At 42.0% G+C, this 53481-nt stretch overlaps 1 protein-coding gene across 3 annotated transcripts; it reads left to right on the forward strand.

The window, feature by feature from the left end:
• Window positions 1–2882: 2882 nt before the first annotated feature.
• LOC115138113 (zinc finger protein 436-like) lies at window positions 2883–52993 on the forward strand. 3 transcript variants are annotated; one of them, XM_065025480.1, is made up of 2 exons: window positions 2883–3421; window positions 50231–52993. In XM_065025480.1, exons 1-2 carry the CDS (start codon window positions 3124–3126, stop codon window positions 51091–51093), a joined length of 1161 nt encoding a protein of 386 aa, XP_064881552.1. In that variant the 5' UTR covers window positions 2883–3123; the 3' UTR covers window positions 51094–52993. The 3 variants fall into 3 exon arrangements, with proteins under 3 accessions (XP_064881552.1, XP_029530469.2, XP_029530471.1); XM_029674609.2 differs by lacking the exon at window positions 50231–52993 and adding an exon at window positions 13184–16305; XM_029674611.2 differs by lacking the exon at window positions 2883–3421 and adding an exon at window positions 37769–38478.
• The last annotated feature ends 488 nt before the right edge of the window (window positions 52994–53481 follow it).

Raw genomic sequence — 53481 nt, forward strand, 5'->3', positions numbered from 1 at the left:
ACAGTAGAAGCACGGTGGCTAGGAAAAACTCCCTAGGAAGAAACTTAGAGAGGAACCAGGCTCTGAGGGGTGGCCAATCCTCTTCTGGCTGTGCCAGGTTAAGATTATAACAGTACATGGCCAAGATGTTCAAAAGTTCATAGATGACCAGCAGGGTAATACAAATAATAATTCAAATAATACAACAATTGTTGTAGAGGGTGCAACAGGTCAGCACCTCAGGAGTAAATGTCAGTTGGCTTTTCATAGTAGAGCATTCAGAGTTCGAGACAGCAGGTGCGGTAGAGCGATAGAGTCAAAAACATCAGGTCCGGGACAAGGTAGCACATCTGCTGCTCCGGTTGAAACTGGAGCAGCAGCATGACCAGGTGGACTGGGGAGAGCAAGGAGTCGTCAGGCCAGGTAGTCCTGAGGCGTTGTACCGGGGCTTAGGTCCTCCGGGAGGGGAGGGAGAGAGAGAGAATTAGAGGGAGCATTCTAAAATTCACACAGGACACCGGCTAAGACAGGAGAAATACTCCAGATATAACAGACCCCTGACACATAAACTACTGCAGCATAAATACTGGAGGCTGAAACAGGAGGGGTCGAGAGACACTGTGGCCCCGTCCGACGATGCCCCCAGACAGGGTCAACCAGGCAGGAAATAACCCCACCCACTTTTCCACAGCACAGCCCCCACACCACTAGAGGGATATCTTCAAACCACCAACTTACTACCCGGAGACAAGGCTGAGTATAGCCCACAAAGATCTCCCCCACGGCCCAAACCCGAGGGGACGCCAAACACAGACAGAAAGATCACGTCAGTGACTCAACCCACTCAAGTGATGCACTCCTCCTAGGGACGGGATGGAAGTGCACCAGTAAGTAAGCCAGTGACTCAGCCGCCGTAATAGGGTTAGAGGCAGAGAATCACAGTGGAGAGAGGGGAACTGGCCAGGCAGAGACAGCAAGGGTGGTTCGTTGCGCCAGTGCTTTTCCTTTCACCTTCACACCCCTGGGCCAGACTACTCAATCATAGGAGCTACTGAAGAGATGAGTCTTCAATAAAGACTTCAATGTTGAGACAGAGTATGTGTCTCTCACATGGAGCTCTATAGGAGAAAGCCCATCATCCAGCTGTTTGCTTAGAAATTCTAAGGACAGTAAGGAGGCCTGTGTCTTGCGACCGTAGCGTACGTGTAGGTATGTATGGCAGGGCCAAATCGGAGAGATAGGTAGGATCAAGTCCATTTAATGCTTTGTAGGTTAGCAGTAAAACCTTGAAATCAGCCCTAGCCTTTACAGGGAGCCAGTGTAGAGAGGCTAGCACTGAAGTAATATGATCAAAGTTTTTGGTTCTAGTCAAGATTCTAGCAGCCGTGTTTAGCATTAACTGAAGTTTATTTAGTACTTTATAGGGTAGCCGGAAAGTAGAGCATTGCAGTAGTCTAATCTAGAAATGACAAAATCATCGGATTCCCTTTTCTGTATAATTTTTGGACAGAAAGTTTCTGATTTTTGCAATTTTACGAAGATGCAAAAAAGCTGTCTTTGAAATAGTCTTGATATGTTCGTCAAAAGAGAGATACGGGTCCAGAGTAACGCCGAGGTACTTCACGAATCCCACGCCGAGGTCCTCTTGCCAATAGTTCTAGCCAACTACTCTAATGTCCGCACCATTGTCACTTATGTTGGATTTAACAACATTCACTTTCGGCAATCTGAGGAATTGAAGGACTGCAACATTCTCTTAAACACCCTTGTTTGCACAGGAAAGAGAACAGTCATCTCTGGCCCCCTGCCGTGCTATAGAAGGGGTTAGGAACATTGCATCCACCTCGCTGCCCTAAACGAGTTCCTGAACTCTGCAAAGACAGGAATATCCCTTTTTGTGACAATTTTGACTTGCTATGGGAGCAGAAAATTGAAATGGAGGGGAGGTTGTTCCTCAGAGTTCACATCACCAAAGGAATTAACATGGTCCACACACACCTGCACAGTTGTGAAGAGGGCATGACAGCACCTCTTCCCCCTTGGGAGGCTGAAAATATTTGCCAGCTGCGCCATTGAAAGCATCTTGACTGGCTTCATCACCGCTTAGTATGGCAACTGCAAGGCACCTGACTGCAAGACGCTACAGAGGGTGGTGAGCATGGCCCAGTACATCACTGGGGCCAAGCTCCCTTCCATCCAGGACCTCTATACCAAGCAGTGTCAGAGGAAGGCCCAACATTTTTCAAAGACTCCAGCCACCTAAGCCATAGACTGTTTTCTCTGTTACTGTATGGCAAGCGGTCTGGAACCAACAGGACCCTGTTGGGTGCTAGTCTACACCTGTTGTTTACAAATCATGTGACAAATAACATTTAATTTAATGTAGGCTGGGGGAGTATCGTATGCCAGTTGAGGTGAAATGTTACAATTGTGGTGGTGAATATGTGCCCAAATTACTGAAGTGCCCTGTTAGAGTGAAGGAGGTGGCAAGTGTATGTTTTGTATACGGAGGTGGTGAGAAGAGTGGAAGAAGAGAGTAATGTTGAAGAAGCAATGGTAGTTGGATTAGTGACACCAGTAAATGTTCCTAGCCAACAGTATATTGACATGTTGCATGTTTAAAAGATGGACTTTGTATAATTTATTGCATAGGTTATAAACTGCACAGAGCAAAGAAATAGGAAATCTGAGAAAATATGCATTGCCACTGAACGTTTTTTGGGACTGTTCCATCCTCACAGTAGGGATGTGAATTGGACTATGACTGAAGGAGTGGGATGGATTTTTTTGTATTTGATGTTGTTTTTCCCACAAAGAAAAACTACATTCTCATTCACAACCCATACAGTAGATGGCGACAATACACCTTCTCGGTTGTCGTCTGTCAATAAGCCTCAAAGAAGAAGAACAGCTAGTCAGCAACATCGGTAGCTTGCTAACCAACAACCGAAACGTTAAAGGTCTTTAGACTGTTTTGGTGTATATTATTCACAGTGTTTTAAACACACTGCTGTCGTGTCTTTGTGTTACCCCATTTAATTTCATGTTACGTTGTTTCAAGCAGACCCACAGGCTGGTTAAGTTAGCAGTAGCACTAATTTAGGCTAGTCGCTAATGTTAGCTAGCTAGCTAGCATCTCCGACCATGAGCTCACCCAGCTACTCTCTCCCTGCTAAGAAAGAGGTCTACTGGACGAAGAAAGAGGGTATGTGGCTAAATATTGTCGTGAAAGAAGAAAGTGAAGAGGAGAACGTCACAGTAAAAAACGAAATAGAAGGTGAGGATGTTACATTGAAAGAAGAAGAGAAAGACGTTTCAGTGAAAGAAGAGGAGGACGCATTCAGAGGGAGAGAGGATGGTGCCGTTTTTGGAGTGAAGGAGGAAGGGGAGATTACTGTCACATTGAATGAGGAAGATGAGACAGGAGATCTGATTAACACCAGTAAGTACTGCCGTAAATTTGTTTTCACTTTGGATATTCGGAGTTCGCTCATCAATACCTCCAGCGGAAGGCCCTGTGATGAGAGGGACAATACCATACACACACACACACACACACATCTAAAAAATAAAATTATGGAATTACGAAATATTAGGATGCAATGTCGGATTCCGGAGTGTGTGTATGATGGGATGTATAGACATGATGGATAGAATATTTAGTATATCTGAAGGATAGTATATGTACAGCAATAGTTAAATAGGCTAGGCCTCGACTATAATACAGCAGTATATACATATGAAGTGGGTAAAACAGTATATAAAAAAATAAAGGAAAACACACACTGCTGCTCATGCTCCCTGATTTTATTTATAACAATGTTTCAAACCTTAGGTCTTTATCAGGCATCCATTTCCCAGATGGGGTGGAAGGTCCTACATATATACTGTATATACATATAGGGGCAGTACTCAGTGATATCACTTACTGAAACAGGAGGTAAAAATATATAACATGTGTACACAATATTAACATTCAATGTATCAAAATATACGATCACACACAAGGAATGTGATAAATATTTACAAATATTTATATATATAGGGTACCGGTCAAAAGTTAGAACACCTACTCATTCAAGGGTATATATATTTTATATTTGAGATTCTTCAATGTAGCCACCCTTTGCCTTGATAACAACTTCCCACCTCTGGTCATTCTCTCAACCAGCTTCATGAGTTAGTTACCTGGAATGCATTTAAATTAACAGGTGTGCCTTGTTAAGTTAATTTGTTGAATTTCTTTCCTTCTTAATGTGTTTTAGCCAATCAGTTGTGTTGTGACAAGGTAGGGGTGGTATACAGAAGATAGCCCTAAATCCATATTATGGCAAGAATAGCTCAAATAAGCAAAGAGAAACAACAGTCCATCATTACTTTAAGACATGAAGGTCAGTCAATATGGAAAACATTTTAACAACTTTGAAAGTTTCTTCAAGTGCAGTCGCAAAAACCATCAAGCGTTATGAAGAAATTGGCTCTCATGAGGACCGCCACAGGAAAGGAAGACCCAGAGTTATCTCTGCTGTAGATGATAAGTTCATTAGAGTTACCAGCCTCAGAAATTGCAGCCCAAATAAATGCAGTCAAGTAACAGACACATCTCAACATCAACTGTTCAGAGACTGAGTGAATCAGGCCTTCATGGTCAAATTGCTGTAAAGAAACCACTACTAAAGGACACCAATAAGGAGAAGAGACTTGCTTGGGCCAAGAAATACGAGCAATGGACATTAGACTGTTGTAAATCTGTCCTTTGGTCTGATGAGTCCAAATTTGTGATTTTTGGTTCCAACCGCCATGTCTTTGTGAGACGCAGAGTAGGTGAACGGATGATCTCTGCATGTGTAGTTCCCACTGTGAAGCATGGAGGAGGAGGTGTGGGTGCTTGGCTGGTGACACTGTCTGTGATTTATTTAGAATTCAAGGCACACTTAACCAGCATGGCTACCACAGCAACATGATTCCATATATGTTATTTCATAGTTTCCATGTCTTCACTATTATTTTACAATGTAGAAAATAGTCAGAAATAAAGAAAAACCCGTGTATGAGTAGGTGTGTCCAAACTTTTGACAGGTACCGGTGTCTTGGATAAGTCGAATTACCTTGGGGCAGGGTACGAACAATGGATCCAATTCAGTAAAGTCTTATTTCTGGTCGAAATGCTGTTGCCTTACCGCTGCTCTGATATCCCAAAGGTATTTCCATCTGTATGTGAAAAATACATTAAAAAAATAAACATTTGGAGCTAATAATGTGAGGAGAGAAAAAATAAAGCATGAACAGGGCGACCATGTCTATCTGCTCCATCTTGAACAGCTCTGAAATGGACATGACTAAAAGAGAGAGAAGATGTGAATAATTTGGACTGTCATTCTGTTGGCTGGGCCTTCTCTATGTAGCCTCTGCTTGTAGCTGGTGAGACAGGACAACAGTAGCTACAAGGTTGTACCATACAATTTTAGTAATCCTTACCTGTAACTAGGTATGGGCATTTGACTGTACTATGCCAGTGGTTCCCAAACTTTTTATTGTCCCGTACCCATTCAAACATTCAATCTCCAGCTGCGTACCCCCTCTAGCACCAGGGTCAGCGCACTCTCAAATGTTGTTTTTTGCCATCATTTGCCATCAAGCCTGCCACACACACCCTATACAATAGATTTATTAAACATAAGAATGAGTGTGAGTTTTGGTCACAACCCGGCTTTTTCTCCCCAATTTCCTGGTAATTGTTTTAGTAGCTACTATCTTGTCTCATCGCTACAACTCCTGTACGGGCACGGGAAAGACTAAGTTTGAAAGTCATGCGTCCTCCGATACACAACCCAACCAAGCCGCACTGTTTCTTAACACAGCGCGCATCCAACCCGGAAGCCAGCCGCACCAATGTGTCGGAGGAAACACCGTGCACCTGGCAACCTTGGTTAGTGCGCACTGCGCCCGGTCCGCCACAGGAGTCGCTGGTACGCGATGAGACAAGGATACCCCTACCGGCCAAACCCTCCCTAACCCGGACGACGCTAGGCCAATTGTGCGTCGCCCCACGGACCTCCCGGTCGCGGCCGGTTACGACAGAGCCTGGGCACGAACCCAGAGTCTCTGATGGCACAGCTGGCGCTGCAGTACAGCACCCTTAACCACTGCGCCACCCGGGAGGCCTCAGGGACCTTGCTTTAACAAAGTTAACCATTTTCACTGTAGTGTCCAAAACATTTTTAACTGCCAGGCATTCCCTTGGCAGCACGAGCCTCTCAGTGGATGATGCAGTTTACCCAAGTGGTGTCGGGAGCAGCTGCTTGCAAGCCCGTTTACCACTCTACTATGTCTCCCTGTCATGGCTTTTGTGCCATCAGTACAGATCCCAACACATTGATGTCACAAAGCTGTCCAGTGCTTTAAAAATATCCTCTCCTGTTGTCCTGGTTTCCCGTGGTTTGCAGAAGAGGATGTCTTCCTTAATTGACGCCCCCATAAACGTAACGGATATATACCTGTGCCAGTCCCGCCACTTCTGTTGACTCATCCAGCTGTAACGCATAGAATTCACTGGCTTGTATGCGAAGCAGTAATTGTTTCAAAACATCTCCTGCCATGTCACTGATGCGTTGTGAAACAGTGTTGTTTGATGAAGGCATTGTCTGTATAGTTTTTTGAATTTTTCCCCCAGCATTGTCCCAGCCATATCCGCGGCAGCAGGAAGAATGAAGTCCTCCACAATAGTATGGGGCTTGCCTGTCCTAGCCACCCGGTAGCTCACCATATAAGACGGTTCTAGTCCCTTCTTATTAATGGTATCTGTTGCTTTTATACATGTCTTACTACTCAAAAGTTATCTTTATTCTCGCTCAAAAAACTCCCGGGGCTTATTTTTCAAATTGGCATGTTTCGTTTCTTAATGTCTGTGCAAGAGTGAAGGTTTCCCGCAAGAGAGTAACGGTTAATGTGATTGGATGTTAATTATTTGACTCGGCTACCTGTGTTTGACATTGTGTTGTTATTTTGCTGAACACTAGCTGGTTTAATTTAATTTTTGGCAGTGAAACGAGGCTACTCAGGCGAGAGAAAAAACCTCACCCAAATGTATAGCCCCGTTGGAAAATCTAAATGGGACTGTTTGAAAATGTGAATCACATTTTTATTTGGCATACCCCCGAGGGCATTATACATGTACCCCAGTTTGGGAATACCTGATCTATGCCAACAGTGCACAGCAATGCCTATTTTATCGTAACCCTTACAGATAACTATTCCTAACTGCCCCATATACACTGAGTGTACAAAATATTAGGAACACTTTCCTAATATTTCCCTCAGAACAGCCTCAATTCGTCGGGGCATGGACCAGCTTTCCAAAGGGATGTTGACTCCAATGCTTCCCACACTTGTGTCAAGTTGCCTGGACGTCCTTTAGGTGGTGGACCATTCTTGATACACACGGGAAACTGTTGAGCATGAACAACCCAGCAGCTTTGCAGTTCTTGACACCATCAAACCGGTGAGCCTGGCACCCACTACCATACCCCGTTCAAAGGCACTTAAATATTTTGTATTTTTTTAAATATACAGTGGGGGAAAAAAGTATTTAGTCAGCAACCAATTGTGCAAGTTCTCCCACTTAAAAAGATGAGAGAGGCCTGTAATTTTCATCATAGGTACACTTCAACTATGACAGACAAAAGGAGAAAAAAAATCCAGAAAATCACATTGTAGGATTTTTAATGAATTTATTTGCAAATTATGGTGGAAAATAAGTATTTGGTCAATAACAAAAGTTTATCTCAATACTTTGTTATATACCCTTTGTTGGCAATGACAGAGGTCAAATGTTTTCTGTAAGTCTTCACAAGGTTTTCACACACTGTTGCTGGTATTTTGGCCCATTCCTCCATGCAGATCTCTAGAGCAGTGATGTTTTGGGGCTGTTGCTGGGCAACACGGACTTTCAACTCCCTCCAAAGATTTTTTATGGGGTTGAGATCTGGAGACTGGCTAGGCCACTCCAAGACCTTGAAATGCTTCTTACGAAGCCACTCCTTCGTTGCCCGGGCGGTGTGTTTGGGATCATTGTCATGCTGAAAGACCCAGCCACGTTTCATCTTCAATGCCCTTGCTGATGGAAGGTTTTCACTCAAAATCTCACGATACATGGCCCCATTCATTATTTCCTTTACACGGATCAGTTGTCCTGGTCCCTTTGCAGAAAAACAGCCCCAAAGCATGATGTTCCACCCCCATGCTTCACAGTAGGTATGGTGTTCTTTGGATGCAACTCAGCATTCTTTGTCCTCCAAACACGACAAGTTGAGTTTTTACCAAAAAGTTATATTTTGGTTTCATCTGACCATATGACATTCTCCCAATCTTCTCCCAATGCTCTCTAGCAAACTTCAGACGGGCCTGGACATTTACTGGCTTAAGCAGGGGGACACGTCTGGCACTGCAGGATTTGAGTCCCTGGCGGTATAGTGTGTTACTGATGGTAGGCTTTGTTACTTTGGTCCCAGCTCTCTGCAGGTCATTCACTAGGTCCCCCCGTTTGGTTCTGGGATTTTTGCTCACCGTTCTTGTGATCATTTTGACCCCACGGGGTAAGATCTTGCGTGGAGCCCCAGATCGAGGGAGATTATCAGTGGTCTTGTATGTCTTCCATTTCCTAATAATTGCTCCCACAGTTGATTTCTTCAAACCAAGCTGCTTACCTATTGCAGATTCAGTCTTCCCAGCCTGGTGCAGGTCTACAATTTTGTTTCTGGTATCCTTTGACAGCTCTTTGGTCTTGGCCATAGTAGAGTTTGGAGTGTGACTGTTTGAGGTTGTGGACAGGTGTCTTTTATACTGATAACAAGTTCAAACAGGTGCCATTAATACAGGTAACGAGTGGAGGACAGAGGAGCCTCTTAAAGAAGAAGTTACAGGTCTGTGAGAGCCAGAAATCTTGCTTGTTTGTAGGTGACCAAATACTTATTTTCCACCTAATTTGCAAATAAATTCATTAAAATCCTACAATGTGATTTTCTGGATTTTTTAAATTCTCATTTGTCTGTCATCGTTGAAGTGTACCTATGATGAAAATTACAAGCCTCTCATCTTTTTTAAGTGGGAGAACATGCACAATTGGTGGCTGACTAAATACTTATTTGCCCCACTGTATATATTTTTTATTTTAAATATTTTGTGTTGCCCATTCACCTTCTGAATGGCACACACAATCCATGTCTCAATTGTCTCTAGGCTTAGAAATCTTTATTAAACAGTCTCCTCCCCTGAGCCAATCGTTCACATAACAACAGAATGCAGCACGAGACTGAAGAGAGAAGAGACAACCAATTTGCTAGTTACAGCATCAGCGCGCGCTCTGGAAAGACAGCGGAGAGTGGAATGGCAGTTTGACAGTTACAGCAGCGCGTCCCCTGAACGATAACAAAAGAGGTCGGTGAGAAGCCTGACCACGGAGATGGGGGTGAGAAGATGATGAAGCGTACTTCAAGAGCTGTGACCAAAAACAACTGGCATTTGGAAAGTTTGAGGTGAGGGAGAAAGTGTGGTGGAACAAGTATTGTTAGCATTGTTAAGTATCTTGCTAGCTGGATCGAATTCTCCGTTAGCTAGCCAGAGAAATGTTGAGCAACATTAGCCAATTTAACTGATCAAATAATTGAGTTCGTGTTGTAAAAAGTACCTGGCTAATAAAGTCAGACAGCTAACGTTAGCTAGCTAACGTTACAACATCAGATGAGCTAACGTTTGTAACCTAACCAATTCACTTAACTGGTGTACAATACCTTGCCTTTCCTCAAGTTATAACGCATTAGTTGCTTACTGGAGCCTGGCAATCTGTGTGAAATGTTAACTAGCTAGCGAACTAACTACTATCTATGAACTAATGTTTTCCCTCTACAGTATGTGGTTGATTTTCAGAATGAGAGAATTAGGCGAAAATTAGGCATTGCTTTTTAAACAAGAGGATTCAGGGATCAAGTGTAGCTGGAGCTGGGCTTGGCTTAAGCTGGATGCCACTATAGAGGTGAAAGGAACATCACACACTTCCCCTCTTTTTCACTTTTTTAATACAGTGGATAAAAAGGGGTATGCCAGGTGTTCTCTCTGCCTTAAAGAGATCAATTATGCCAACAAAGGGTATCATGCTCTGCAGGCACATTGTAGAACAGGTGACCACAGGCAGAAAGTATACAATGTAATAATGTGCTGTGTAATCCAAAAATATTGATTTTGTTGTGTTGAACTTGACAGTAACACTTGTGTGTGAGGGGGATTATATATTTTTTTAACTCTGTGAATGTTATTTTTGCACATGTAGCCTTGTGCACTTGATCGATGTCTACTATAGTGGCCATTAAAATAGAGAAAAGATAGAATGACTGTTTGTTTCATTCTATTTCTACTTTAAGATGTTTTTTTCCCATGTGCAATATTTAGATGTTTGTGGTCACAAGCATTCTATTATAAAGGCTGTCATGGCTAACTGCAATATTAGTGTATTGTTTTTTTCTCAAGTCATTTGCAGTAAAGTTTAGGCAACAAATAATATTGGGTTGCTTTCATTACATGTTTTAGCTGTGAGGTAGGTTCACATTAACCACTTTGTATTTTACACACAGAGACTGATCATGTAGATCATATTCTTTGTTGTTTAATTAGTTAAAACCCGCATTTCCTCCTGGAAGGGATTTTTTGCATTTTTCAGTGCAGAAACATAAGTGTCACCTTTATGGGCCCTCACCAGTTTGCATCCCTGTATGTTATAGTAAAAAGACATGATGTAAGATAACAGAATAAAATATAACCCAATATTTTTCCAAATTAATAAAGTTGCCAGTGCGAAGTCATACGCGTCTGGAACAGTTATTCTCCAAGAGTGAGGATTTGAAACTGGGCTCAATTTGGCGAGTATACATTTTTTTCAGGGTCACAAACTTAAATTGTGTTTCTTTCCGATAAACAGACATTCCATGTTTTAAATAATTCTGATGGTACTTTGGAATTTTCCAAATGGATTAAGAATTCCACATTGAACACTGCATGGTGATAAATTACAGCAACAACATTCAGTTTGGTGAAAAGGCCTAGGCTTAAAGGTTCTGATGAAAAATCTGCTCTTTGTCTTTATCAAACTAATGTTTTTGTATATTTTTAGTGTGGAACCTGTCTTTGTTCGCAAAGTAGCCTCAGTTGAAAAAAGACAGGACGCAATTATTCCAAAACTGCAGCCTGTTGTCGGAACACATATTACCCTATTTCAATCAACCAGTCCATTTTGAATTTGTGATAATACTGATGTCATTTGGCAAGAAATGTAGCTTGTGTATCCCATCATTTATTTCTGTATGTCTAACTGGAGCTTGTGTGCGCTCTTAGCAAATGGCAGCTATACAGGACTCATCCAGAGCTCTTTGACTTCTGGCAGAAAGCCATTGTAAAATATCTGAGGGCAAACATTTACACGGAACAAAAATATAAACGCAACATGTAAAGTGTTGGTCCTATGTTTCATGAGCTGAAATAAAAGATCCCCAAGGGAGCGATCTGAACTAGGCTTGGGCGGTATCCAGATTTTCATATCGTCCTTAACTCATCCCGGGATTTACGGTATTACCGACATAGCACACAAGGGGGTACTAAAAATGCCAGAAAAGCCCTATTGGGCCTCTATTACCAGAATGTTAACAAAATTAGCACAAACTAATTGTGAAATCACAGACGCTGTTAGCTAACGGCTAACATGCGAAAATGAACAAACTAATTGCAAAGACAGGCAAATCCTGCTCATAAAGTTATACAAGCATAGCTAGTAGCTACCGAATGTCATTTTTGGTGAGTGTTAACATTTGCAAGCGAAAGTGAACTAGAGAAATTGTGCAAATGAACAAAGTTGTGATGAATGCTTTTCTGAAGGAAGAGCAGCATGTGTACACGGAGCATAGAGGAGGAGATTTTTAAAAACGCTATTAGGAAGCACAGGGAAAAAATGGCAGCTATACAGAACTCATCCAGAGCTCTTTGACTTCTGGCAGAAAGCCATTGTAAAATATCTGAGGGCAAACATTTACACGGAACAAAAATATAAACGCAACATGTAAAGGGTTGGTGCTATGTTTCATGAGCTGAAATAAAAGATCCCCAAAATGTTCCATATGCACAAAAAGCTTATTTCTCTCCAATTTTGTGCACAAATGTGTTTACATCCCTGTTGGTGAGCATTTCTCCTTTGCCAAGATAATCCATCCACCTGACAGGTGTGGCATATCAAGAAGCTGATTAAACAGCATGATCATTACACAGTTTCAGCATGTTAATGCATGGCCCCATGTTGCAAGGATCTATACACAATTCCTCGAACTGAAAATGTCCCAGTTCTTCCATGGCCTGCTTACTCACCAGACATGACACAAATTGAGCATGTTTGGGATGCTCTGGATTGACGTGTACAACAGAGTGTTCCAGTTCCCAGCCATATCCAGTGACTTCACACTGCCATTGAAGAGGAGTGAGACATTTCACAGGCCACAAACAACAGCCTGATCAACTCTATGCCCAGGAGATGTCGCCCTGAATGAGGCAAATGGTGGTCACACCAGATAGTTTCTGATCCAGACCCCTACCTAATTTATTTATTTCAATTGACTGATTTCTCAAACTGTAACTCAGTCAAATCTTTGAAATCAAAATTGTTGCATGTTGCGTTTTATATTTTTGTTCAGCATGCATCTAAAACGATTTGATGTTAGGTCTCTTGACTTCCCTCATACTACACCTACTAGAATTAGGCTAACATTTTTAATTTCACTGAGTTTATATGAATATTTCCAGTTCTGGGTCTAATTTTCAATAAGTCACGGTCCATAAAACCTACAGATCAACAGACAAGTGTGTCAGGTTCTCTGACCTCTCGTACCAAAGCTATACCAATTACTTTTTCAAAATATCTTCCCTTTGATTTCCTACAAATATTTCTGCTATTAATACTTTAGTTATTAGTTATGTGTACAGATCACATTTTCAAGAGAAAGATCACATTTTAAGTTCTACATTATTATCATTTTAATGGCCACCAAGTTAAAACAATTATGGACATTTTGTGTAAACTAATCTAGTACTTCATTAAACCTAATTGGAAGACAGTTTTATAATGTGAAGGTTATGTTCAAGTCTATTTAACTACCACACTGTCTTTTTACAGGAGTGAAACCAGACTCTCACTCTGACTACGGGATGCATCCTTCAGTGGAACCAGGCCCAAAGACGTCCAAACCAGCAAGACCACACCATTGCTCCCAGTGTGGAAAGAGTTTTACTAAGTTACGAAACCTAAAAGAGCATGAGAGGACACACACAGCAGAAAAGCCTTTCCAATGTTTGCAGTGTACAAAGAGTTTCTGCTGGTTAGGGAAGCTAAAAGTACATGAGAGAATACACACGGGAGAAAAGCCTTACCACTGCTCTCAGTGTGGAACAAGTTTTACCCAATTAGGGACCCTAAAAACACATGAGAAAATACACTCTGGAGTGAAGCCTTACAACTGCTCTCAGTGTGGAACTAGTTTTACCCGGTCAAGGGACCTGAAAGAGCATGAAAGAATACACACAGGAGAGAAGCCTTACCACTGCTCACAATGTGGAAAAACTTTTACCTGGTTAGGTAGCTTGAAAACGCATGAGAGGACACACACAGGTGAGAAGCCTTACCACTGTTCCCACTGTGGAAAGAGCTTTCCCCTATTAGGGAATCTGAACAACCATGAGAGAACGCACACGGGAGAGAAGCCTTACCACTGCTCCCATTGTGGAAAGGGTTTTGGACAATTGGGGCATCTAAAAGTGCATGAAAGAACACACACAGGAGAGATGCCTTACCAGTGCTCCCATTGTGAAAAGGGTTTTGGACAATTGGGGCATCTAAAAGTGCATGAAAGAACACACACAGGGGAGAAGCCTTACCAATGCTCCCATTGTGGAAAGGGTTTTACCCAAGTAGGGAGCCTGAAAACACATGAAAGAACACACACAGGAGAGAAGCCTTACCAATGCTCGCATTGCGGAAAGGGTTTTACCCAGTTAGGGAGCCTGAAATCACATCAGAGGATACATACACGGGAGAAGAAGACCCCAGGAAGGGCAGCCTCGGCAGCAGCTAATTTGAATCCATAATTTAAAAAATACAAAATATAATACTCCCAGTGTGGAAATAGTTTTGGACAATTAGAGCCCCTGAAATCACATGAGCTACTAGAGGCTGTGTTCTGAGTTATGTTTTTGACTGAGAAAGTGTTTTTGTTCATGCCACATGAAACTTAATTGTCTGAAAGATGGGTTTTTTCCATCACAAATTTGATTAAAATGTTAAAATGTGTATTTTATTTTGATTATAAACTTTGATTGATTGGATACAAGTATAAACCTTTAGATATTGCTTGATATATGATTTTGGTATTTAAAAATGTAAACTATTCAATATATTAATAAAATGTACATTTCTTGACTAACCTTGAAACCTCTTGAATTTAGTTTTATTTATTTTGGTTAATTTGTGTACTCATAAGAGCTTTGTTGTGTATAGAAAAGTAAATATATTGGAAATGTATATAAAATAGTTTGGTTGATTTATGATTGCGGAGAAAGATCTAGAATTATGTAGAAATGCTTATTAATGTATGGAAACCAAGCCAGGAGTTTTTGTATGGAGATCAATCAGTTTTGAATCTGGTTAACAAAAACATTAATGGATTATTTTTTTCCATGTGCATTTGATTAAATATAAGTTTTGTAATGCTAAAGTTGTTAGGAGTGTGCTAATGTAAGTAGGACACGTGACATCCCGGCAACTTTATATCGGAGTTTTGCCTGTTGTTCACACACGTATCTGCCCTCTCATTGGCTACAATTGTCCCACCTGGTTTTGCCTCCTCCCGACTGCCTTCCATTTTTGAAGACATTTATTTTAATTGTTAAAGAGGCCACTTGACTATCTGGACAATATAATGGATAATCTGCGGTTGAGCAGATTAGGACAACTGACTGGGGCTTGATATATATATATATATATATATATATATGTACTGTGTTTTATACCATCTATTGTATCTTGCCTATGCCACTCTGTCATTGATCATCCATATATTTATATGTATGCGTTCTTATTATATTCGTTTTGTGGGTATTAGGTAGTTGTGTGGAATTGTTAGATTACATGTTATATATTGCTGCACTGTCGGAACTAGAAGCACGAGCATTTCGCTACACTGGCAACAACTTCTGCTAACCATGTATATGTGACCAATAAAATTTTATTTGATAGAAACGGGAAAACACCATGTAGAGCTTCAGTTTTCTACAGTTTCATTTGGATTTAATTTACCTGCTATTTTATTATTTTTGTACCTTTTGGGATTTTTGCAATTCATATCACTTGGAACCTGTTATACACTGATTTATATATGTACACTATATTACTGACACGGCATGCTGTTTTGAACCCACCGCGTTTCCATCTTGGCACCCCCCCACTATTGTAAAAAATATATATTTTGGAAGCTATAGAAAGGCATTTATTAATGTCTACATTTATTTTTGCCAAGTTTATTCTATTACAGACATCTGAATGCAGACATTTAAATGTCATTGTGAGCTAAGCAAAAAAACATGTAACAAATGTAAAATCAATTTTATTTCAAGTATAATTTTTTAGAAAGTACTACAAAGAATAGTTAAATACATGTCATTTGTCCTTCCAACATTTAAATGAAATACTGAAGAATTCCGTTCTCCAACTGGTTTGACATTGGGAATGTTCTAAAATAGTTCATATCATTCCGAGTCATGTTCTTAAAAGAAAGAAAAAACTTTCTGTACTTCAGCATAATGTTTCCTACAGGTTTCCTCGTGGTTCTATTTAAAGGCATGTTCTCAGAAGGTTCAGAGAACATTAAGAACCAATGTTCTTCTGTGGGAATTTCTGACAAACAATGATTCATTTAAGACTGACTTTGAGTTTCCCTGTGTGAGAATTTCCACGACAGTATTAAAAATAAACAAATGAAGTAATCAGACCCTTTACTCAGTACTTTGTTGAAACACCATTGGCAGTGATTATAGCCTCGAGTCTTCTTGGGTATGACACAAGCTTGGCACACCTGTATTTGGGGAGTTTTTCCCATTCTTCTCTGCAGGTCATCTCAAGCTATGTCAGATTGGATGGGAAGCTTTGCTGCACAGCTATTCCCAGGTCTCTCCAGAGATGTTCGATCGGGTTCATGTCCGGGCTCTGGCTGGGCCACTCAAGGACATTCAGAGACTTGTTCCAAAGCCACTCCTGCGTTGTCTTGGCTGTGTGCTTAGGGTCGTTGTCCTGTCGGAAGGTGAACCTTGGCCCCAGTCTGAGGTCCGGAGCACTCTGGAGCAGGTTTTCATCAAGGATCTCTCTGTACTTTGCTCTGTTCATCTTTCCCTCGATCCTGACTAGTCTCCCAGTCCCTGCCGCTGAAAAACATCCCCACAGCATGCTGCTGCCACCACCGAGCTGGTGCTAGGTTTCCTCCAGATGTGACGCTTGGCATTCAGGCCAAAGAGTTCAATCTTGTTTTCATCAGACCAGAGAATCTTGTTTAGGTGTCCTTTAGGTGCCTTTTGGCAAATGACTGGCAGGCTATAATATGTATTTTACTGAGGAGTGGCTTCCGTCTGGCCACTCTACCATAAAGGCCTGATTGGTGGAGTGCTGCATAGATGGTTGTCCTTCATCTCATTTCCACAGATGAACTCTGGAGCACTGTCAGAGTGACCATCTGGTTCTTGGTCACCTCCCTGAACAAGGCCCTTCTCCCCCGATTGCTCATTTTGGCCGGGCGGTAAGATTTAGGAAGAGTCTTGGTGGTTCCAAAGTTCTTCCATTTTAGAATGATGGAACCCACTGTGTTCTTGGGGACCGTCAATGTTGCAGACATTTTTTGGTACCCTTCCCCAGATCTGTGCCTCGACATAATCCTGTATCGGAACTCTACGGACAATTCCTTCAACCTCATTGGCTTGGTTTTTGCTCTGACATGTACTGTCAACTGTGGGACTTTATATAGACAGGAGTGTGCCTTTCCAAGTCATGTCCAATTAATTGAATTTACCACAGGTGGAATCCAATCAAGTTGTAGAAACATCTCAAGGGTGATCAATGGAAACAGGATGCACCTGAGCTCTATTTCGTGTCTCATAGCAAAGGGTCTGAATGCAAACATTTCTAAAAACCTTTTTTTGCTTTGTCATTATGGTCTATAGTGTGTAGATTGATGAGGTAAAAAACATTTCATTAATTTTAGAATAGTTTTTTTTTTTAAGTAAAGGAGTCTGAATACTTCACGAATGCACTGTATAGCACAATTATTTTGTGAGAAAACCATCAGTAGAGTTCAAAATGCAACGGAAACCCATTTAAATTGTATGTTCTATTCAGTACATGGGAATTTAACCGCAAAACGTGTCATTACGCACAGCTTTTTATCTACAACAAGTCAATTTGATGGAAACACATCTCTGGTGGGAAAATGCTAATATTGTTTTTATGGGGATTTTAGGATATTTGCATGAAAATCTGTAGCTAAATGGATGGAAACCTTGCTTGCTTTGATTTATATTTTTTGTTTATTTTGTTGACAGGAAAGTCATACTGAAACTAAGTTCTCTTTTAAAGATGAGCCCTGCATAAACACATCAAACACATACACTATACAAAATTACAAAACATATTAAGGAAAACAGACACATTTATGAACATCTAATTTCAGAGCGCTCTGGAAGTTGTTCCACATAAAGGGCGCAAAAACACTAGAAGCAGCTTTACCCAACTCTGTGGAGACCGAAGGGGCATCTGGTGTTATCCAAGCCTGAGAATGGGTTTGGTCATTTGTAGGTCTATATTGAATTAATGATGATAGATAAATACCTAGGACATTTCTGCATGAGTGCTTTGTAAATAAACACAAGGAAATGCTGCTCTCTCCAAAAAGGCCCAAGCCACTTTTTGGTACAAATCATAATGGCGAGTTCTACAAACATTACTAGTGTAGATGCTGCTGCACGCATATAGATAATATCCCCATGATCTAAAATAGACATAAAAGTTGCCTCGACAATTTCCTTCTTATTAACAAAAGTCAGACATGCTTTGCTTCTGTAAAAAGGCCAGCAAAATATTTCAGGCTGCGAAGTTTGGTAAAAAGCTGTGAAATATTTAAAAGGCCATGAAAATATTTCAATGACCTGCAAAATATTTCAATGGACAGCTAAATAGTTGTAAGACCATCAAAATATTTCAGAGGGTCACCGAAGTTTCTATTTTTGAAATTGGCAGATATTTGGTTTTTACTTTATTTGGCACTTGCTATAGTAATTTATTTATTTAACCTATTTAGCATCTTGAGATGAGAACATGTTTTTATTAAATTGAGCTCTTTGTGGCAGAATGTTAAAAGTACTTGCTTTGCGTGATGTATTGAAGTCTCTACCTTCTTGCCCTTTGTGCTGTTGTCTGTGCCCAGTAATGTTTGTACCATGTTGTGCTACTGCCATGTTGTCTTGCTACCGTGTTGTTGTCATGTTGTGTTGCTATCATGCTGTGTTGTCATGTGTTGCTGCCTTGCTATGTTGTTGTCTTTGGTCTCTCTTTATGTAGTGTTGTGTTGTCTCTCTTGTCGTGATGTGTGTGTTGTCCTATATTTATTCATTTTTTAATCCCAGCCTTAGTCCCCGCAGGAGGCGTTTTGCCTTTTGGTTGGCTGTCATTGTAAATAAGAATGTGTTCTTAACTGAATTGCATAGTTAAATAAAGGTTAAATAAATACATAAAATAAAAAATATATACAGTTGAAGTCGGAAGTTTACATACACTTAGGTTGGAATCATTAAAACTCGTTTTTCAACCACTCCACAAATGTCTTATTAACAAACTATAGTTTTGGCAAGTCGGTTAGGACATCTACTTTGTGCATGACACAAGTCATTTTTCCAACAATTGTTTACAGACAGATTATTTCACTTATAATTCACTGTATCACAATTCCAGTGGGTCAGAAGTTTACATACACTAAGTTGACTGTGCCTTTAAACAGCTTGGAAAATTCCATAAAATTATGACATGGGTTTAGAAGCTTCTGATAGGCTAATTGACATAATTTGAGTCAATTGGAGGTGTACCTGTGGATGTATTTCAAGGCCTACCTTCAAACTCAGTGCCTCTTTGCTTGACATCATGGGAAAATCAAAATAAATCAGCCAAGACTTCAGAAAAAACATTATAGACCTCCACAAGTCTGGTTCATCCTTGGGAGCAATTTTAAAATGCCTGAAGGTACCATGTTCATCTGTACAAACAATAGTAACCAAGCATAAACACCGTGGGACCACGCAGCCGCCATACCGCTCAAGAAGGAGACGTGTTCTGTCTCCTAGAGATGTACGTACTTTGGTGCGAAAAGTGCAAATCAATCCCAGAACAACAGCAAAGGACCTTGTGAAGATGCTGGAGGAAACAGGTACAAGGTATCTATAATCATAGTAAAACGAGTCCTATGTCGACGTAACCTGAAAGGCCGCTCAGCAAGGAAGAAGCCACTGCTCCAAAACTGTCATAAAAAAGCCAGACTATGGTTTGCAACTGCACATGGGGACAAAGATCGTACTTTTTGGAGAAATGTCCTCTGGTCTGATGAAACAAAAATATACCTGTTTGACCATAATGACCATTGTTATGTTTGGAGGAAACAGGGGAAGGCTTGCAAGCCGAAGAACACCATCCCAACCGTGAAGCACGGGGGTGGCAGCATCATGTTGTGGGGGTGCTTTGCTGCAGGAGGGACTGGTGCACTTCAGAAAATAGATGGCATAATGAGGCAGTAACATTATGTGGATGTATTGAAGCAACATCTCAAGACATCAGTCAGGAAGTTAAAGCTGGGTCGCAAATGGGTTTTCCAAGTGGACAATGACTCCAAGCATACTTGCAAAATGGCTAAAGGACAGCAAAGTCAAGGTATTGGAGTGGCCATCACAAAGCCCTGACCTCAATCCCATAGAAAATGTTTGGGCAGAACTGAAAAAGTGTGTGCGTGCAAGGAGGCCTACAAACCTGACTCAGTTACACCAGCTATGCCGGTAGAAATGTGCCAAAATCCACCCAACTTATTGTGGGAGGCTTGTGGAAGGCTACCCGACACGTTTGACCCAAGTTAAAAAATGTAAAGGCAATGCTACAAAATACTAATTGATTGTATGTAAACTTCTGACCCTCTGGGAATGTGATGAAAGAAGTAAAAGCTGAAATAAATCCTTCTCTCTACTATTATTCTGACATTTAACATTCTTAAAATAAAGTGGTGATCCTAACTGCCCTATGTCAGCGAATCTTTACTTGGATTAAATGTCAGGAATTGTGAAAAACTGTTTAAATGTATTTGGCTAAAATGTATGTAAACTTCCGACTTGAACTGTATATCATAAGGATGTGGTAGGCTTACAAAAAGCTTGCTTCTGACTAAGAGCTACAACAGTAAGTAAATAGCCATCTTAGACTTAAAGATATCAGGTCATTTCGTCAATCTTGTGACTGAGGCTCTCCGTGCTCATTAGTTGCTTATTCAAGGGAAGCAATATGGACCAATTCATGCACCAATCAACATAATGCTTTGTAATCCCCACTGCCTCTGATCTGGCAGACTCACTAAACCCAAATACTGCATTTGTAAATTATGTCTGAGTGTTGGAGTGTGCCCCTGTCTGTCCATAAAAATAAAATAAAAACAAGAAAAGTGAGCCGTCTAATTAAGGAATTTGATGTATAGCTTTTACTTATTACTTTTACTCAAGTATGACAATTGAGTACTTTTTCCAACACTGTACATTTAAAACCAGATACTTTTAGACTTTTACTCAAGTAGAATTTTGCTGGGTGACTTTTACTTTTACTTGAGTCATTTTCTATTAAGGTACCTTAACTTTGACTTAATAATGACAATTGAGTACTTTTTCTACCACTGCTTCCTCTCTGAGACCAACCAGAAATGTTTCATTGGCCACTGCCACATATTCCCAGTTTGACATAAAACAGCCACATATTGGCTCTCATTTCTGCATCACCACATTTGGCGCAAGGAAAAATAATAGGCTAGGTGCGCTTAAATTATACAGAACAAGAATAAATGCAACTTGCAACAATTTCTAAGATTTTACTGAGTTACAGTTCATATAAGGAAATCAGTCAATTTAAATAAATTGATTAGGCCCTAATCTATGGATTTCATGACTGGGAATACAGATATGCATCTGTTGGTCAGAGATACTTTAAAGAAAAAGGTAGGTGCGTGGATCAGAAACCAGTCAGTATCTGGTGTGACCATTTGCCTCATGCAACGCAACACTTCTCCTTCGCATAGAGTTGATCAGGCTGTTGATTGTGGCCTGTGGAATGTTGTCCCACTCCTCTTCAATGGCTGTGCAAAGTTGCTGGATATTGGCAAAACTGGAACACGCTGTAGTATACGTCAATCCAGAGCATCCAAAACAGGCTCAATGGGTGACATGTATGGTGAGTATGCAGGCCATGGAAGAACTGGGAAATCTTTACAGATCCTTGCGACATGAGGCCATGCATTATCATGCTGAAACATGAGGTGATGGCAGCGAATGAATGGCACGACAATGGGCCTCAGGATCAGAATCTCTGTGCATTCAAATTGCCATTGATAAAATGCAATTGTATTTGTTTTCCATAGCTTATGCCTGCCCGTACCATAACCCCACCGCCACCATGGGAAACTCTGTTCGCAACGTTGCCATCAGCAAACCGCTCGCCCACACGATGCCATTCATGTGGTCTGAGGTTGTGAGGCCAGTTGGGACGTACTGCAAAATTCTCTAAAATTATGTTGGAGGCGGCTTATACTAGAGACAGTGACATTCAATTATCTGGCAACAGCTCTGGTTTACATTCCTGCAGTCAGCATGCCTCAAAACTTCAGACATCTGTGGCATTGTGTTGTGTGACAAAAACTGCATATTTTAGAGTGGTCTGTTATTGTCCCCACCACAATGTGCACTTGTGTAATGATCATGTTGTTTCATCAGCTTCTTGATATGCCACACCTGTCAGGTGGATGGATTATCTTTGCAAAGGGGACATGCTCACTCACAGGGATATAAATACATTTGTGCACAAAATTGGAGAGAAAGAAGGTTGTGTGTTTCAGGGATCTTTTATTTCAGCTCATTAAACATGGGACCAACACTTTACATGTTGCGTTTACATTTTTGTTCAGTGTAGCTCGTTAGCTGATCGAGCTTTAACAAACATGACACGTCTGCTGCCCCTGTTTGTATAATGGCAATTTGCATATACTCCAGAATGTTATGAAGAGTGATCAGATTAATTGCAATTAATTCCAAAGTCCCTTTTTGCCTTGCAAATGAACTGAATCCCCAAAAAACATTTCCACTGCATTTCAGCCCTGACACAAAAGGACCAGCTGACATCATGTCAGTGATTCTCTCGTTAACACAGGTGTGAGTGTTGGAGATCACTCTGTCATGCTGATTGAGTTTGAAAAACAGACTGGAAGCTTCAAAAGGAGGGTGGTGCTTGGAATCATTGTTCTTCCTCTGTCAACCATGGTTACCTGCAAGGAAACACATGCCGTCATCATTGCTTTGCACAAAAAAGGCTTCACAGGCAAGGATATTGCTGCCAGTAAGATTGCACCTAAATCAACCATTTATCGGATCATCAAGAACTTCAAGGAGAGCGTTTCAATTGTTGTGAAGAAGGCTTCAGGGCGCCCAAGAAAGTCCAGCAAGCACCAGGACCGTCTCCTACAGTTGATTCAGCTGCGGGATCGGGGCACCACCAGTCTAGAGCTTGCTCAGGAATGGCAGCAGGCAGATGTGAGTGCATCTGCACGCACAGTGAGGCGAAGACTTTTGGAGGATGGCCTGGTGTCAAGAAGGGAAGCAAAGAAGCTACTTGTCACCAGGAAAAACATCAGGGACAGACTGATATATTCTGCAAAAGGTACAGGGATTGGACTGTTGAGGACTGGGGTAAAGTCATTTTCTCTGATGAATACCCTTTGATTGTTTGGGGCATCCAGAAAAAAAGCTTGTCCGGAGAAGACTAGGTGAGCGCTACCATCAGTCCTGTGTCATGCCAACCGTAACACATCCTGAGACCGTTCATGTGTGGAGTTGCTTCTCAGCCAAGGGAGTGGGCTCACTCACAATTTTGCCTAAGAACACATCCATGAATAAAGAATGGTACCAACACATCCTCCGAGAGCAACTTCTCCCAACCATCCAGGAACAGTTTTGTGACAAACAATGCCTTTTCCAGCCTGATGGAGCACCTTGCCATAAGGCGAAAGTGATAACTTAGTGGCTCGGGAACAAAACATCGATATTTTGGGTCCATGGCCAGGAAACTCCCCAGACCTTAATCCCATTGAGAACTTGTGGTCCAGAAGTTAATTGACAGTATGCCAGGGCGGATTGCAGAGGTCTTGAAAAATAAGGGTCAACACTGCAAATATTGACTCTTTGCATCAACTTCATGTAATTGCCAATAAAAGCCTTTGACACTTATGAAAGGCTTGAAATTATAATTCAGTATTCCATAGTAACATCTGACAAAAATATCTAAAGACACTGAAGCAGCAAACTTTGTGGAAATTAATATTTGTGTCATTCTCAAAACTTTTGTCCACAACTGTACATAGACTTATTTCTCTCTAAAACAATATTAGAAACAGTCTATGATATTAGCCATTCAAAGCTAGCTAGCATCAGCTTTGTTGTGGTATACAATATTTGAACGCATTTGATCCATATTTAAGGAGATCTCCCTGTTGGCAATGCCTGACAAAGCACATGAAACGGCTCCCCGATAAGAGAACATCACTAGTTACCACAGCCACAAAGTCAGAAGCCCTGCTAACTCGACCAATCAGATGAGTGAGTGTATTACCTCACGCTGCATGTCCCCATTCACTGAACCTTCTTCCAGCCAGGACAATGGAAACAATAGAGACGAAACAAGATATACACAAAGCAAACGTTTTACTTCATAATTATCAGCTAGAATTATGTGAATCGTAACCTAGCTAGCTAGTTAAACAGGCAAAAATGACCTAAAACTAATGTTATGCAACATCATTAAGTTTGCCGATGACTCGACAGTGGTAGGCCTGATCATCGACAACAACGAGACAGCCTATAGGGAGGAGGTAGGGTTGCCAACTGTCGCATATTAACAGGGATGTCCCTTATATTGGGATAAATTGGTTTGTCCCATATGGGACCTCCGTTGTCCCATATATTCATCCAATCACAGTATAGCATAAACGCGCCAATTCCTGTAAAGTCATTTATGTTGTTGTTCTGTCGGTTTGGCATATCAAGGAAATGCAAAAAAGAATAGACTGTGCAGCTACAACAAACAATAGGAAGCAAAAAACGATGTGGGTTAAGCCCGTCAGTGGTGACTCGACGAAAGCTTTCTGTACTTTGCAAGCCAGACTATTTGCAACACCCCCTCACCCCCTCTTTACACCACTGCTACTCCCTGTTGTCATCTATGCATAGTCACTTTAATAATTCTACCTACATGTACCCTCTGTAGTGCCTTGTGGTCGGAGGCCGATCAGTTGCCATACCAGGCAGTGATGCAACCCGTCAGAAGATCTGAGGACCCTGCCAAATCTTTTCAGTCTCCTGAGGAGGAATAGGTTTTGTCGTGCCCTCTTCACGACTGTCTTGGTGTGCTTGGACCATGTTAGTTTGTTGGTGATTTGGACACCAAGGAACTTGAAGCTCTCAACCTGCTCAACCTCAGCCCTGTCAATGAGAATGGGGGAGTGCTCTGTCCTCTTTTTCCTGTTGTCCACAATCATCTCCTTTGCCTAGAACATGTTGAGAGGGAGGTTGTTGTCCTGGCACCACACGGCCAGGTCTCTGACCTCCTCCCTATAGGCTGTCTAGTCGTTGTCTGTGATCAGGCCTACCACTGTTGTGTAATCGGCAAATTTAATTATGGTGTTGGAGTCGTGCCTGGCCGTGCAGTCACGAGTGAACAGGGAGTACAGGAGGGGACTGAGCACGCACCCCTGAGGGGCCCTTGTGTTGAGGATCAGCGTTACCTACCCTTACCACCTGGGGTGGACCATCAGGAAGTCCAGGATTCAGTTGCAGAGGGAGGTGTTTAGTCCCAAGGTCCTTAGCCTATTGATGAGCTTTGAGGGCACTATGGTGTTGAACCCTGAGCTGTAGTCAATGAATAGCATTCTCACATAGGTGTTTATTTTGTCCAGGTGGGAAAGGGCAGTGTGGAGTGCAGTGGAGATTGAATCATCTGTGGATCTGTTGGGGCGGTATGCAAATTGGAGTGGGTCTAGGGTTTCTGGGATGATGGTGTTGATCTGAGCCATGACCAGACTTTCAAAGCACTTCATGGCTACGGACATGAGTGCTACTGGTCGGTAGTCATTTAGGCAGGTTACCTTAGTGTTCTTGGGCACAGTGACTATGGTGGTCTGCTTGAAACACATTGGTATTGCAGACTCAGACAGGGAGAGGTTGAAAATGTCAGTGAAGACACTTCGTGCCAGTTGGTCAGCACATGCTCGCAGTACACGTCCTGGTAATCTGTCTGGCCCCGTGGCCTGTGAATGTTGACCTGTTTAAAGGTCTTACTCACATCGGCTGTGATCACACAGTCTTCCGGTACAGCTGGTGCTCTCATGCATGTTTCAGTGTTATTTGCCTCGAAGTGAGCATAGAAGTAGTTTAGCTCATCTGGTAGGGTCGTGTTACTGGGTAGCTCTTGGCTGTGCTTCCCTTTGTAGTCTGTAATGGTTTGCAAGCCCCGCCACATCCGACGAGTGTCAGAGCCGGTGTAGTATGATTCAATCTTGAGCCTGTTTGATGGTTCGTCGGAGGTCATAGCAGGATTTCTTATAAGCTTCCAGGTTAGAGTCCTGCTCCTTGAAAGTGGCAGCTCTAGCCTTTAGCAATTGCTGCTTGTAGTCTCTGTGTGTGGAGTATAGGTGGTCCAGAGTCCTTTTTCCTCTGGTTGCACAGGTAACATGCCGATAGAAATTTGGTTAAACAGATTTAAGTTTGCCTGCATTAAAGTCCCCGGCTACCAGGAGCGCCGCCTCTGGGTGAACGTTTTCTTGTTTGCTTATGCCGGAATACAGCTCATTCAATGCTGTCTTAGTGCCAGCCTCTGACTGTGGTAGTATGTAAACAGCTACAAAGAATACAGATGAAAACTCTCTCGGCAGGTAGTGTGGTCTACAGCTTAGCTTATCATGAGATACTCTACCTCAGACGAGCAATAGCTCGAGACTTCCTTAGATATCGTGCACCAGCTGTTTGTTACAAAAATACATAGACCGCCGCCCTTTGTCTTATCAGACGCCGCTGTTCTATCCTGCCGGTACATCGTATAACCAGCCAGCTGTATGTTGATATTATCATCGTTCAGCCACGACTTTGTGAGGCGTAAGATGTTACAGTTTGTAATGTACCGTTGGTAGTTTAATCTTCCACGTAGGTCATCGATTTCATTCTCCAAAGATTGCACATTTGCTAGCAGAATGGAAGGAAGTGGGGGTTTATTCGATCTCATACGAATTCTCATAAGGCAGCCTGTTACTTTCATTTATTTTTATTTATATATTTTTTTTAAACTGCATTGTTGGTTAAGGGCTTGTAAGTAAGCATTTCACTGTAAGGTCTACACCTGTTGTTTTCGGCACATGTGACAAATAAAATTTGATTTGAAGGTAGATGTCAATTCTTTGTGGCTAGCTAGCTATCCCTATTGCCTTACTATGGACTTACCCATTCACTAAAACCTTCCGTCTAGCCAGGACAATGGCAATAGAGACGAAACAAGATATACACCAAGCAAATGTTTTACTTCTTAACTGTCAGCCAGCTATATGTGAATCCTAATAATGTAGCTAACCAGATAGTATAACAAGCAAAAATGACCTAAAACCAATGTTATCCAAGGTAGATGTCAATTCTTTGTGGGTAGCTAGCTAATAATTATTTGTGGCTGTCTGGCTAGCTAACAGTAGGCAGCTAACCAGTTCTCTATTGATTTACTATGGGCTTATGATTTACGCACACTACAGTCGGTATTTTAGGCAGGTAACCATGCCAAAATTAACACGGCGTGTGTTTATTAAGGTATCAAGATAAAATATTGTAGCAGACAATATATGAGATGTGAATTGACAACATTTCATTCCGAAGTCTTGGTTTCACAGAATAAAAGGCCTGTTTGAACTGTTATAATTCAAACTGACTTGCACAGTCTTATCTTAAAATAGTCGTAGATTTAGCCTGTTCTGGATTAAACAAAGCCGAAAAAGGATTAGAGCTACTCTAGGACTAAATTTAAGCTTAAATTAATCCATAAAAGAGTCAGGTTTAACTTCTGACTAGTTCTGTTTGTGAGGGAGCATGGACTATTTGGAATATCTAAATGAAGACCAACATGTACTACAGAGGCCAACCAGACAAGTACTTGTGGATAGGAGTAATCCATTAAATTACTTTGATGAAATAGCTGTTTGAGACCGCTTTCGTATGTACAAAGAAAATGCATTGGAGAGAATATCTTTGCTTGAGCCTAGACTTTCCTCTCGGTCTCAAAGAGGAAGGCCTCTACCCGATTCTCTCCAAGTTCTGATCACTTAGAGGTTTTTGGCATCTGGAATCTTTCACTGTGGAACTGGTGATTTGTGTGGTGCCAGTGAAGCAACTGTGTGTAGAATAGTTCATAAAGTCTGCAGGGTCATTTGTTTACTAAGGAGTCTTTACATCAAGTTTCCTGATTCTGCTTGCCAAGCCAACTATAAAGTGCAATTCTATGAATATGGGCACTTCCCAGGAGTGATTGGCTGTATAGATGGATGTCATGTTCCCATCAACTGTCCAGCAACTTCTGATGCTGAGGAGTACAGGAACCGTAAGAACTGGTTTTCCATCAATATAAGCACTCCTAATTTAGAGTTTTCAAACATAGTTGCCTGTTGGTAAGGTGCAACTCACGATTCAAGGATTTTTCTCAACTCTTCATTGTGTGCTCAGTTTCAGAGAGGACAACATAGTGGACTACTACTTGGTGACCGTGGATATGGTCAGAGTAACTTTTTATTCACTCCATACATAAATCCCACAACAGCTGAGCAGCAAAGATACAACCGAGCTCCGGACGAAAGGGATTGGTTGAGCATATGTTTGGAGGATGGAAAAATTGATTCCAGTATTTCCGCAATACACTTGGTTTCAAGCTAAGAAGATGCTGCAAGGTGATCATTGCTATAGCTGTGCTGCACAACTAACTGAAGCAGCATTGCTTCCTCCAATGGAAGATCAGGATCAAGCAGATGTGCCCATGGCTGAGGCAGGCAATGACCAACGAGGACTTGCACACAGAGTTGCTTTCACATTGCAGCACTTCAACTAGATCAGGACTAGATCTGACCAGGGTTTGGGTCACAAGTAATGCATTATACAGGGAAAAGTTATACGGAATTCGGTGCCCTTTGGGATGCATTCTGATTGTTGTATTTATTATGAATCCCCATTAGCTGCTGCCAACAATTAAAAACATTACATTTCATATTTCTGTATTTTGAAACTTATATATCTTGATTGCTGACAAGCAAAACATTTTGGGATGATATCAATAATGGACTCATATAACATACCAAAATATAGTTTTTGGGTGGAATGTTCCTTTAAGTGTGTGCCCTCAGGCCATACTCTACTACCATTTATCTACAACACAAAATCCATGTGTATGTTATCGTGTGTGTGTGTGTGTGTGTGTGTGTGTGTGTCTCTTCACTGTCCCTGCTGTTCCATAAGGTGTCTTCATATCATTTTTTATCAGATTTTGCTGCTTGCATGAGTTACTGATGTGGAATAGAGTCATGGCTCTATGTGGCCATGAGCCCCACCCTGCCTATTGTAAACCATTTCTCCATCCCATTCCCCCAGCTAAGCAAACGAATGGGAGAGGCTATAAGAGTGACTATAAGTTATGTAGTAAATTACTTTTCCTGTCAATTACTTTATTTGATAAATGCCCTTTATTTTGTATGTGTGTCCCTTTTGAAGATTTAATAAAACCTTCACTTAGCCAAGAAATTAACATTTTCATTGATTAAATATTCAACAGACTGAACAGTCATGTATCAATGAGATGAATTAGTTGCATTGCAGTTGTGTGTGGTGTTGATGCCATTTGACCTCATCTAGCGTTGGTACGGAATAACTGATAACTGACAAAGTACCTCAGCCTCAGGAAATCATTGGGGAAAGAATTCACACTACCAGTTTGCACTAATCTCTGTTGTAATACAGTATAAAAGCATACATTCAATATAACAATCTTCATTGTATTTTAATTTAAAATGAAAGCATCGTCTTCCTTTATTCACCATTTCAACAATGAAAGGGCAATACCAGTATTAACGGCCAGCAGGGTCAGATAATATCCATAATGACAATAGAGAAAGTATTCACACTTCAAGACCCTATGCACAGATGACTTTTCATAAAGTCATATGGTAAATAAAGAAAGACACATTTCTGGGTGTGTGGGGAGTGGGTCAGTGACTTGAGGGGGAGAAATAATCAGTGGAGGCAGCAACACACTGGTAGAGGGGGGGCAAGGTGGGATTGGGCCAGGCACGTCCAGGCGTCAGGCCAGGGTTTTCTCAGTCGCGCTCCAAGAGCCTCAGGAAGGGGAGACAGAGAAAAGACGAGGGTTAGTGAGAGCATGGCTAAGACCATAGTACACCACATACACTGGGGTAGAGAATAATTAATAGTGTTGCTGTGGACACTGGATAATCTGACTAACACACACACACACACACACACACCTTTTTGACCTCGCTGTGATACTGTAGGCCTACTTATGTTCATTTTCTGAGTCAATTCAGGTAGGATTTAATTGCCCTGCATTTGTGTTAACCATGGCAGCCACCATTGTAAATAAAGAGATGTGCAGAAAGATAATCAGCCTCTGTGTCTTTGGATCCTTTCCCTTTAATGTATTTTTTACATTAGCCAGGCCCATCTTTTGAAAGAACAGCCATTTATTTCAATCTCTAGTTGAGTAAGGAGTCTATTGCTTCAGTCCTTGTATAGTTTTCACTTCTTGTTACCTGGTAAATAACCAACAATCTTACACAGGGACACCTGAAGTCAATCTTAAATGAATCATTGTTTATTGTCAGCATGCTGGAGAGGTTCCAACCAACTCAATGCACCATAGTGTCAATCAGGAGCTCTCCCTGGGCAGACCCAGCAGTTGTATTATTTATTTATTTAATTTTATTTCACCTTTATTTAACTAGGTAGGCAAGTTGAGAACAAGTTCTCATTTACAATTGCGACCTGGCCAAGATAAAGCAAAGCAGTTCGACACATACAACGACACAGAGTTACACATGGAGTAAAACAAACATACAGTCAATAATACAGTATAAACAAGTCTATATACAATGTGAGCAAATTAGGTGAGAAGGGAGGTAAAGGCAAAAAAGGCCATGGTGGCAAAGTAAATACAATATAGCAAGTAAAACACTGGAATGGTAGTTTTGCAATGGAAGAATGTGCAAAGTAGAAATAAAAATAATGGGGTGCAAAGGAGCAAAATAAATAAATAAATTAAATACAGTTGGGAAAGAGGTAGTTGTTTGGGCTAAATTATAGGTGGGCTATGTACAGGTGCAGTAATCTGTAAGATGCTCTGACAGTTGGTGCTTAAAGCTAGTGAGGGAGATAAGTGTTTCCAGTTTCAGAGATTTTTTTTTTTGTAGTTCGTTCCAGTCATTGGCAGCAGAGAACTGGAAGGAGAGGCGGCCAAAGAAAGAATTGGTTTTGGGGGTGACTAGAGAGATATACCTGCTGGAGCGTGTGCTACAGGTGGGAGATGCTATGGTGACCAGCGAGCTGAGATAAGGGGGACTTTACCTAGCAGGGTCTTGTAGATGACATGGAGCCAGTGGGTTTGGCGACGAGTATGAAGCGAGGGCCAGCCAACGAGAGCGTACAGGTCGCAATGGTGGGTAGTATATGGGGCTTTGGTGACAAAACGGATTGCACTGTGATAGACTGCATCCAATTTGTTGAGTAGGGTATTGGAGGCTATTTTGTAAATGACATCGCCAAAGTCGAGGATTGGTAGGATGGTCAGTTTTACAAGGGTATGTTTGGCAGCATGAGTGAAGGATGCTTTGTTGAAATAGGAAGCCAATTCTAGATTTAACTTTGGATTGGAGATGTTTGATATGGGTCTGGAAGGAGAGTTTACAGTCTAACCAGACACCTAAGTATTTGTAGTTGTCCACATATTCTAAGTCAGAGCCGTCCAGAGTAGTGATGTTGGACAGGCGGGTAGGTGCAGGTAGCGATCGGTTGAAGAGCATGCATTTAGTTTTACTTGTATTTAAGAGCAATTGTAGGCCACGGAAGGAGAGTTGTATGGCATTGAAGCTTGCCTGGAGGGTTGTTAACACAGTGTCCAAAGAAGGGCCGGAAGTATACAGAATGGTGTCGTCTGCGTAGAGGTGGATCAGAGACTCACCAGCAGCAAGAGCGACCTCATTGATGTATACAGAGAAGAGAGTCGGTCCAAGAATTGAACCCTGTGGCACCCCCATAGAGACTGCCAGAGGTCCAGACAGCAATCATTTGAGAAACCAAGGCTGTCGAGTCTGCCGATGAGGATGTGGTGGTTGACAGAGTCGAAAGCCTTGGCCAGATCAATGAATACGGCTGCACAGTAATGTTTCTTATCGATGGCGGTTAAGATATCGTTTAGGACCTTGAGCGTGGCTGAGGTGCACCTATGACCAGCTCTGAAACCAGATTGCATAGCAGAGAAGGTATGGAAGGATTTTGAAATGGTCGGTAATCTGTTTGTTGACTTGGCTTTCGAAGACCTTAGAAAGGCATGGTAGGATAGATATAGGTCTGTAGCAGTTTGGGTCAAGAGTGTCCCCCCCCTTTGAAGAGGGGGATGACCGCAGCTGCTTTCCAATCTTTGGGAATCTCAGACGACACGAAAGAGAGGTTGAACAGGCTAGTAATAGGGGTGGCAACAATTTCGGCAGATAATTTTAGAAAGAAAGGGTGCAGATTGTCTAGCCCGGCTGATTTGTAGGGGTCCAGATTTTTCAGCTCTTTCAGAACTTCAGCTGAATGGATTTGGGAGAAGGAGAAATGGGGAAGGCTTGGGCGAGTTGCTGTTGGGGGTGCAGTGCTGTTGACCGGGGTAGGAGTAGCCAGGTGGAAAGCATGGCCAGCCGTAGAAAAATGCTTATTGAAATTCTCAATTATGGTGGATTTATCAGTGGTGACAGTGTTTCCTATCTTCAGTGCAGTGGGCAGCTGGGAGGAGGTGTTCTTATTCTCCATGGACTTTACAGTGTCCCAGAACTTTTTTGAGTTAGTGTTGCAGGAAGCAAATTTCTGCTTGAAAAAGCTAGCCTTGGCTTTTCTAACTGCCTGTGTATAACGGTTTCTAGCTTCCCTGAACAGCTGCATATCACGGGGGCTGTTCAATGCTAATGCAGAACGCCATAGGATGTTTTTGTGTTGGTTAAGGGCAGTCAGGTTTGGGGAGAACCAAGGGCTATATCTGTTCCTGGTTCTAAATTTCTTGAATGGGGCATGTTTATTTAAGATTGTTAGGAAGGCATTTAAAAAAAATATCCAGGTATCCTCTACTGACGGGATGAGATCAATATCCTTCCAGGATACCCCGGCCAGGTCGATTAGAAAGGCCTGCTCGCTGAAGTGTTTCAGGGATCGTTTTACAGTGATGAGTGGAGGTCGTTTGACCGCTGACCCATTACGGATGCAGGCAATGAGGCAGTGATCGCTGAGATCTTGGTTGAAGACAGCAGAGGTGTATTTAGAGGGGAAGTTGGTTAGGATGATATCTATGAGGGTGCCCGTGTTTAAGGCTTTGGGGGTACCTGGTAGGTTCATTGATAATTTGTGTGAGATTGAGGGCATCAAGTTTAGATTGTAGGATGGCTGGGGTGTTAAGCATGTTCCAGTTTAGGTCGCCTAGCAGCACGAGCTCTGAAGATAGATGGGGGGCAATCAGTTCACATATGGTGTCCAGAGCACAGCTGGGGGCAGAGGGTGGTCTATAGCAGGCGGCAACGGTGAGAGACTTGTTTTTAGAGAGGTGGATTTTTAAAAGTAGAAGTTCAAATTGTTTGGGTACAGACCTGGATAGTAGGACAGAACTCTGCAGGCTATCTTTGCAGTAGATTGCAACACCGCCCCCTTTGGCAGTTCTATCTTGTCTGAAAATGTTGTAGTTTGGAATTAAAATTTCTGAATTTTTGGTGGTCTTCCTAAGCCAGGATTCAGACACAGCTAGAACATCCGGGTTGGCAGAGTGTGCCAACCCGGCACAACAACAAAAACAAAAATAAAAACAATAGATATAGTTATAGAGGCCCAAGAAGAAACATAATAATAATAAAAATAAATAAATTGTCCGATTGTCTATTCTGAGAGCAGCCGGTAAGACAGCTAACGGTTAGCAGGCCGCAGATGGGCGTTCAGGTAACGTCGCGACGGAGGAGCCAGCCGGATCTCCTTCGGGTAGGTGACTGCAGCCCAGGAGTGATTGATGGAACTCAGGAGTGATTGACGGAGCTGGCTAGCTCCGGAGTAATTGATGTTTGCTCCGGAATCGACGAAAGCAGATAGACACACGGATAGCAGCCAGCTAGCTGTGAGATCCGGGAATGAGTGTCCAGAGAGCAGTTGAAATCCAGGGACATGGAGAGAAAAATTGGTCCGGTATGTTCCGTTCCGAGCCGCGCTGCGCCGTACAAAACTGGCGATAGATTTTCGAGCTAAAGGATAGCTGATGACCACAAACCGTGGTTAGCTGAATACTAACGAGTTGCCAGTAAAGAAGCTAACTAGCTTCTGAACTAGCTTCTGATTAGCTTCTGGCTAGCTCCTGGCTAGCTTCTGGCTAGTTTCTGGCTAGCTTCTTGGAGTTTCTGGCTAGCTTCTGGCTAGCTTCTTGGAGGATTGCAGATTTGAGGTAAATAATACTTATTTATAAATATAAATTGGTGAGGCGGGTTGCAGGAGAGTGTTTTGAAGATGAGTTGATGGAAAATAAAAATAAAATGTACGTGAAAAAAGTTGTAAATATATATATATATACAGGACACGACAAGACGAGGACAAAAGACGTCTGAACTGCTATGCCATCTCGGGCGTAATTAATTATTATATACAGCTATACACAGACCAGTGATATTTGCATGATTTGGCATTATTTATTTTTATATTTTTGAATTTCTTACCCCCTTTTTCTTCCCAATTTCGTGGTATCCAATTGTTAGTAGCTACTATCTTGTCTCATCACTACAACTTCCGTATGGGCTCGGGAGAGACGAAGGTTGAAAGTCATGCGTCCTCCGATATACAACCAAGCCGCACTGCTTCTTAACACAGCGCGCATCCAACCCGGAAGCCAGTCGCACCAATGCACCGGAGGAAACACCGTGCACCTGGCAACCTTGGTTAGCGTGCACTGCGCCCGGCCCGCCACAGGAGTCGCTGGTGCGCGATGAGACAAGGATATCCCTACCGGCCAAACCCTCCCTAACCCGGACGACGCTGTGCGTTGCCCCACGGACCTCCCGGTCGCGGCCGGGTACGACAGAGCCTGGGCGCGAACTCAGAGTCTCTGGTGGCACAGCTGGCGCTGCAGTACAGCGCCCTTAACCACTGCGCCACCCGGGAGGCCCGATTTGGCATTATTAATCATTACCGTTTTGTTTCATTCATGTAACTGACCAATACTGTTTCATAACATGTGACAGACCAACACCTCACAAGGCTTCTCCTCTCTAAGCTAAGACCTTGAAACTGAGATATCTTTAGTTTGTTCTCAAAACACGGTCTGGGCGTACTGCCAAATTGCAGCTACTGATAGTAAGGATTTGTAGTCAGCCACTTGTATGAACACAACAATTGGTTTAAGAAACAGCACATGAATAGAACACAGAAATTAGTTATAAGAATAGCACAAACATTAAAATTTCCCTTACAACCACAAGGAGAATAAGGCAAGGAAACAGCCCATGTCAGCCAGGCCCATCTTTTTAAAGAAACAAATTATTTAAATCTCTAGTTGAGTAAAATAAGTAGTTTTGTTCCTGTCTCAAGATAATCCAGAAAATTGCGATCGGCAAGAAAACACAAACCTTCGAAGAAGGGGCGGTAGCAAGTTCAAACCCCGGAGCTGACAGGGTACAAATCTGTTGTTCTGCCCCTGAACAGGCAGTTAACCCACTGTTCCTAGGCAGGCATTGAAAATAAGAATTTGTTCTTAACTGACTTGCCTAGTTAAATAAAGGTACAATTTTACATAGTTTTGTTGTGATCACAAGAAAATTCAAATATTTCAGGTAAAGTCAGGCAGACATCTGAATATTCTATCACAAAGTAAGAACAATTAGTTTCTCTGGCTGATATTGCTTCTATTTAGAAGTAAGAGTAAATTAATAGATGACATTCACTGCTATAAATCTGTCTCCAATATAATCGCATAATTTACACAGACCAACCGTGGACCATGGTCTGTTTTGTTCATTAATGAGCTCAGTGTAGTCCAAAGACTTGTGGTAACCAGATGATCGCAATAATTTAGGTAACATAGTAAACGACGCCACCTCCGGTATGTTCTATTGTGAATTGTCTGGGACTCGTTGTTGTTTCCCTCTTTACTACTCAAATAGTAAAATGAGAGGCTTTTTTATTGTATTAAAAAACGTGTCCATATCCAATAAGCCTAGCTCTGCCCACTGGGGGCGCTGCTTCCGGAGCGCTCTCTGAAATAAGCGCTGGTATCGTCGTATTCCACTAGAGTTATCTCATCACACCGTCATTGATTTAAAGAAAATGTGCGTCATTTTTATGTGGTTGCATCATATTTCTTTGCATACTTTCCGTTGAAGCATGCATTGATGCATGCTTCAAAATATGTACAAACGGAGTATACATTCGAGAAGTGCCCTCCATGCTCCGTTATGCATTATTTGATTTGGACTCATACTCCGACCCCCCTGGGCAATTTGCGTGCTCGGAGCACGGTAGTTTGCATTTTGAGTAACATCCCACATCTGAGCAGCACAGTGTTGCTGATGAAGAAGATTTCTGTCCACCTGGAAGAGGACAGAAGAGGACCTCTAAGGTGTTCCAGAGGCAATGTGCAGGCTATCTTAACGATATCACAGACCTCAATTATCATTAGAGTGACCACATTTCAAATATCCAAATATAGAACAACAGGATGATTTTGCGGGACAGTGTAGTCTACATGAATCATTTGGACTAATTCATCATTATGTGATCTTCCAAGACATTGATCCAACATTGCTCTAACTTACTAAACGAACACCACTGTGAGGAGAGCAGTAGCGACGCTACACCCTTGCGACTCCGGCTGCTCTGAACGAGGTCATTTTTGCGCACCTAGCCTATTATTTTTCCTCACGCAAAATGTGGTGATGCAGAAACAAGAGCCCACATGTGTGGCTGGTTTATAAAACTATTTGAATATATGGGAGTGGCCAAAGAAACGTGACAATTGTCATAAAAGTAAAGATACCTTAATAATAATTAAATGACTCAAATAAAAGTAAAAGTCACCCAGTAAAATACTATTTGAGTAAAAAAAAGTCTAAAAGTATCTGGTTTTAAATGTACTTCAATCCAGTGGTGGAAGAAGTACTCAATTGTCAGTAAAAGGAAATGCTAAACAGCAAATTCCTTAATTAGATGGCACGATATTCTTGTTGTTATTTTATTTATGGAAGACAGGCACACTCAGAAATAATTAACAAATGCAGTATTTGTGTTTAGTGAGTCTGCCAGATCATAGGCAATGAGGATTAGAAAGCATTATATTGATAGGCGCCTGAATTGGTCCATATTGCTGTCCTGCCTGAGCATTCTAAATTTAACAAGTGCTTTTTGGTGTCAGGGAAATGTATGGGAGTAAAAAGTACATATTTTCTTTAGGAATGTAGTGTAGCAAAAGTAAAAGTTACCCCAAAAAACTACTTAAGTAGCCTAATACTACTTTACACCACTGATAGGTAGGGAGAACGGGATTGGTTGCTAATGCACATAGAGAGCCTCAGTCACACATTTTATTAAATGATATCTTTCAGTATAATATGGCTATTTACTTCATTTAAGAGCTCTTAATCATAAGCAGGCTTTTTTTTGTAAATTGTGAGGCCTAACGGTCCTCTTCAAATTTAGCTGGAATTTAGCTGAAAGGATTTCAGAAATATGATTGGTTGATGATAGGCATATTGACATTGACCAACATCTCATCTTGCGCTGCGCAGAATATCAGAACTCCACAATGATTGGAAAAGTTTTTAACATTTAAATTTAGGCTACTACATCTAATGATATAGAGAATATCTTTCCATAAACGGAACGTGCCTGCAAATAGACAGGTTGGAATGTCTGACTGAAATACGGGACAAATCATTTTTTTTCAAAATTTGTGGTGTTTGAATTTGTTGAGAACATGCGGAACATGGTTGTTTGGTTGCGGGACAAAATGCAGTCTTTTCCCGCACACTCCGGGACATGTGGTCGCATGAGTAGGCGAAACAACGCCACCTGCTGGGGGGACACAGCTTTTCCGCCGAGTTGGGCCTCTCTCTCCTCCTCGCCAATTCGATACGGAAGTGACTTCTTCGTAGCCGGTTAGGATAATTTAGGTAGCAGGTTAGGAGGCCAAGGTTGAGGCTAGGAAAGAGTTAGGGAAAATCACTTCCGGTCGTAGCTGTATGAAGTGGCGTGAAACGTGTCCCTTCTTCAAATACAACAACAAGCTAGTAAGTCACTTCGGTAGGTTGCTAGCCAACATCGACGAACCTTTGAATCTCTATACGTTTTCGGTGTGACGTTACATTTATAGCCACTGTGTTTGTTTTAAACACATTTCTGTGGTATATCTAGTTACCCTCTTTAATTGCACATATACGTTGCTAGTAAGTTAGCTGGATAACATAGCACCAGGCTAGTCGCCCATGCTAACATCCCCGACCATGAGTTCACTAAACTACTCCCCTGATAAAGAAGAGGGGGTCTGCTTGACGGAGAAAGACGGTATTTGGTTGAACATTGTCGTAAAAGATGAGAAACAAGAGGAGGATGTCACAGTAAAAAAAGAAGAGGGTGAAGCTGTTACAGTGAAACAAGAGGAAGAAACGTTCAGAGTGAAAGAGGAGGATGTTACCGTGAAAGAAGAGGAGGAAGAGAAAGAGGATGCAGTTTTTGGAGTGAAGACGGAGGGAGAGATAACTGTCACATCGGAAGAGACAGGAGATCGGATTAACACCAGTAAGTAGTAAAGGGGGTTAGATTAAGTGCACCGCGTGACATGAACGGGCAAAAGCGGCGAACCGTAATCTGCATAGCTCAGTCATGGTGTCAACAAAGCAGCCTGATGCATATTTCAGAAACATACAAACACGTTTTTTTCCTCCATAAAATATATGTTCGAGTTTTCGTTGGGAAGGCAGACGCGTTTAAATGTTTTAAAATAATAATCACCTTTGCATGTGAAATCAGAATTCTACTCATTAGGGCAATTTGGGGATAAACTCCCCATCTTGTAATTCTCATAGCAACCACTTTGTCACAAATTTTCCAACACTTTCCCTGGATACATCTGGTCTTGCGCAACAAAAACATCTGTCTCATCTCAACTTTTTAAGTCACTCCAACATAACGATTTGGAGGTACATTGATCTAATATTTTGTCATTTAGAAAAAGTTATATATTCAGGACCAGTCAAGTTTGTACACACCTACTCATTTAAGGGTTTTGCTTAATTTGTACTATTTTCTACATTGTAGAATAATAGTGAAGACATCTAAACTATGAAATAACACATATGGAATCATGTAGCAATCAAAAAAGTGTTAAACAAATCCAAATATATTTTATATATTTTTTTATTTCACCTTTATTTAACCAGGTAGGCTAGTTGAGAACAAGTTCTCATTTGCAACTGCGACCTGGCCAAGATAAAGCATAGCAGTGTGAACAGACAACACAGAGTTACACATGGAGTAAACAATTAACAAGTCAATAACACAGTAGAAAAAAAGGGGGGAGTCTATATACAATGTGTGCAAAAGGCATGAGGTAGGCGAATAATTACAATTTTGCAGATTAACACTGGAGTGATAAATGATCAGATGGTCATGTACAGGTAGAGATATTGGTGTGCAAAAGAGCAGAAAAGTAAATAAATAAAACAGTATGGGGATGAGGTAGGTGAAAATGGGTGGGCTATTTACCAATAGACTATGTACAGCTGCAGCGATCGGTTAGCTGCTCAGATAGCTGATGTTTGAAGTTGGTGAGGGAGATAAAAGTCTTCAACTTCAGCGATTTTTGCAATTCGTTCCAGTCACAGGCAGCAGAGTACTGGAACGAAAGGCGGCCGAATGAGGTGTTGGCTTTAGGGATGATCAATGAGATACACCTGCTGGAGCGCGTGCTACGGATGGGTGTTGCCATCGTGACCAGTGAACTGAGATAAGGCGGAGCTTTACCTAGCATGGACTTGTAGATGACCTGGAGCCAGTGGGTCTGGCGACGAATATGTAGCGAGGGCCAGCCGACTAGAGCATACAAGTCGCAGTGGTGGGTGGTATAAAGTGCTTTAGTGACAAAACAGATGGCACTGTGATAGACTGCATCCAGTTTGCTGAGTAGAGTGTTGGAAGCCATTTTGTAGATGACATCGCCGAAGTCGAGGATCGGTAGGAGAGTCAGTTTTACTAGGGTAAGCTTGGCGGCATGAGTGATGGAGGCTTTGTTGCGGAATAGAAAGCCGACTCTTGATTTGATTTTCGATTGGAGATGTTTGATATGAGTCTGGAAGGAGAGTTTGCAGTCTAGCCAGACACCTAGGTACTTATAGATGTCCACATATTCAAGGTCGGAACCATCCAGGGTGGTGATGCTAGTCGGGCATGCGGGTGCAGGCAGTGATCGGTTGAAAAGCATGCATTTGGTTTTACTAGCGTTTAAGAGCAGTTGGAGGCCACGGAAGGAGTGTTGTATGGCATTGAAGCTCGTTTGGAGGTTAGATAGCACAGTGTCCAATGACGGGCTGAAAGTATATAGAATGGTGTCGTCTGCATAGAGGTGGATCAGGGAATCGCCCGCAGCAAGAGCAACATCATTGATATATACAGAGATTCTTCAAAGTAGCCAGCCTTTGCCCTGATGACAGCTTTGCACACTCTTGGCATTCTCTCAACCAGCTTCATGAGGTAGTCACCTGGAATGCATTTCAATTAACAGTGTGCCTTGTTAAAAGTTCATTTGTGGAATTTCTTTCCTTCTTAATGCGTTTGAGCCAATCAGTTGTGTTGTGACAAGGTAGGTGTGGTCCTTTTACCATATTTGGTAAAATACCAAGTCCATATTATGGCAAGAACATCACAAATAAGCAAAGAGAAAGAAAAGCCCAACATTACTTTAGGACATGAAGGTCAGTCAATCTGGAAAATTTCAATAACTTTGACAGTTTCTTAAAGTGCAGTCGCAAAAACCAACAAGCGCTATGATGAAACTGGCTCTCATGAGGACGGACACAGGAAAGTAAGACCCAAAGTTACCTTTGCTGCAGAGGACAAGTTCATTAGAGTTACCAGCCTCAGAAATTGCAGCCCAAATAAATGCTTCACAGAGTTAAAGTAACACACATCTCAACGTTAACTGTTCAGAGGAGACTGCGAGAATCAAATCAAGGTTTATTTGTCACGTGCGCCGAATACAACAGGTGTAGACCTTACAGTGAAATGCTTACTAATAGGCTCTAACCAACAGTGCAATAAAATAAAAATGGTATTAGGTGAACAAAAGGTAAGTAAAGAAATAAAAACAGTGAAAAATAACAGTAGCGAGGCTGTATACAGGCACTGGTTAGTTGGGCTGATTGTGGTAGTATGTACATGTAGATACGGTTAAAGTGACTATTCATATATGATAAACAGAGAAGTAGCAGCAGCGTAAAAGAGGGGTTGGGGGGGGGGGACACACAATGCAAATAGTCCGTGTAGTCATTTAATGACCTGTTCAGGAGTCTTATGGCTTGGGGGTGAAAACTGTTGAGAAGCCTTTGTCCTAGACTTGGCACTCCGGTACTGCTTGCCATGCGGTAGTAGAGAGAACAGTCTATGACGGGTGGCTGGGTTCTTTGACAATTGTTAGGGCCTTCCTCTGATGCTGTCTGGTACAGAGGTCCTGGATGGCAGGCAGCTTAGCCCCAGTGATGTACTGGGCCGTACGCACTATCCTCTGTAGTGCCGTGTGGTCGGAGGCCGAGCAGTTGCCGTACCAGGCAGTGATGTGCTCTTGATGTTGCAGCTGTTGAACCTTTTGAGGATCTGAGGACCAATGCCAAATCTTTTTAGTCTCCTGAGGGTGAATAGGTTTTTGTCGTGCCCTCTTCACGACTGTCTTGGTGTGTTTGGATCATTCTAGTTTGTTGGTGATGTGGACACCAAGGAATTTGAAGCTCTCAACCTGCTCCACTACAGCACTCTTGATGAGAATGGGTGTGTGCTCAGTCCTCCTTTTCCTGTAGTCCACAATCATCTCCTTTGTCTTGGTTATGTTGAGGGATAGGTTGTTATTCTGGCACCACCCGGCCAGGTCTCTGACCTCCTCCCTATAGGCTGTCTCGTCGTTAACGGTGATCAGGCCTACCACTGTTGTGTAATCGGCAAACTTAATGATGGTGTTGGATTCGTGCCTGGCCATGCAGTCGTGGGTGAACAAGGGAGTACAGGGACTGAGCATGCACCCCTGAGGGGCTCCAGTGTTGAGGATCAGTGTGGCAGATGTGTTGCTACCTCACCATCAGGAAGTCCAGGATCCAGTTGCAGAGAGAGGTGTTTAGTCCCAGAAGCCTTAGCTTAGTGATGAGCTTTGTGGGTACTATGGTGTTGAACGCTGATCTGTAGTCGATGAATAGCATTCTCACATAGGTGTTCCTTTTGTCCAGGTGTGAAAGGGCAGCGTGGAGTACAGTTGAGATTGAATCATCTGTGGATCTGTTGGGGCAGTATGCAAATTGGAGTGGGTCTAGGGTTTCTGGTATGATGGAGTTGATGTGAGCCATGACCAGACTTTCAAAGCACTTCATGGCTACGGACGTGAGTGCTACGGGTCTGTAATCATTTAGGCAGGTTGCCTTCGTGTTCTTGGGCACAGGGACTATGGTGGTCTGCTTTAAACATGTTGGTATTACAGACTCAATCAGGGACATGTTGAAAATGTCAGTGAAGACACCTGCCAGTTGGTCAGCAGACACTCATCGGCTACGGAGAGTGTGATCATAGTCGTCCGGAACAGCTGATGCTGTCATGCATGCCTCAGTGTTGCTTGCCTCAAAGCGAGCGTAGAAGTGATTTAATTCATTTGGGAAGCTCGTGTCACTGGGCAGCTCTTGGCTGTGCTTCCCTTTGTAGTCTGTAATAGTTTGCAAGCCCTGCCACATAAGACAAGCATCAGAGCCGGTGTAGTACGATTCAATGTTAGCCCTGTATTGATGCTTTGCCTGTTTGATGGTTCCTCGGAGGGCATAGTGAGATTTCTTAAGCTTACGGGTTGGAATCCCACACCTTGAAAGTGGCAGCTGTATCCTTTAGCTCAGTGTGAATGTTGCCTGTAATCCATGGCTTCTGGTTGGGGTTATGTATGTACAGTCACTGTGGGGACGACATCCTCGATGAACTTATTGATAAAGCTAGTGACTGATGTGGTGTACTCCTCAATGCCATCGGAAGAATCCCAGAACATGTTCCAGTCTGTGATAGCAAAACAGTCCTGTAGTTTAGCATCTGCTTCATTTGACCACTTTTTTTATAGACCGAGTCACTGGTGCTTCCTGCTTTTATTTTTGGAATCAGGAGGATATAATTGTGGTCGGATTTACCAAATGGAGGGTGAGGTAGAGCTTTGTACGCGTCTCTGTCTGTGGAGTGCAGGTGATCTATAATTTTTTCCCCTCTGGTTGCACATGTAACATGTTGATAAAAAATGAGGTAGAACTGATTTTAGTTTCTCTGCATTAAAATCTCCGGCCACTAGGAGCGCCGCCTCTGGGTGAGCAGTATCCTGTTTGCTTATTTCCTTATACAGCTGACTGAGAGCGGTCTTAGTGCCAGCATCCCTCTGTGGTGGAAAATAAACAGCCACGAAGAGTATAGATGAAAATTCTCTAGGCAAATAGTGTGGTCTGCATTTTATCACAAGATACTCTACTTTAGGTGAGCAAAATCTAGAGACTTCCTTAGATTTCATGCACCTGCTGTTGTTTACAAATATGCACAGACCGCCTCCCCTCATCTTACTAGAGTGTGCTGTTCTGTCTTGCCTGTGCAGCGTATATCCTGCTAGCTGAATATCCATGTCATCGTTCAGCCACAAATTCGTGAAATATAAGATATTACAGTTTGATGTCCCGTTGGTAGGATATTCGTGATCCTATCTCGTTTAATTTATTGTCCAATGTTTGCATGTTGGCGAGTAATAATGGCAGCTTTCCCTCTCGCCTTCTGCGGATCCTTATGAGGCACCCCGCTCGGTGTCCTCTATACCTGCGTCTCTTCCTCTTGCAAATAACTGGGATGTTGGTCATGTCAGGTGTTCGGAGAATGTCCTGCTTGGTGCCTGGCAAGCAGGCCAGCAGTGGAGAATACCCTCTGAGAGCTTGCAGAGCCACTGGGGATGCTTAACACCCTTCGGGCCACTTTTTCCAGGCTGGGCAGGGATGTTTAGTTGTTTTTTATTCATTTTTCTATTGGTAGGCCAAAAGGATTAGTCAAAACAGAAAGCTCCTTGAAAGAGGTAATATATGCCAGAAACAATGATAGCCTATTGTATCGATGAGTTGTTCCCAACATTTTAGATTTTTTTTGGTTACTGTACCACCAACTGAATTTTGCTCTGTCCCGAGTACCCTGAAGTACCTCCTCATGTGCATTTTACCAGTAGGCCTATGGTCTCATGAATTTTCACAAGTACCCTGTGTGGATAGGCCAAGTACCCCTAGGGGCCTAGTACTCCTCGTTGGGAACCACTGGTATAGATCGAAAATTAACAAAACTTTTAAGAGATCAGATTTTTTGTTTATAAATACTTTGCTTCAATGACACACTTGCTAGCGACCCACCTCGTTCCTTTCTGTTAGAATGTGCACGTAGTAAGTACACCATCATGCTTTCGGGGTACCTGTCTTTTCAGATTCCACAATAATTCTGTAATTGTTGACACTACATCACCACACTCCCTCTATTGCTCTTACAGTACTCCTCCTCATTTGTAAGTCACCTTGATTTTTTCCCTGTGTGTTTTATCAGTTTCTTTATGAAAATATTTAGCATACTAGATGACAATAGCTAAAGCAAGGGGCTATAGCAGCACACAAGTAGACTACAAATGCTGGGCCGGACATGCCCTGAGTCGCTACTGTGGTAGAAGGCTGACACTCCTGTCTTTGGGAAACTCGCCCCATGCTCCAGTCAAATTGGGCGTGCTCCACTCCTCTCTTCAGCTTCGCTCACATAAGTTGCTATCAGCAGACAGCGTTCTGACTGAGTGTAGCCAGCCAGCCAACTTTCCTCTGGTAAAATTCAAGATGAACTTTAAGCAAAACATTAGGAAATGTAGATGGCTACTTTCTTTCTATGATAAACATTACAAATATACTACAGGACCAAAAGTATGTGGACACCTGCTCGTCAAACATCCCATTCCAAAATCATGGACATTAATATGTATTTGGTTCCTCCTTTGTTATAACATTCTTTACTCTACTGGGAAGGCTTTCCACTAGATGTTGGAACATTGCTGCAGGGACTTTCTTCCATTCAGCCACGAGAGTATTAGTAAGGTCGGGCACTGATGTTGGGCGATTAGGCCTTGCTCACAGTCGGCATTCTAATTTATCCCAAAGGTGTTCGATGGGGTTGAGGTCAGGGTTCTGTGCAGGCCAGTCAAGTTCTTCTACACCGATCTCGACAAACCATTTCTGGACCTCACTTTGTGCACGGGGCATTGGCATGCTGAATCAGGAAAGGGCCTTCCACAAAGTTGGAAGCACAGAAATGTCTAGAATGTCATTGTATGCGGTAGCGTTAAGATTTCCCTTCACTGGAACTAAGGGTCCTAACCCTAACACTAAAAAACATCCCCAGACCATTATTCCTCCTCCACCAAACTTTACATTTGGCACTATGCATTCGGGCAGGTAGCGTCCTCCTGGTATCCGCCAAACAAAGATTTGTACTTTGGACTGCCAGATGAAGCGTGATTCATCATTCCAAAGAACGCCTTTCCACTGCTCCAGAGTCTAATGGCGGCGAGCTTTACACCACTCCAGCCGACACTTAGTTTTGTGCATGGTGATCTTAGGCTTGTGTGCCCCTGCTCGGCCATGGAAACCCATTTTATGAAGCTCCCGACGAACAGTTCTTGTGCTGACGTTGCTTTCAGAAGCAGTTTGGAATTTGGTAGTGAGTGTTGCAACCAAATACTTTTTTACGTGCTATGCAGTTCAGCACTCGGTGGTGCTGTCTTGAGCTTGTGTAGCCTACCACTTTGCAGTTCAGCTGTTGTTGCTCCTAGACGTTTCCATTTCACAATAACAGCACTTACAGATGACTGGGGCAGCACTGGCAGGGCAGATATTTGACGAACTGACTTGTTGGAAAGGTAGCATCCTATGACTTTTCCACGCTGAAAGTCACTGAGCTCTTCAGTAAGGCCATTCTATTGCCAATTTTTGTCTATGGCTATTGCATGGCTGTGTGCCTGATTTTTATACACCTGTCGGTAATGGGTGTGGCTGAAATAGCTGAATCCACTAATTTGAAGGGGTGTCCACGTACTTTTGTATGTATAGTGTATAATGGCCATGCATTGTTTTTGCACAAAATACTTTGCTTTTTCATTTTAAGCTCATTTACTAATTTATTGTGGCTGCCAGCCAAATAGCATTGTACTTCTGTTGTCATCTGTTTAAAATTAAGCAATTTTCTGCAGAATGTGTTGCACTAATGTATTTTCTGAGAAGGAAAACTATAGTTGCACATCCCTGATCACTCTATTGAAGCAAAGAAAACACTGTTGACTTTGAATATAAAAACGACACCTGTCAATAGACCGCTGAAATGGTGAAATTAAGAACCTGCTTAACCTTTTTGGGATAGGGGGCAGCATTTTCACTTTTGGATGAATAGCGTGCCCAGAGTGAACTGCCTCCTACTCTGTCCCAGATGCTAATATATGCATATTATTAGTATTGGATAGAAAACACTGAAGTTTCTAAAACTGTTTGAATGATGTCTGTGAGTATAACAGAACTCATATGGCAGGCGAAAACCTGAGAAAAATCCAACCACATCTGAGGCTTGTAGTTTTTCAAAGCTTGGCCTACTGAGTACACATTGAGATATGGATGAGGTTGCACTTCCTAGGGCTTCCATTAGATGTCAACCGTCTTTTGAAAGTTGAATGAGGATTCTACTATAAATTAGGGGCTCATGAGACCTGTTTGAGTCAGTGGTCTGGTAGAGAGCCTTGGTCTCATGACGTGCGCTCCCGACAGAGTTTCCTCTCGTTCCAGTGCCTTTCTGAAGACAAACGGATTCTCCGGTTGGAACATGGAACATTATTGATGTTGGAACATTATTGATGTTTTATGTTAAACATCCTAACGATTGATTCCATACATTGTTTGACATGTTTGTAAAGGACTGGCAGCTTCATTAAATAGTACCTGCAAAACACCAGTTTCAACATCAACAGTGAAGAGGCGACTCCAGGATGCTGGCCTTCTAGGCAGAGTTCCTCTGTCCAGTGTCTGTCCTTTTGCCCATCTTAATCTTTTATTGGCCAGTCTGAGATATGGCTTTTTCTTTGCAACTCTGCCTAGAAGGCCAGCATCCCAGAGTCACCTGTTGATGTTGAGACTGGTGTTTTGCGGGTACTATTTAATGAAGCTGCCAGTTGAGGACTTGTGAGGCGTCTGTTTCTCAAACTAGACACTCTAATGTACTTGTCCTCTTGCTCAGTTGTGCACTGGGGCCTCCCACTCCTCTTTCTATGGCTTCCATATGTGTTATTTAATAGTTTTGATGTCTTCACTATAATTCTACACTGTACAGTCGCAGCCAAAAGTTTTGAGAACAACACAAATATTAATTTCCACAAAGTTTGCTGCTTCAGTGTCTTTAGATATTTTTGTCAGATGTTATTATGGAATACTGAAGTATAATTACAAGCATTTCATAAATGTCAAAGGCCTTTATTGACAATTACATGAAGTTGATGCAAAGAGTCCATATTTGCAGTGTTGACCCTTCTTTTTCAAGACCTCTGCAATCTGCCCTGGCATGCTGTCAATCAACTTCTGGGCCACATCCTGACTGATGGCAGCCCATTCTTGCATAATCAATGCTTGGAGTTTGTCAGAATTGTTTTTTTTTTGTTTGTTCACCCACCTCTTGAGGATTGACCACGAGTTCTCAATGAGATTAAGGTATGGGGAGTTTCCTGGCCATGGACCAAAATATCAATGTTTTGTTCCCAGAGCCACTTAGTTATCACTTTTGCCTTATGACAAGGTGCTCCATCATGCTGGAAAAGGCATTGTTTGTCACCAAACTGTTCCTGGATGGTTGGGAGAAGTTGCTCTCTGTGGATTTGTTGGTACCATTCTTTATTCATGGCTGGGTTCTTAGGCAAAATTTTGAGTGTGCCCACTCCCTTGGCTGAGAAGCAACCCCACACATGAATGGTCTCAGGATGCTTTACTGTTTTCATGACATAGGACTGATGGTAGCGCTCACCTTGTCTTCTCCGGACAAGCTTTTTTTCCGGATGCCCCAAACAATCGGAAATGGGATTCATCAGAGAAAATGACTTTACCCCAGTTCTCAGCAGTCCAATCCCTGTACCTTTTGCAGAATATCAGTCTGTCCCTGATGTTTTTCCTGGAGACAAGTGGCTTCTTTGCTGCCCTTCATCCAAAAGTCTTCGCCTCACTGTGCGTGCAGATGCACTCACACCTGCCTACTGCCATTCCTGAGCAAGCTCTGTGCTGGTGGTGCCCCGATCTCGCAGCTGAATCAACTTTAGGAGACGGTCCTAGCGCTTGCTGGACTTTCTTGGGTGCCCTGAAGGCTTCTTCACAACAATTGAACCGCTCTCCTTGAAGTTCTTGATGATCTGATAAATGGTTGATTTAGGTGCAATCTTACTGGCAGCAATATCCTTGCCTGTGAAGCCCTTTTTTTGCAAAGCAATGATGACAGCACGTGTTTCCTTGCAGCTAACCATGGATGACAGAGGCAGAACAATGATTCCAAGCACCACCCTCCTTTTGAAGTTTCCAGTCTGTTATTCGAACTCAATCAGCATGGCCGAGTGATCTCCAGTCTTGTCCTCGTTAACATTCACACCTGTGTTAACGAGAGAATCACTGACATGATGTCAGCTGGTCCTTTTGTAGCGGGGCTGAAATGCAGTGGAAATGTATTTTTGGGATTCAGTTCATTTGCATGGCAAAGAGGGACTTTGCAATTAATTGCAATTAATTTGATCACTCTTCATAACATTCTGTAGTATATGCAAATTGCAATCATACAAGTTGAGGCAGCAGACTTTGTGAAAATGTATATTTGTGTCATTCTCAATTTTTGGCCACGACTATAGAAAAGCGTAAACATGAAAGATAACCTGAATGGGTTGCTGTGTCAACTTTTGACTGGTACTGTATACATTTTTTTCCTTGCTTAATAGGTAGGGCTCAAAACAGGTGGGGCTCTGCCACTGGGTTGATGGGTAAAATATCCCTTTGAGCATGGTGCAGTTATTAATTACTCTTTGGATGGTGTATGAATACAACCAGCCACTACAAAGATACAGGCGCCCTTCCTTACTCAGTTGCCTGAGAGGAAGGAAACCGCTCAAGGATGAATCAACAGCATTGTAGTTACTCCACAATACTAACATAAATGACAGATTGAAAATAAGGAAGCCTGTACACCATAAAAATATTCCAAAACATGCATCCTGTTTGCAATAAGTCACTTAAGTTAGACTGCAAAAAATGTGGGGAATAAATTAACTTTTTGCTACAAAGTGTTATGTTTGAGGCAAATCCAATACACCACATCACTGAGTACACGTCTTCATATTTACAAGCATTGTGGTGACTGCATCATGTTATGGGTATGCTTGTCATTGGCATGGATAAGGGAGTTTTTTAGGATAAAAAGAAACAGAATAGAGCTAAGCATACGCAAAATCCTAGAGGAAGACTTGGTTCTGTCTGCTTTCCAACAGACACTGAGTAACAAATTCACCTTTTAAGCAGGACGATTACCTAAAACACAAGGCAAAATAAATATACTGGATTTGGGAAAGGGGGATACCTAGTCAGTTGTACAACTGAATGCCTTCAATTTAAATGCGTCTTCCGCATTTAACCCAACCCCTCTGAATCGGAGAGTTGCGAGGAGCTTCCTTAATTGACATCCACGTCTTCGGCGCCCGGGGAACAGTGGGTTAACTGCCTTGCTCAGGGGCAGAATGACAGATTTTTACCTTGTCAGTTCGGGGATTCGATTGAACAACCTTTTGGTTACTGGCCTAACGCTCTAACCATGAGTTGCTTACCATGACGTAATTCAATCTTCCTGATTGGCCTAATTACAGTATTGACTTAAATCGGCTTGAAAATGGCTTTCTAGCAATGATCATCAACCAACTTCAGAGCTTGAAGAATTTTTTGAAGAATAAATGGCAAATTTTGTAAAATCCATGTGTGCAAAACTCTTAGATACTTACTCAAAGATTCACAGCTGCAATCACTGCCAAAGGCAATTCTAACATGTCTTGAATACATGTTGAATACTTATCTAATCAAGTTATATTAGTGATTTATTTTCCATAAAAAATAAATATTACATTTTTCTTCCACTTCGACATTGAGTAATTTATGAATATTGTTGACAAAAAATGACAATGAAGTCCCTTTTTAATTATTCTCTTTGGCAGGAGAGAGGCCAGACTGTCACTCTGACAACGAAAAGAGTCCTTCGGGGGAACCAGACCCAGAGACGTCCAAATCAGCAGGAAGACACCACTGCTCCCAGTGTGGAAAGAGTTTTACTCTGCTATGGAACCTGAAAATACATAAGAGAATACACTCCGGAGAGAAGCCATACCACTGCTCCCAATGTGGAATGACTTTTACCTGGTTAGGTAGTCTGAAAACGCACGAGAGGGCACACACAGGAGAAAAACCTTTCCAATGTTCCCACTGTGGAAAGAGTTTTACCCAGTTAGGGGACCTGAATAGGCACGAGAGGACGCATAGAGAAGAGAAGCCCTACCAATGCTCCCAGTGTGGAAAAAGTTTTAGGTGGTTAGTGAGCCTGAAAACACATGAGAGAATACACACAGGAGAAATGCCTTACCACTGTTCCCACTGTGGAAAGAGTTTTAGGGGGTCAGTGAGCCTGAAACAGCATGAGAGAATACACACAGGAGAGAAGCCTTACCACTGTTCCCACTGTGAAAAGAGTTTTAGGTGGTTAGGTACCTTGAAATTGCATGAGAGGACCCACACAGGAGAAAAGCCATACAAATGCTCCCTGTGTGGAAAGAGTTTTACCAAGTTATGGGGCCTGAGTAGGCATAAGAGGACACATACAGGGGGGGATAGCACCTACCACTGCTCCTTGTGTGGAAAGAGATTTACCCAGTTAGTGGCCTTGAAAGAGCATGAAATAATACATACAAATACACAGGAGGGGAAGACATACCACTGTTCTCATTGTGGAAAGACATTTTCCCAGTCAGAGGCCCTGAAATCACATGAGAGAATAGAGAGGTTGTGTTCTGATTTATGTTTTTGACTGTGGTATTTTTTTTATGCCACATGAAATAGTCATTACTTAGGTTGTTGTTTTTTCCATCTTGAGACGTGATCATGTCTAAAAATCTGATTTAAATATTTTAATGTGTATTTCGTTTTGATTGATTGGATACAAGTATAAACCCTCCAATGCTGTTCATTATGTTATTTGGATATTGCAAAATGTGAATTATTATATAAGTAAGTAGCCTTGCACGAGCCTAGGCTTCTCTGAGCCAGAACGGCTCATAGGAGCAGGAGCCTTTCTCCTATTTCTGTAGTGTGAGGCACCTTGATGCAGTCTATTTAATGATTATATAGATTAATGGAATTTTGTATTTCTTGATTCTAACCTCTTGAATTTGAAATATGATTTGGGTATTGCTAAGTTAATTTTTATTGGAAACACTATTACAGTTGCGGCCAAATATATAGGCACCCTTGCACTTTTCTTGAATAATTCCCTATTACTTCTAAAGTAAGTTGAAATTGAAAGAATATTTTGGTCTCCACATCTATTGGGATTTTCAACATTACGGAACCAATTTTACTTGTGTAAACATACATTTACAATTTTAATTCAGAAAATAAAGCCATGGCATAGACAAAGTTCTTGGCTATTACTTGGTTGCACTATATATATTTGACAGCAACTGTGTATGATTTGGATATTGCAAAATGTAAATGACTAAATCGTTGAATTGAGTGTGGAAGGCCTGCTCCATAAGTGGACGTTCATTATAAACTGTAGATTACGACATGTATGTATTGTTACATGTAGAAGCATTAGATTTACAGGCTTATTTTTAATCTGTTTATTTGACTGAATAAGAAATTGCCTTTAAATGCGGATGTGTAGTGTACTTTTTAAAATTCTTACTCATTAAGCCTGAATAATCAATCAACACATGCTGATCTTTGTATGTCTCTCTTATTATTATTATATTTAAAAAAATACATGAATTATTTCATAAAAATAAATATTCAACACGCACGCCTTCAACATCTTTCATTCTGATTCAGTCAACCACCTTGGTAACTTGCTAGCCAACATAGCTGAAACATTGGAGCTCTTTAAATGCTTTCTGTGTATATTAGTCCCTGTGTTTTAAACACACTTCTGTCCTATAGCTAATCTCAGCAAAAAAATAAACGTCCTCTCACTGTCAACTTTGTTTATTTTCAGCAAACTTAACGTGTAAATATTTGTATGAACATAAGATTCAACAACTGAGACATAAACTGAACAAGTTCCACAGATGTGACTAATAGAAATGGAATAATGTGTCCCTGAACAAAGGGGGGGAGGGTCAAAATCAAACGTAACAGTCAGTATGGCCTGTCGGGTTCACCTTGGGGTTATGATAGGAGCTGTACCAAATGTTTGATGTATTATTATAGTTGATTATGCTTATGTTGTATTACTATAAGGGGGGGGGGTTATAAGACCCCTCCCTCCTTACATGTATAGGGTCCTAGACTACAGATTAACAATATATATATTCATTATGAAGGTTTAATATTGTTCCACAGTTTTTTTCTAGTCTCTGCCTCCTATAAAGAAACGGTCTGAGAAATGTGACTGAGATATCTCTTACACTCCCCTGCAGAGTTCTAAGAGACTAGTCAGACATTCCACTATAAATCAACGTGGGGAGTGGACATTTACTGCTGAGCTTTTAGATAACACTGAAACTCTTTATGTAGCTATGTAGGCATGGGTTTGATCTCATGAGTAGAAGGTAATGACATAGGCAGTGACATCACTAAGATATGACTGTAGGCATAATAAAACAACTCGGACCCTTTTCTATTTTGCAGAACCTACTCTGAAACATGCGTGCTATGTTCCTGTTGTCAACTTCTGTCTGCAATTGCATGAATAAATGAATGATTGATTTACTTAAAGATATTATCTGAATGCTAATTTCACCAATGAGCCAATGATTGACAAGGAACAAGGAACGAACCCCAACAGGCCACCAGCTGTGTTAAGTACTGCAGTGCATCTCCTCCTCATGGACTGCACCAGATTTGCCAGTTCTTGCTGTGGGATGTTACCCCCCTCTTCCACCAAGGCACCTGCAAGTTCCCAGACATTTCTGGGGGGAATGGCCCTAGCCCTCACCCTCCGATCCAACAGATTTGAGTCAGCATGTTGGCAGCAGCCACTCAATGTTAGTGATGGCTGTTTAGCAGTCTAATGGCCTTGAGATAGAAGCTGTTTTTCAGTCTCTCGGTCCCAGCTTTGATGCACCTGTACTGACCTCGCCTTCTGGATGATAAGTGGGGTGAACAGGCAGTGGCTCGGGTGGTTGTTGTCCTTGATGATCTTTTTGGCCTTCCTGTGACATCGGGTGGTGTAGGTGACCTGTAGGGCAGGTAGTTT

Source organism: Oncorhynchus nerka, linkage group LG12, assembly GCF_034236695.1.
Source record: "Oncorhynchus nerka isolate Pitt River linkage group LG12, Oner_Uvic_2.0, whole genome shotgun sequence".
NCBI lineage: Eukaryota > Metazoa > Chordata > Actinopteri > Salmoniformes > Salmonidae > Oncorhynchus > Oncorhynchus nerka.

Coding starts and splice junctions, on each gene's coding strand:
- LOC115138113 (XM_029674609.2), top strand. CDS start 3,124: ATGAGCTCACCCAGCTACTCTCTCCCTGCTAAGAAAGAGGTCTACTGG. Junction 3,422..13,183: donor AGGAGATCTGATTAACACCA/GTAAGTACTGCC, acceptor GTCTTTTTACAG/GAGTGAAACCAGACTCTCAC.